This window comes from Convolutriloba macropyga, chromosome 10 (genome assembly GCF_964194025.1).
Source record: "Convolutriloba macropyga chromosome 10, txConMacr16.3, whole genome shotgun sequence".
Classification (NCBI taxonomy): Eukaryota; Metazoa; Xenacoelomorpha; order Acoela; family Convolutidae; genus Convolutriloba; species Convolutriloba macropyga.
Window position 1 is genome coordinate 18,802,923 of NC_134477.1, and position 54,240 is coordinate 18,857,162.

The 54,240-nt window shown below is 36.4% G+C and overlaps 1 protein-coding gene and 1 non-coding gene across 2 annotated transcripts; one reads left to right on the forward strand and one right to left on the reverse strand.

Moving 5' to 3' along the window:
- The first annotated feature begins 12,772 nt into the window (after positions 1-12,772).
- Positions 12,773-42,557, forward strand: LOC142348344 (calaxin-like). The gene is made up of 6 exons (XM_075399658.1): positions 12,773-12,859; positions 13,164-13,301; positions 13,649-13,753; positions 31,756-31,919; positions 34,935-35,039; positions 41,910-42,557. Exons 1-6 carry the CDS (start codon positions 12,784-12,786, stop codon positions 42,021-42,023), a joined length of 702 nt encoding a protein of 233 aa, XP_075255773.1. The 5' UTR covers positions 12,773-12,783; the 3' UTR covers positions 42,024-42,557.
- Positions 31,631-31,703, reverse strand: Trnav-cac (transfer RNA valine (anticodon CAC)). The gene has a single exon. It is a non-coding gene; the product is annotated as a tRNA-Val (tRNA).
- Positions 42,558-54,240: the final 11,683 nt, after the last annotated feature.

Genomic DNA, 54,240 nt, shown 5'->3' on the forward strand with positions numbered 1-54,240 from the left:
GAATGTAGCCGAAACAAAAAAGACAAGAGAATGTATCGCTCTGTTGGATGAGCGGGAGTAATTAGCTCGGGAGTTGGAGAATGCCGAGATAGATATCAGAAAACTAACGGGAGAACCTGTTCAAAATTATTCTTCAGGCAAAAAAATGGAAGACGAGGAAGCCCGTAACATTTATGACAAGTACGGGATTGAAAAAGCAGAGGAATATATGAACTCGAAAATGGACCCTTGAAACTCTTGCTTGTGAGTGAGTGGAACACTCACATTTTGTGAGAGGGAGGCAGTGTATTAAAGCATAGAACTCAATGTAAGACATGTTGAAAAAAATACATAATGAACGCAAAAGTCGAAATTTTCACAATAAATGGGAGAACAAAAAGAGATGGTTACTAAGAAAAAACCGGATTTTAACAATATAAAGCAAACATCATAAATAATGATGGAAAACATCACGGAATTTCATCTAGACGGGAGATATTATATAAACATCAATAAAACAGGAAAAATCGGAGTTCAGCTAGTATCATGTTAAAATAATAAAGATAATTTAGGTGGGACAGTCATCTATAAGACTGTACATTAAAACTTCGTTAAAATTGAGAAAAAAAGGAGAAAGGAAATACCATATTGAAATAAGCGTTAGGTTTTATAATCAGAAGTTGTTAAGCATTAAAATAAAGAGAGTGTTGTAGAAATTCAAAGATAAAATTAGAAAACACATACCATGATCAACCTGGTAATTATTTTGTAGAGACTATTATGTTCAACAGCTAAACAGAGTTTTGAAAGGGCACGACACAAGCAAGGGAACAGTAAAATTGCAACGGGCTCGACCTCTAGAATGCTATTACTGGAAGCGTTTACCGGATCGAACGACTTGGAAAGCTACGTGACGCATTTTGAGCTAATAGCGGAACTACAAAAGTGGAAAAGAACTGAAGGAGATCCGGCCCGCGAAGTTGATGAAACGCCGCATTATTTTGCATTTAGGCTACAAAAATCTGCCATAGAGTTCTATCGCACTCTACCGCAAGCTACAAGATAAAAATATGATGAATAAGTAAAAGCTTTTTGAGAACACTATAGCGAAAAACCGGTCGTTTTCCGGGGACGGCTAGCTCGCCGCTTACAGCAACCAGGAGAAAAACTGACTGATTTTCTGGGAGATTTAAAGCAGTTAGCTTTGAAAGCTTACCCAACAGTGTCGCAAGACATTAGAGGCCATCTCCTTTTGAGAGGATTTCTAGAACGAATCAAACATAGTCAGGAGAGGTTAGATCCCAGAAAGCAAATCGACGACAAGGATATGAAAATTGAATTAGTTTTGGAATGAACTTTGCATCTAGAAGCTGTAACAGGAATAGAAGAGGAAGAGCAAACACCAAAAATTGCGGTAATTAGACGGGATGACACAAAAGATTTAGTGGAGGCCGTCACCAAGCTTGTGAACCAATTATCAGTAGATGACAAACAGCGAGAAAACCGTCGAAACCAATCTAGGGAGCGAAGCAGTTCTTGGAACGGTGGGGTGACGAAAGACGTGATAGAGGACAGCAACAAGATCGTGGGTTCAACGATCGGCGGCGATTTCCAGCGCCAGGAACTAGTCACTGAGACAGATCTTTCGGAGGAGATGAACTGTCTAGGAGGAACGAAAGGCAGGGTTTCAAGTGCAGAACCTGTGGAAAAGAAGGACACATTTCGAGGAATTGCTGAAACTGTTCCCTACGTGGAAGTTCCCAACACTTGCAAAGAAACTGCCCTTTTAAAAAGAAAAACCACCGAGAACTGTAATGTCATTAGAGTTCGTCCGACAAACACAATTAAATGTCTAAACGCAGAAATCAAACTTCATGGAAACAGATGCGTTGGATTATTAGACAGTGGAAGTAGTATATCGCTTTAGAGCCGGTCCACATACGAAAAACTGGGCAAACCGGGAATTGTGCAAACATACACAAAACGAGTGTTAACAGCCAATAAGTCAGCTGTCAAAATAATAGGAAGAGTAACGCTGTTGATACAGTTGCAACTAAGACTACCGGAGGTTGAACAAGAATTTGTTTTAACGGCAGACGAAGGTATAGAATGTCTACTGGGAAATGATTTCCTGAAAACCAATAAATTTGTATTGAACTTACACGAAGAGAAACTGTATAGCAGCCACTTTAAAATTTCAATACCGCTTATCATAGAGAAAACGCAAGGTGTTCAGTTTTTTGCAGCTGTGGGACAAAACGCTTATATACAGCGTGAAAACGAAAATCTAATGAGAATTAGATTAGCTGATGAAAACGGAGAAAAAATTCCGGAATTGGAAAGATTAGTGAAGCAATTGAAGATTTTGAACCAAATACTGGTTTGCTTTCAGCCGCCTGTATGATATCAATGAAAGACGGTTCTAGTTTGATAAAATCTTTAAATCTAACGGACGCACCAGTGACCGTGTATAAAAACACTAAAGTAGGAACTTATTTTGAAAACTTAGTTGTGAATGGAGTTTTCAGAAATCAAAATAAGCTAAAAACATTGGAAACTTCGCAAATGGGAAAACACGCAAATTTGAGAGGTTCTAATCTAGATAACCAGCAGAAAGAGAAAGTACAGGAAATGTTCATGAGACATCAACAAGTTTTCTCCCAAAACTCGAAAGACTTAGGATATTGTGAAAAAGTTAAACACCAAATTAAACTCAACAAAGATGCACAGCCGTTCAGAAAAAGTTATTGCAATATGAGCTTTGATAAAAGAAAAGCAATGAAAAAAAATTGTCGAAGATCTAGAGGATGCAAAATTAATTGAAACAACCCATTCGTATTGGGCAGCACCATCAATTTTGGTAAAAAAAAAAAGATGGCAGCTACAGACTAGTTGTAGTTTACAGTGGTTTGAGCAAACAAATCGAGAAAACCAGTTGGCCGCTTGCTACAAGATTAATTGACGTTATTGACTCTCTAGACGGAAATTGTTACTTTTCCAATATCCATTTGTCATCGGGATATTTTTAAATGGCGCTGGATGAAGAGTCGCAGAATGTGACAGCTTTTGTAACTCCAATGGGACTCTACAAGTGGAAGAGACTACCCATGGGTTTTGTGTCAGCGCCAGGAGGTTTCCAAAATTTAGTGGAATTGATCATGGCGGGACTCTCCTATGAAGTGGCTTTAGTATACCTGGTTGACATAATCATCTTCGTTAGATCCTTTGAGGAGCATCTCAACCGTCTAGATCTCGTACTTGGACAACTTAAAGACTCTGGATTGAAAATAAATGGCTCAAAATGCAGGTTTTTTCAGTAAAAAATTCAATTCCTGGGACACATTGTATCAAATCAAGGCGTAGAAATGGATCCGGAGAAAGTAGCGGCAGTCAGTAAAATGAAAAGCCCGCAAACAATAAAAGAAATGAGAGCAATATAGGATTAGTTGGTTTTCACAGAAGATTCATACAAGATTTTGGAAAAATAGCTGAGCCTCTTTTTAAGCTAATAAACAAAAAAGAACGTTTTTCTTGGAGCAAAGAGTGTGAATCAGCAGTTGAACAACTAAAACAAGAACTACAGAAAGCACCAATATTGGGTTATCCGAATGACACGGATCCCTGTACGTTAACCACCGACTCCTCTCTGTTTGGGATTGGCGCAATTATTTTCCAAAGACATCAATGTGGTGAAATAGTTATTGAATAAGCAAGCAAAACGCTCAACAAAAGTCAACGAAACTATTCTGCGACAAAACAAGAACTTTTTGCATTAGTTTATTTCACTCAAGAATTCAAAAATTGTATTCTGGGACAAAAAATTTTAATTGCTACCAACCATAGGGCCCTCATTTGGTTACATAGTTTTAAGGAACCAGACAGATTAATGGCCAGCTGGATGGAAAAGCTCGGACAAGTTGATTTTGAAATGAAACACGAAGCGGGAAAAAAATCCCTTGCGCAGACTGTCTGTCGAGAGTTCCACAGAATGAAGACCCAGTCAAAAACTGCGATCAAGTGAACCAGGTAAATACGGAAGACAAAATTTTCTGGTCCTTTGGTCATCTGTTGAACAACAAGTTGAACATCAGACAAAATGCAGCCGACCTCATTATACTAAGAAACTGGATTGAGATTGGGAGGCGTCCTCAAAAAAAACTTGGCAGGAGCCTCTAGGGCACTGTGGAAACTTTGGACTGATTTCAGAAACTTACTAATAGTTAAGTGTTCTCCTCGAGCAATTTCTAAAATTTCTGGAAAAATGGTGTCAGAAATCTGTTTAATTTTTCGTAACTGCTACCAGGTACCTAAAGAACAGTTCGGAAAGGTGTATCTTTGTTATGTACCTTTGCCAGGCCAGAAAGCCTTGCTGGTTGTGAACCTGTTGACCTGAGTCTGATAAATAAAAAATTCAATTGGAAATTCTTTCCTGTATACAATAACGAGCCTATTTACAACTCATTTTTACATCTGAAATAAATTTCATCCTCTTCCGGATGTTTCGATTTTGGCCATGTTTTGTATTTTTAGGGGTATTCGAATTTGCTCTAACCCTAAGTATCTCTCTTGTAGAGGTTTTCCAAATTTTGTTTTGTCATGCACAAAATGTTTTTTGCGCTATATATCATTATCTAGTCAAAAAAATGATTTGAACTAATATTTTAGCGTTTCTGATCTATTATGATTTGAACTAATATTTAGCAATTTGAGCTAATTTCTGAAACAAAGTTTATCAAATGGTGCTGCTAGTAGTTTTAGGTCTCTCAAAATTTTTAACCCCTCTATCCCTTGGTGTCTCACGTCCATTTTTGGCGTGTCGTTTTGCCGACGTTTAAATAAATGTGTATTGAACTTACACGAAGAGAAACTATATAGCATTCACTTTAAAATTTCAATACCGCTCACCACAGAGAAAACGCAAGGTGTTCAAGTTTTGCAATTGCGGGACAAAACACTTATATACAGAGTAAAAACGAAAGTCTAATGAAAATTAGATTAGCTGATGAAAACGGAGAAGAAATTCCGGGAGTGGAAGGATTAGTGGAAGCAATTGAAGATTTTGAATTAAAGACTGGATTGTTTTTAGCCGCCTGTATGATATCAATGGAAGATGGTTGGAGTTTGATAAAAGTGTTAAATCTAACGGACGGACGCACCAGTAACCGTGTATAAAAGCACTAAACTGGGAACTTACTTTGAAAATAAACAGAACTTAGTTGTGAATGGAATTCTCACAAATCAAAATAAGCCAAAAACATTGGAAACTTTTCAAATGGGAAAACACGCAAACTTGGAAGGCTCTAAACTAAATGGCCAGCAGAAAGAGAAAGTACAGGAATTGTTCACGAGACATCAACAAGTCTTCTCTCGAAACTCAAATGACTTAGGATATTGTGACAAAATTAAACACCAGATTAAACTCAACAAAGATGCACAGCCGTTCAGAAGAAGTTATTGCAGTATGAGTTTTGATAAAAGAAAAGCAATGAAAAAAATTGTCGAAGATCTAGAGGATGCAAAATTAATTGAACCAACCCATTCGTATTGGGCAGCGCCATCAATATTGGTGAAGAAGAAAGATGGCAGCTACAGATTAGTTGTAGATTACAGAGGTTTGAATAAACAAATCGAGAAAACCAGTTGGCCGCTACCCAGAATAAATGACGTTATTGATTCTCTAGACGGAAATTGTTACTTTTCCAATATCGATTTGACATCGGGATATTTTCAAATGGCACTCGATGAAGAGCCACAGAACGTGACAGCGTTTGTAACTCCAATGGGACTCTACAAATGGAAGAGACTACCCATGGGTTTGGCGTCAGCGCCAGGAGCTTTCCAAAATTTAATGGAATTGATCATGTCGGGACTCTCCTGTGAAGTGGCTTTAGTATACCTGGATGACATAATCATCTTCGGTAGATCCTTTGAGGAGCATCTCAACCACCTAGATCTCGTACTTGGGCGACTTAAAGACGCTGGATTGAAAATAAAAGGCTCAAAATGCAGGTTTTTTCAGGAAAAAATTCATTTCCTGGGACAGATTGTATCAAATAAAGGCGTAGAAGTGGATCCGGAGAAAGTAGCGGCAGTCAGTAAAATGAAAAGCCCACGAACAATAAAAGAATTGAGAGGTATATTAGGACTAGTAGGATTTTACAGAAGATTCATACAAGATTTCGGAAAAATAGCAGAGCCGCTTTATAAGCTATTAAACAAAAAAGAACGCTTTACTTGGAGCAAGGAATGTGAATCAGCAGTTGAACAACAAAAACAAGCTTTACAGAAAGCACCAATTTTGGGTTATCCGAATGACACGGATCCCTCTACGTTAACCACCGACGCCTCTTTGTTTGGCATTGGCGCAATCAATTCCCAAAGACAACAATGGGGTGAAAGAGTTATTGCTTACGCAAGCAAAACGCTCAGCAAAAGTCACGAAACTATTCTGCGACAAAACGAGAACTTTTTGCAATAGTTTATTTTACTCAACACTTCAGAAATTATCTTCTAGGACAAAAATTTTCAATTGTTACTGACCATAGGGCCCTCATGTGGTTATATAGTTTTAAGGAACCAGACGGATTATTGGCCCGATGGATAGAAAAGCTCGGACAGTTTGAATTTGAAATCAAACACGAAGCGGGAAAAAAGATCCCTCACTCGGATTGTCTGTCGAGAGTCCCACAGACTGAAGACCAAGTCAAAGACTGCGATCAAGTGAACCAAATAAATACGGAAGAAAAAAATATCTGGTCCATTGGACTAGGGAAATCTGTTGAACAACAAGTTGAACATCAGAAAAATGCAGCCGACCTCATTTTACTGAGAAATTGGATTGAGAACGGGAAACGCCCTCAAAGAAAACACATGGCAGGAGCCTCTAGGGCACTGTGGAAACTTTGGACTGATTTCAGAAACTTACCGATTGAAAATGATCTAATCAAGAGACAGAAACGTATTGACGAATTTAATAACTTAACACAAATAGTCATTCAGAGATCACTTTTAAAAGAAATTCTACCTTTCCTTCATGAACATTGCGGACACTTTGGTATGTCCAAGACATTTGATCGGGTTCGAGAACGATTCTACTGGCCCGGGATGAAAAAAGATGTCCACGAGTGGGTAAGTTCTTGCGAAGAATGCTGTCAAAAGAAATCTCCACACCAGAAACACATACACAACCTGACAACGTGGAAACCAAGTCATCCGTTCTGGCAAGTTGCCTTAGACATCATGGGACCTCTACCCGAGTCCGGCGGGAACAAATACATTCTGTTAATTGGAGATCAGTTTACAAAATGGTATGAAGCAATTCCCATGAGCAACCAAGAAGCTTCAACGGTAGCTAAGGCCTTTGTAAACGTATGGGTTTCAAGGTTTGGTTGTCCGGCAAATCTTCATAGCGACAAGGGCAGTAATTTTATGTCGAATCTTTTCAAGAACATGTGTAAAGAGCTGGGAATTAAAAGGACTTCAACCACAGCTTATCACCCTCAAGGAAACGCAATGATAGAGCGCACCAATCGCACAATCGAAGAGAGTCTTGCAAAATACGTGTGTGAGCATCACAACACCTGGAGCGACTACCTTCCGCTAGTAATGATGGCGTACAGATCATCAATTCACTCTGTTACGAAGTACAGCCCCTTTTACCTCCTTTTTGGACGAATGCGCGCTGCCGATTGATTGCATGTATCAAACAATACAAGCCAAAATCTACCCAACTTTGAGTGATTACGTTGGTTGCTTGAAAGACGAACTACAAACGTGCCATGAGCTGGTACGGGAAAGCATCGATGTGGAGCAAGAAAGACAAAAAACCTACTATGACCGTAGCACATTTGGACCACAATATGAAGTAGGTGATTTAGTAATGGTGTTCAACCGCACAATAAAAACTGGCCAGACAAAGAAATTTAAATCCTTTTACAGCGGACCGCAGGTAATACGTGAAATAATGAACGATCTGAACTTTGTTATTGAGGATGTGAAAACAAAAAATCAACAAAAGGTCCACTACGATCGACTCAAACGTTTTAACAGTAGAAGTGCTACCACTGATAAAAAAGAAACTAAGAAGGGAAAGATTGAACCGAGAATAACACAAAACAACCTTACGGAGGACAATGACTTTGTGGAAATTGAAGTGGTGACCCCAAAACTGAATGACACAGAAATAAGAGAAGTTCAACCTGAAGGAAATATTAGTCAAATTAATCCTAATACTGAAACTCACAATGAGACAGTCAAAGACGAATCGTTTCAAACACCTACGGGTGGGATTACAAGAACATCAATAAATACTAACACCAGCAATAAGAGCAGAAGCACAAAGATACCTGCGCCCAAAGTAGCCAAACAGCAGAGGCGGGATAGTTTGGTGTCAACATCCGAAAGGAGTGAAGGCGAAGAATTTCCAAATAGGAGCACGGCTTCTACTTCGCAAAATTTCGCCGAACGACGATATCAGACAAGAAGTGCGTCGGGAATAACAAGACCACGGAAACTGAAACACTATTTTTTATTCAAGGATAACGATTCAGATGAAAAATTTGATAATGATGTATTTTTTTAAAAAGGTGATACGACAAAATGCAGAGGGCGTGGAACCCACATTGGATCGTGCAGCTGAACTGGAAACTTCTTCAGTTGGTTAGCATATTAAGTTTTTAAACAATCCTTGGAGATTGTGGGGTATGATTTTGAGAACATTCTACAGACGCACAAATTTGCAATGATGGAACCGACAAAATGTGAAACGTCACATATAAATGAGGAGCAGGTAAACAAAGGAGGACTGATCTACGCCAAAAGCAGCATGAGTAAACTAAAATACTGCATGTACAGGGCTGCATATACGGTAACTGTGCTGAAAAAAAGTAGTTGGTATGACGACGCAACTTACTTAAACGAAAAATCACAAATAATTCCAACGTTTTACCCAATAAAAGAGTCAGTCTGTCAAGATCTATGGCAGGGACACAAAGCACGGTTACCGGATCTTGGTGATTTTGAATTCAATGCTCCCAAAGAAGTCCTCAACGAGATGAATGTTGACCGAACCGACGCTGAATTTGTTCAGAAGATATCAAAAACTTTCATGAAAGGCGGAGATGAGAAAGGAGTGAATTATGTCTACCCCGTGGATTGGATCAATCCAAAAGGTGAAACACAGAAAGGTAACATTATGATAAATGCTGAAATTTTCATGGGGACTTTGTTCATTGAAACTAGGGACGCAAATGAAGGAACATGGTTATATTTTAAAGACCCTTTGAAGCAGGAGCAGACCTTGTTATATCAAGGAGACACATTTGAAATAGATTCAGTACAATACCTGTTTGACCAAGACAAAAAACCAAACATCTTAACGATCGTTAAATTTTCAGATTCGATAACAGCAAAAATAGTCCGCGCTGGAAACAAAAAGTACTTGACAAGCAAATTAGACAAAAAAAAGAAATTTAGTTGTCCAGTTGAAAAACAAGACAAAACATATAGACAATTTTCTGCTTTTTGAAACAAATCACAGAAATTTGTTTTACACAACGGAAAAGTTGACGGCCACGGAACAAAATTTTTCAACTGCAGATATATCTGAGACAGATCTCAGGGACATAAAACTCGACCAATTTTTTGTGTGGGATTTTAGAGGCATGTTTGAAAACCTGAAACAAATAGAGTTATTAAATTGTCACATAGAAAAACTGCACAGAGCTATGATTCTAACGACATCAATTAACGGAAATTCACACCAATTTTTCTTAAGTCAACAAAACGCTCTGGGTACACACGCAGAAAGAGCGGGAGGAATACTTTATGTCCATAGGTGCGCTAAAGTAATCGTACATGTTGTCGAAAATCAGTTTTGTACGGAGGAAGTACCAGTTAGGGTGTTTTCTGACAATACTTCAGAAGTAATTAGATACATGAACCCCATTTCTAGAGTATTCTATAGAAATTTCACACTGATTAATTGCAACCCCATGTACCCGAACGCTCTCGAATTGCAGAATGGGTCATGGATAACATATGGGCGAAGGATACAATTAATTGAAAAACCCAATGATATGCCTAATTATAGAGTTAATGTCAATTGGTCAACTTCGGCGCCAATGGAAGGAATTTTCAATGACAGGGACCTGGAACTTAGCAAAAGGGCCCAAAGGTTAAGGCATTCGAGAAAGACGATAACAGGAAGAGAAGTTTTCCTGGGACAAGGAGGTTTATATGAGCATGAGACTCTAGAGTATTTCAACACGGACTTAAAGTACATTAATCAGTGGCATGAATTGCTGATTTTTGAATACTTGGGTAAAGAAGTGAAAAAAATCTGGCATGTGGCCAGGGAAATTACCATCAGTTTGATGACTATTTTTATTGGATCTAAAATCATATTTTGTTTGGTACGCGTGTTTCTTTCGATCGATATGCTACGCAGTGGCACCAATCTTGTAATTGCACTGCAACCCATTAACCCAATGGGGGAACTAGGTTATTTTCATCATCTAAAACAACGTACAAAGGAACAAAAAGTGACAAGAAAAAGGACAGTTGAACGGTGTGATGGTGAAACAAACATCGTAGTTATAAAAGCAAAAAAGGCAGAATCTGTACCAGATATAGTAGAAATTGAGATTGATACATTAGACTAATTTACATGTATGATATGTAGGAATGGCAGAACCAAAAGTTGGTGATTATTGCTACTATCTACCCGAGTTGTTCGAGGTCATGTCAATAGTCAGGCACCAAGTGTATCGGATTGTTGGAGTAACCTCAAACAAAAGGTACGTGGTGCCACTGACGCAGCTGCAACCACCCAAAATAGTGGATAGAGCCGCAATTAGCGTTGGGGAGTTTAGTGAGATGCAACACAGAATCGAGGAACAACAAATGAAGATTGACAACAGCGAAATGCTGGGAACAGCCGGGGCTCGGCTTGAAGAGGAGCTCCGGCAGTTAAAAGTTGAAAGTCAAAGATTAGGCGATCAATTGCTGGAGACCGAACGGCAACTTGAATACGCTGGGAATCAGCGGGAGTCCTGCAGGAGGCAGGTTGAAACATTGAAGAAAGTGTTGGAGGAGGTTACAAATATAGCCGAAACAAAAACAAGGGAATGTATCGCTCTGGTGAAAGAGCGGGAGTGCTTAGCTCGGGAGTTGGAGAATGCCGAGATAGACAATAGAAAGCTAAGGGGTAGAGTAAAAACAGAGCAAACCTCAAAGAAGGTCATACAGAGGAGGCTGGAGGCGATCAACGCGCATAGCCCGTTCAGTCGACTTCCAAACTTTTATGAACTTCTCTTCCTGCCACAGGGGGCCACAACCAGTATTATCCAGAAACATTACAAAACGTTGGCAATGCTCTGTCATCCGGACAAGGGTGGTCGTGAGGACATGTTCAAAATCATTCTTCAAGCAAAGAAAATTATGGAAGACGAGGAGGCCCGTAATATCTATGACAAGTACGGCATTGAAAAAGCACAAGAATACATGAACTCGAAAATGGACATTTGAAACTCTTGATGTGTGAGTGAGTGGAACACTCACATTTTTCTAAGAGGGAGGTAGTATAGTGAACCATAATGTATGACATGCTCATAAATTACATATTTAACGCATAATTCGAAATTTTCACAAACAAATAGGAGAACAAAAAGAGATGGTTACTAATAGTAAACCGGATTTTAACAATATAGAGAAAGCATCATAAATAATGATGGGAATCAGCATCGAATCTGATCTTGACGGGACACGTCAAGGAATGTTTGTTCATGACGGGATTCGTCAAGCAGGTAAACCTGTTATCTGTTAGTTTAACTAACAGGGACCCGTGCGGTAGAAAATAACTATGAGAAAATCCCATAGAGATTAACGAAAATGGGTAAAAATAACCTAAGATTAACTAACCATTGATAGGACTGAAACCAAAGAACATATTAAAAACAAAACCTTACACAAGCGAGCTGCCTCTCTTTAATTGCTTTACATTTCTCATCTTCACAAAACTTCTAATATTTACAAGCAATAGTTCTAACTTTGTATTAAACTGATTGTGCATATACATCTGCTCAATTAAATTCAAGTGTGAAACTTGGAAAATTTTCCTCAGTATCTCCCGAGGTTTAAAGTGCTTAAGAATAACATCCAACCCACACCGTAACCGTAAACAGTGCACGGATATTACACTATTTCACATAACTTTTCACTATCAGTGTTCTCCCTAAACTCACGAACTAATCGCACATAGGCACTTCATTAAATTTGTCTCTGCTTGGATGCTTCGGACCTAATGATAAGACTTCCAGGACAAATTTCGGCAGTTCAACACCAATTTAACAACATTATTTTGAGAGCCATTCCGCAAGGGCCTGTCCTATCTCTCAGACAGCTTCGCCAAATTTAATCTGAAAGCGAAGGTTCGACCGAAATATTTCTTTGTTTGGAAAAATCTGCGAATCCTTGAAATGGCAGATAGCAAAACTTTTAAAAGTAAGCCGGCATCGCAAGCTAAAACTTATCCGAGAAATTTGTCGTTCTATTGTGTTTTATTATATCTTTTCCGTTTGTGCCCCTTCCCCCCCGTATATTCTGCTCCACACATTTACAGAGCACGTGTAATTAGGGGGGGGGGGTGCGAATATGCTCCCACTAAGCGGGGGAGGGGGCAAACGGAAAAGATCCCTTTTATTTATTCATAGAGTGGGAGAGAGCAATCACAGTTGAAATTTAATCTGAATGCGAATATTCCACCGAAATATATGACGTTTATTGCACGTAGTTTCAGTTGTTATTATGCAGCAGAATATCCAGAACAAACTCAACATATCACAGATTGCAGACAAGCTGCTTAAGGACCCGTGCGTCCGATGTGAGTAATTGACTTATGTCCCCCTGTGCTGTGTTTGACCGTGTACTATTGGTGTTATATGCGTAGCAATTGTGCGTAGCATTTTATGAAAGGGTGAATGGAACAGGTAGATCCTGGATTTCCTCGGTTAATGTTCAAAGCGGCTAAAAATTGTATTTGCAACATGCTAATTGCACATCATCTTTTTTCACATACTAATGATACAGTTTACCTATAAGACTGAACAATACTTTCAGAATAGTAGTTAACTAGAGAAATCCCCAATCTGCAAGGTTGGCTAATCATTTGGCTATTTTTTATTTAGTTAGCAAATGTGAGGTCGAAAATCTGCTGAAACTGTTTTCCAAATGTTCACGTGATGCAGAGAAGATGGACCGAATGCGATTCAGAGACGTCTTGCACAACACATTTGACATGACTGATGACATGTTAATGGATAGAAGTGAGTGTTACGCTGTTATATAGCAACAAACGATTAAAAATCCATATGTGGTAATACCTTATCGAATGAGAAAGTTGCCTTTTGTTTTAGCGCAATTTTAGTTGTAGCACAATTTTAGTAATAGCGCACTTTTAGTTCCAACTATACTATGGGTTGTTCATTAGCGACTGAAACTATGATTATCAATGAGCTTAATGTATACAAGAGAAATAGAATATCCGATGGTGTAGCAGGTTAAAAGCTTTGCGTTTTTGATCTAACTAATATTTTGTGAATTCGGTAAATTTCTCAATTCTATTCTAGGAAAGAATATTAATTTGAATAATCTAAGAGTGCCTGTTTTTCAGTTTTCAAAGCTTTCGACAAAGACAACGATTCTCTGATCAGCAAAGACGAATGGGTCAAAGGAATGTCTACCTACTTGAAGGGATCTCTGGAAGAACAGGCCAAATGTAAGTGCACTTTCTTGCAAGCGCCACAATCCTGCTCGTTTCTTTAAAAAAGAGGGAATAGTTTGCTTGCAGTAATTAATTGCTCTGAAACGAAGTTTGTAGCAGTTATATTAGCCCTGTGATCTTTTTATTCGATTTTTTTCTCTGGCGATTTTAAACAAAGGGCATTTAGTCACTGAGCAGCTCCCATAGAGTTACGCGAGGTTCTACGTGTCCAATTAGTAGTAGTAGTAATAGTAAAAGACTTAATTGCTTCATGAGGCATTACATATCAAAGGAAATCAGAAAAAACACCTAAAATGATTGTAATGAAATTTTTCATTAATAAATGCAAGTAAAAGAGTTTTAAGTTTAGTTTTAAAAAGACAGGAATACATTAAAAAAGTTGAGTTTGAACTAAATTTCCCAGTCTCACAGCTCTAAACAGAAAGTTCTTTTCACATATAGATTTCCTTGTTCTATTCAAAATCAAAATTGGTTTGGACGAGCTTCGCAAGCGTTGATTATTGAATTTGGATGAGTTAAATAGCACTTATATCATTTTTCCGTCAAGATTCGGTTCAGCATTGTTAGATCTTCGAACTGCAGCGAATCGGTAGTAATTTACACTTTAAAATTGTCTCTATACGAGTTAGATGAGCAAATCCACTTCGTACTTTTAATTTGAAAACTCTAATTTCTGTAGTTCAGCGCAGGAGGGAGACCATATCTCAGATCCGTAAAGGAGAGTTGACAAAAGGAATGATTTGTACATCGTTAACTTTGTTTGAAGAGGTAAGTCAAGACGTAGATTTCTTTTGAGTGATGTCAGAAGAGAGAAATATAGTTTTCTCAATATATGGACGTTTCATTAACTACTTCACCTCCAATATTTCAAGAGCAGTAGTCCTATGTCTTTCCAACCAATAAAAATTGAGTTTTGGAAACATTATTGAATTTTTCGTGGCCCAATTCAAATAAGACTTCACGTAGTTTTGTAAAGTCTGCAGATCATTATTCAATGATTTCCCATCGTCAGCAAAGAGATAAAAACTTGACAAACCAGTGGAAGGTAGGTCATTGATGAATACTAGAAAAAGCAATGGTCCCAAAGTCGATCTCTGTGGAACTTGGAACGGAGGCCCATGAAGATAAACAACTTTCAGCCTTGACACACTGTTCTCTGTTCGTTAAATAAGAAGCTGCCAATCGTAATAAATTTCCACCAAATTCAAAGCGTCCCGATTTGTTCAAAAGTATTGAGTGTTGGACGCAATCGAACGCTTTTCTGAAATCTAGATATAGGCAAAATACATCATCTTTATCATGAGCTTTGTAAATTTCATCAAGATACAATATAAGTTGAGTTATCGTTGAGCGTCCTTTCGTAAATCCGAATTGACGAGGAGAGATTATCTTTCTAACGAAAGGATATAGAGTTTTAAAAAGAGTTCTTTCAAACACTAGGGACAATTTTTTCAAGTTATTAATTCGACAGTAAGACTGAATACAGAATTTGGAGCCCATTTTAAAAGTTGGTGTAATATTGGCTTTCTGCCATAATTTTGGGTATGTCGCATTTTCAGCAATGCTTTGAAAGAGTTTCATGACATAAGTTTTAAACTATCTGTAGCCATCCGAAGAAAGTCACCTGGTAGTTCAGGATTATCCAGATAGACTGCAGTGTCAAGTTCTTTTGACACGTCTACATTTCTGTTAAGTTTTTCCACCAACGCAGGAAATTTAAAATTATTTCTAACAATGTTGTTGCGTTTATTCAAATCATGAATAGTGTGGGACGAATTGAACCATGGTGAATTGTTCCTTATCATTTCATAGTTGTATAACTGCTAAGAAAATCATCCAGATGATTCAAAAAGGGTACAAAATTCAGCGATTTTGTATCTAATGCTAGGGAAAACCAACTAGAAGACACATAATGACTGATAAAAGAATAGCAGTCACGAGAAAGAAATATAAAGCTAGAGCTCTTTTGAGTATTGAGCTCTGGTAGGTTTATGCAAATTTAAACCCCAAAATGGTCACTAAAATCATTTTTTAATGTTTAATGGTAGATAAAGGTCGTCAAAATTAGCAAAAACTAGGGCCAGCGTATGATCACCCTCGTGTATGCCGTCCTGAACTGTCTGCGAAAAATTATTTTGTATTAAAAAGTCGACGAAATTTTCGATATCATGAGATGTTGATGTGAGAGACCCAGTCAACAGTGGGCTCATTGAAACCGCCATTAATAATTGTTCTACCATTGAATTGTTGCAGATATCTTCCAAGTGGGTCAGATATTTGTTTCCATGTCGGACGATAATTGCTTGTGTTAGGTGGTATATACAAACAGGTGGTATATACAAACATACTACAAGAATGGGATAAGTAGCGGTCTTTACTTCAACAGTGCAAATAAAATTATCAGAGAAGCAGTTCTTGACATTGCTAATTACATTAAGGCTTTGAATAATGGCAACACCTCCGTGGGCACCTTTCTCTCTGTTAGCCATGGTTGCTACAGTTTAGTTAGTATCGAAGGTCCTTTTCGAGTCAAAATCAGAATCAAGCCAAGTTTCTGTGAGGCAAACAACTCTGTGACAAAGTTTAGATAAAAATATAGTCAGCTGTATTCGTTTCTTAGCTGAAGCAATGCCCCAAACGTTGATAGTATTGATTGAGAATTGTAGCCAATCAAGAGCTACCTCTTGATTGTCGTAAAGTAGCTTTAAATTGTGTATCTTGAATTTTTGTTCAATGCAACCACTTATCATTTCGAACCTTTTCTTCAACAGCTTTTTCTCTTTTTCTTTATCAGCTGCAGATAACTCCGGTAGGACTAAAATCTTCTTGCGTTCATGTAAATTGCTTTCAGTGGATTTACTTAGGCATAACCTACCATCCCATATAGACGGACACGTCACCAAAATTGGAGGTTGCTTAGAATCATACTTTCCTAATCGAATGCAATCTTCAATAGCTAATTGAACGCCCATTTCTTTGGCTAGATTTTGTATAGTTTGTTTGTCCTTCAATAGACGTTCATTAGAAAACTTTTCGTTGTTTTCCGGTACACCATAATTTTCAGTTGTAAAAATTTGTTATCGTTTATGGCTGGCTTAACAATTTGTCTCTCACTTGTCTTGTAAGTTTCATTAGGTTTGATTTTGAACTCAGTTAACTTTTGTTTTATTTCTTTGGTAACCATTTTTTGTTCATCAAGAATTCCATTCAAAGTGTTTATTCTACTATCAACAAGATTCAGTTTTTTGAATATGACTTAGCTTTTTTAAATGCACTAGAGTGTCTTTCAGCAAGCAATGTAGCCAATCCTTCGTGAGTTTCCCAGTGAGAGCTTTGTAGTCAACGTCATTGTTCATTGCAACAAGCAATTCTTCCACGCTCGCATAGTATCCAGAAATTGAGTTGTCTCTTGAGGCCACTAGTTGCTCGCATCATCAGTAGTCATCGTTCAAAATATGAAACTATTTATTAAGCTTATCACAACAATTAATCTGCTGACAAGAGAGAAAATGGTGCAAATGCAGTTTATTGACATTTCGGACCCTCATCAAACCCAACCCTACCCCCGATCCAAATCCACTACTAGTGCGCCCCCTAATGTTAGGCTCACTAAGCTCAAGCTAGAATCAAATCCAAGCGCTCGCCGATTGTTTGAGAGCTATCTGTTCAACGTTAGTCGGTTATGTTTATTATTTGATCCTTCAATTTTGGTCGATATATTTTTTCTCCAAGCTGTTAGTGGAATAGTTTGACAAAGCGCCAACCGTATAATAAGTCATTTGAAGACTTTATTGGCGTTTTAAATGTTTCATTATTTCCTGCTACTTTCAAACACTTCGGTTCTAAAATTTAAAGATAGTTTAGCAACATAATTGTTGCAACACCATATGAGATATACGAAGACTGTAACTATTGTAATACCCCGTATAAGGTGTATCTAAATATCAGTTTCTTTGTTCGCCATTTTTGGTAATATTCATTTACCCTCGAACGAAGTTGGAAGCAATTATTATAAACATGGTGGTCTTAAAAAATGTGGCTCGACCGTTTTTGCGCTTTTGTTCTACAACATTCTGTGACTTCTCAATTGACTTTTTCACGCTTCACTTCTTCATTTTGATTGATTTTATTGCTCTCATTCCAAATTAAAATTTCTTGCTAATAGACTTTATTGGCGTTTGACCGGTTTGGCTTGATTTACGCCCTTGATTTTTTTGTTTGGCTTTTGCGCTCATTTACTTTTGTCAGCAGCTTAACTCAAGTGGCGGCAGTTCACTGTGAAAATTGCGCCAAAATTGGAGTATATTTTTACTTCAAGTTTTATCAGTGGTTATGTTTTATCAGAAATGTTATATAAGATTTATCAGAAAGTTTTATCAGTGGTTATGTTTTATCAGAAATGTTATATAAGATATACGAAGACTGTAAGTTTTGTAATACCCCATATAAGGGGTATCTAAATGTCAGTTACTTTGTTCGCATTTTTGGTAATATTTTATTACCCTCGAACGAAGTTAGAAGCAGTTATTGTAAACATGGTGGTCTTAAGAATGTGGCTCGACGGTTTTTGCGCTTTTATACAACATTCTGTGACTGTGATTTTATTGCTCTCATTCCAAATTAAAATTTCTTGCTAATATAAAAGATGTTAACTGCTTAAACTCAAAGGCGTTGCAGCTTAGTAGTTAAGATTTTTGACTGCTATCCTGGAGGGCTCGTGTTTGAACCCTTATTAGTCCCAAGTTTTTGCACCCTTAGAAAAAATTTCTAAGCTCCATCCCTAAATTAAAATGTACCCACCTGTGTTGTTGGGAAGCAATTCATCCAATTTAGTAGGTTTATAAAATTGTACTAATCTGAAGTCATTATTTAAACTAACTTTGCTTTGCCATAGTGGACTTTTAAAACGGATGAGTTACAAGTCTGATATGCGGATGTTTTATTTAACACTATAATTTATTCTCTGTGAGGAACGAAGAGAAGAGAGCTCATAGAATTGAGCTGATAAGTTCGTGTTTGATGAAGGTTAGTTATAGTTCGTGTTGGTTGAATGCGCTGAAATTTGTCTGTGTTTGTGTTAATTTTTTGCATTTAAATTTACATATATATTTTTTTGCGTTTAAGCCGACTTGAACACAAGAATTGAAGTAATATTCAGTTCTTATTGCTCTTCAACGAAGTTTGAGGCAATCATTGTAAACGTGCTGGTTTTTTTTGTGCAAAATTCTTGTTTGACCGGTTTGGCTTGATTTACGCCCTTGATTTTTTTGTTTGGCTTTTGCGCTCATTTACTTTTGTCAGCAGCTTAACTCAAGTGGCGGCAGTTCACTGTGAAAATTGCGCCAAAATTGGAGTATATTTTTACTTCAAGTTTTATCAGTGGTTATGTTGGTATTCTAATTATTTCCTGCTACTTTCAAACACTTCGGTTCTAAAATTTAAAGATAGTTTAGCAACATAATTGTTGCAACACCATATGAGATATACGAAGACTGTAACTATTGTAATACCCCGTATAAGGGGTATCTAAATATCAGTTTCTTTGTTCGCCATTTTTGGTAATATTCATTTACCCTCGAACGAAGTTGGAAGCAATTATTATAAACATGGTGGTCTTAAAAAATGTGGCTCGACCGTTTTTGCGCTTTTGTTCTACAACATTCTGTGACTTCTCAATTGACTTTTTCACGCTTCACTTCTTCATTTTGATTGATTTTATTGCTCTCATTCCAAATTAAAATTTCTTGCTAATAGACTTTATTGGCGTTTGACCGGTTTGGCTTGATTTACGCCCTTGATTTTTTTGTTTGGCTTTTGCGCTCATTTACTTTTGTCAGCAGCTTAACTCAAGTGGCGGCAGTTCACTGTGAAAATTGCGCCAAAATTGGAGTATATTTTTACTTCAAGTTTTATCAGTGGTTATGTTTTATCAGAAATGTTATATAAGATTTATCAGAAAGTTTTATCAGTGGTTATGTTTTATCAGAAATGTTATATAAGATATACGAAGACTGTAAGTTTTGTAATACCCCATATAAGGGGTATCTAAATATCAGTTACTTTGTTCGCATTTTTGGTAATATTTTATTACCCTCGAACGAAGTTAGAAGCAGTTATTGTAAACATGGTGGTCTTAAGAATGTGGCTCGACGGTTTTTGCGCTTTTATACAACATTCTGTGACTGTGATTTTATTGCTCTCATTCCAAATTAAAATTTCTTGCTAATATAAAAGATGTTAACTGCTTAAACTCAAAGGCGTTGCAGCTTAGTAGTTAAGATTTTTGACTGCTATCCTGGAGGGCTCGTGTTTGAACCCTTATTAGTCCCAAGTTTTTGCACCCTTAGAAAAAATTTCTAAGCTCCATCCCTAAATTAAAATGTACCCACCTGTGTTGTTGGGAAGCAATTCATCCAATTTAGTAGGTTTATAAAATTGTACTAATCTGAAGTCATTATTTAAACTAACTTTGCTTTGCCATAGTGGACTTTTAAAACGGATGAGTTACAAGTCTGATATGCGGATGTTTTATTTAACACTATAATTTATTCTCTGTGAGGAACGAAGAGAAGAGAGCTCATAGAATTGAGCTGATAAGTTCGTGTTTGATGAAGGTTAGTTATAGTTCGTGTTGGTTGAATGCGCTGAAATTTGTCTTTGTGTTTGTGTTAATTTTTTGCATTTAAATTTACATATATATTTTTTTGCGTTTAAGCCGACTTGAACACAAGAATTGAAGTAATATTCAGTTCTTATTGCTCTTCAAAGAAGTTTGAGGCAATCATTGTAAACGTGCTGGTTTTTTTTGTGCAAAATTCTTGTTTGACCGGTTTGGCTTGATTTACGCCCTTGATTTTTTTGTTTGGCTTTTGCGCTCATTTGTTTGGCTTTTGCGCTCATTTACTTTTGTCAGCAGCTTAACTCAAGTGGCGGCAGTTCACTGTGAAAATTGCGCCAAAATTGGAGTATATTTTTACTTCAAGTTTTATCAGTGGTTATGTTGGTATTCTAATTATTTCCTGCTACTTTCAAACACTTCGGTTCTAAAATTTAAAGATAGTTTAGCAACATAATTGTTGCAACACCATATGAGATATACGAAGACTGTAACTATTGTAATACCCCGTATAAGGGGTATCTAAATATCAGTTTCTTTGTTCGCCATTTTTGGTAATATTCATTTACCCTCGAACGAAGTTGGAAGCAATTATTATAAACATGGTGGTCTTAAAAAATGTGGCTCGACCGTTTTTGCGCTTTTGTTCTACAACATTCTGTGACTTCTCAATTGACTTTTTCACGCTTCACTTCTTCATTTTGATTGATTTTATTGCTCTCATTCCAAATTAAAATTTCTTGCTAATAGACTTTATTGGCGTTTGACCGGTTTGGCTTGATTTACGCCCTTGATTTTTTTGTTTGGCTTTTGCGCTCATTTACTTTTGTCAGCAGCTTAACTCAAGTGGCGGCAGTTCACTGTGAAAATTGCGCCAAAATTGGAGTATATTTTTACTTCAAGTTTTATCAGTGGTTATGTTTTATCAGAAATGTTATATAAGATTTATCAGAAAGTTTTATCAGTGGTTATGTTTTATCAGAAATGTTATATAAGATATACGAAGACTGTAAGTTTTGTAATACCCCATATAAGGGGTATCTAAATATCAGTTACTTTGTTCGCATTTTTGGTAATATTTTATTACCCTCGAACGAAGTTAGAAGCAGTTATTGTAAACATGGTGGTCTTAAGAATGTGGCTCGACGGTTTTTGCGCTTTTATACAACATTCTGTGACTGTGATTTTATTGCTCTCATTCCAAATTAAAATTTCTTGCTAATATAAAAGATGTTAACTGCTTAAACTCAAAGGCGTTGCAGCTTAGTAGTTAAGATTTTTGACTGCTATCCTGGAGGGCTCGTGTTTGAACCCTTATTAGTCCCAAGTTTTTGCACCCTTAGAAAAAATTTCTAAGCTCCATCCCTAAATTAAAATGTACCCACCTGTGTTGTTGGGAAGCAATTCATCCAATTTAGTAGGTTTATAAAATTGTACTAATCTGAAGTCATTATTTAAACTAACTTTGCTTTGCCATAGTGGACTTTTAAAACGGATGAGTTACAAGTCTGATATGCGGATGTTTTATTTAACACTATAATTTATTCTCTGTGAGGAACGGAGAGAAGAGAGCTCATAGAATTGAGCTGATAAGTTCGTGTTTGATGAAGGTTAGTTATAGTTCGTGTTGGTTGAATGCGCTGAAATTTGTCTTTGTGTTTGTGTTAATTTTTTGCATTTAAATTTACATATATATTTTTTTGCGTTTAAGCCGACTTGAACACAAGAATTGAAGTAATATTCAGTTCTTATTGCTCTTCAAAGAAGTTTGAGGCAATCATTGTAAACGTGCTGGTTTTTTTTTGTGCAAAATTCTTGTTTGACCGGTTTGGCTTGATTTACGCCCTTGATTTTTTTGTTTGGCTTTTGCGCTCATTTACTTTTGTCAGCAGCTTAACTCAAGTGGCGGCAGTTCACTGTGAAAATTGCGCCAAAATTGGAGTATATTTTTACTTCAAGTTTTATCAGTGGTTATGTTGGTATTCTAATAACATCTAATGACCTCAGTGATTTCAGTTGTTGCCCTCCAACTGAAGCAGGCTGCATTAGATTGAGCTCTCGTTCGAGAGCAATTCTTCTGACTTCGGTCGGTTATGTTTTTTTAATTGTTTCTGAAAGCTTGAGGATGGATTATTCGCTAGGTTTTAGCAACAAAGGTTTCATTAGTTCCTGCTATTTTCAAACACTTGGGTTCTGAAATTTAAAGAAAATTTAGCAACAGAAATGTTATATAAGATATACGAAGACTGTAAGTTTTGTAATACCCCATATAAGGGGTATCTAAATATCAGTTACTTTGTTCGCATTTTTGGTAATATTTTATTACCCTCGAACGAAGTTAGAAGCAGTTATTGTAAACATGGTGGTCTTAAGAATGTGGCTCGACGGTTTTTGCACTTTTATACAACATTCTGTGACTGTGATTTTATTGCTCTCATTCCAAATTAAAATTTCTTGCTAATATAAAAGATGTTAACTGCTTAAACTCAAAAGCGTTGCAGCTTAGTAGTTAAGATTTTTGACTGCTATCCTGGAGGGCTCGTGTTTGAACCCTTATTAGTCCCAAGTTTTTGCACCCTTAGAAAAAATTTCTAAGCTCCATCCCTAAATTAAAATGTACCCACCTGTGTTGTTGGGAAGCAATTCATCCAATTTAGTAGGTTTATAAAATTGTACTAATCTGAAGTCATTATTTAAACTAACTTTGCTTTGCCATAGTGGACTTTTAAAACGGATGAGTTACAAGTCTGATATGCGGATGTTTTATTTAACACTATAATTTATTCTCTGTGAGGAACGAAGAGAAGAGAGCTCATAGAATTGAGCTGATAAGTTCGTGTTTGATGAAGGTTAGTTATAGTTCGTGTTGGTTGAATGCGCTGAAATTTGTCTTTGTGTTTGTGTTAATTTTTTGCATTTAAATTTACATATATATTTTTTTGCGTTTAAGCCGACTTGAACACAAGAATTGAGGTAATATTCAGTTCTTATTGCTCTTCAACGAAGTTTGAGGCAATCATTGTAAACGTGCTGGTTTTTTTTGTGCAAAATTCTTGTTTGACCGGTTTGGCTTGATTTACGCCCTTGATTTTTTTGTTTGGCTTTTGCGCTCATTTACTTTTGTCAGCAGCTTAACTCAAGTGGCGGCAGTTCACTGTGAAAATTGCGCCAAAATTGGAGTATATTTTTACTTCAAGTTTTATCAGTGGTTATGTTGGTATTCTAATAACATCTAATGACCTCAGTGATTTCAGTTGTTGCCCTCCAACTGAAGCAGGCTGCATTAGATTGAGCTCTCGTTCGAGAGCAATTCTTCTGACTTCGGTCGGTTATGTTTTTTTAATTGTTTCTGAAAGCTTGAGGATGGATTATTCGCTAGGTTTTAGCAACAAAGGTTTCATTAGTTCCTGCTATTTTCAAACACTTGGGTTCTGAAATTTAAAGAAAATTTAGCAACAGAAATGTTATATAAGATATACGAAGACTGTAAGTTTTGTAATACCCCATATAAGGGGTATCTAAATATCAGTTACTTTGTTCGCATTTTTGGTAATATTTTATTACCCTCGAACGAAGTTAGAAGCAGTTATTGTAAACATGGTAGTCTTAAGAATGTGGCTCGACGGTTTTTGCGCTTTTATACAACATTCTGTGACTTCGCAATTGACTTTCACGCCTCACTTTTTCATTGCTCTCATTCCAAATTAAAATTAGTTGCTAATATAAAAGATTGTTAACTGTCGAGATTGTTAACTGCTTAGTAGTTAAGATTTCTAACTGCTATCCTGGAGGGCTCGTGTTTGAGCCCTTATTAGGCCCAAGTTTTTGCACCCTTAGAAAAAATTTCTAAGCTCCATCTCTAAATTAAAATGTACCCACATGTGTTGTTGGGAAGCAATTCATCCAATTTATTAGGTTTATAAAATTGTACTAATCTGAAGTCATAATTTGAACTAACTTTGCTTTGCCATAGTGGACTTTTAAAACGGATGAGTTACAAGTCTAATATGCAGATGTTTTATTAACACCACAATTTATTCTCTGTGAGGAACGAAGAGAAGAGAGCTCATAGAATTGACCGGAACGCTAGTGGGAACAGGCTGGAATAATTGAACTTCTTTTCTCTGGTGCTTTTGAATACATTAAGTGCTACATCCAATTAGAATGCCGAATCTGCTCCGAATTCTGAGACCGCTCTCGAAACTCAAATAAAAATGGATTCACAGACAATATTGCAACAGAGAAATATTGTCACAATTATCTTTGTAACACTCTTTAGTTGCAAAAATATTCAAAACAGGTGTTTCATTCATAGAAGTTCAGTTTTTCCCAGCTGTTGTTGATTTGATCTGTTTGATATCGCTAGTTCGGCAAAAAAAATGTTTTCAATCATACTTAGGACTTCGTTCACAGATTTCTGCTTTTAAAATTTTTGTTTGCCTCATACGAGGATTTATGTATAACTGGCAGTCAAAAGCTGCTGTTCAGGTTAATAGCTGATGTAATTCTTTATATTAAAATGACATTTCTGTTGTTTTTTGGATTGTATTGGCGATCTGTCTTTTTTGATGTGATCACTTTTTGTGATTTTTTTTATTCGAAGCAGGATAAACGGATAAAGCCAGGTGGGCCTTAAGTTAAAACCGGCGTTGAGTTAGTTCTGGCAAATCCTGAATTGAGGTTGAAGAGGTCACTTATAGACCCTAAAGCGAAGCAAATCGTGTTTTGACAGTTTGTTTAATTTGAGCTGATAAGTTCGTGTTTGATGAGGGTTAGTTATAGTTCGTGTTGGTTGAATGCCCTGAAATATGTCTTTGTGTTAATTTTTTGCATTTAAAATTGCATATGTTTTTTTTGCGTTTAAGCCGACTTGAACACTAGAATTGAAGTAATATTCAGTTCTTATTGCTCTTCAACGAAGTTTGAAGCATTCATTGTAAACGTTCTGGTTTTTTGTGCAAAATTCATGCTTGACCGGTTTGACTTGATTTACGCCCTTTATTTTTTTGTTTGGCTTTCGCTCTCATTTACTTTTGTCAGCAGCTTAACTCAAGTGGCGGCAGTTCACTGTGAAAATTGCGCCGAAATTGGAGTATATTTTGGAGTAAATTGAAGTTTTATCAGTGGTTATATTGGTATTATAATAACATCTAATGACCTCAGGGATTTCAGTTGTTGCCCTCCAACTAAAGCAGGCTGCATTAGATTGAGCTCTCGTTCGAGAGCAATTCTTCTGACTCCGGTCTGTTATGTTTTTTAATTGTTTCTGAAAGCTTGAGGATGGATTGTTCGCTAGGTTTTAGCAACAAAGGTTTCATTAGTTCCTGCTATTTTCAAACACTTGGGTTCTGAAATTTAAAGAAAATTTAGCAACAGAAATTTTATATAAGATATACGAAGACTGTAAGTATTATAATACCCCATATAAGGGGTATCTAAATATCAGTATCTTTGTTCGCATTTTTGGTAATTTTTTATTAACCTCGAACGAAGTTAGAAGCAATTATTGTAAACATGATTGTCTTAAAAATGTGGTTCGACCGTTTTTGTGCTTTTATACAACATTCTGTGACTTTGCAATTGACTTTTTCACGCCTCACTTCCTCATTGCTCTCATTCCAAATTAAAATTTGTTGCTAATATAAAAGATTGTTAGCTGTCGAGATTGTTAACTGCTTAGTAGTTAAGATTTGTAACTGCTATCCTGGAGGGCTCGTGTTTGAGCCCTTATTAGGCCCAAGTTTTTGCACCCTTAGAAAAAATTTCTAAGCTCCATCCCTAAATTAAAATTTACCCACCTGTGTTGTTGGGAAGCAATTCATCCAATTTAGTAGGTTTATAAAATTGTACTAATCTGAAGTCATTATTTAAACTAACTTTGCTTTGCCATAGTGGACTTTTAAAACGGATGAGTTACAAGTCTAATATGCGGATGTTTTATTAACACTATAATTTATTCTCTGTGAGGAACGAAGAGAAGAGAGCTCATAGAATTGACCGGAACGCTCTTGGGAACAAGCTGGAATAATTTAACTTCTCTCTCAATTGCTTTTGAATACTTTAAGTGCTACATCCAATTAGAATGCTGAACCTGCTCCAAATTCTGAGACCGCTCTCGAATCTCAAATAAAAATGGATTCACAGACAATATTGCAACAGAGAAATATTGTCACAATTATCTTTGTTACACTCTTTAGTTGCAAAAATATTCAAAACAGGTGTTTCATTCATAGAAGTTCAGTTTTTCCCAGCTGTTGTTGATTTGATCTGTTTGATATCGCTAGTTCGGCAAAAAAAATGTTTTCAATCATACTTAGGACTTCGTTCACAGATTTCTGCTTTTAAAATTTTTGTTTGCCTCATACGAGGATTTATGTATAACTGGCAGTCAAAAGCTGCTGTTCAGGTTAATAGCTGATGCAATTCTTTAAATTAAAATGACTTTTCTGTTGTTTTCGGATTGTGTTGGCGATCTGTCTTTTGATGTGATCTATTTTTGCGATTATTTTCATTCAAAGCAGGATAAACGGGTAAAGACAGGTGGGCCTTAAGTTAAAACAGGCTTTGAGCTAGTTCTGGCAAATCCTGAGTTTAGGTTGAAGAGGTCACTTTTAGACCCTAAAGTGAAGCAAATCGTGTTTTGACAGTTTGTTTCATTTGAGCTGATAAGTTCGTGTTTAATGAAGGTTGGTCATAGTTTGTGTTGGTTGAATGCGCTAAAATATGTCTGTGTTAATTTTTTTTTTTAAATTTGCATATATTTTTTTGCGTTTATGTCGACTTGAACACTAGAATTGAAGTAATATTCAGTTCTTATTGCTCTCCAACGAAGTTTGAAGCAATCATTGTAAACTTGCTGGTTTTTTGGTGCAAAATTCATGCTTGGCCGGTTTGACTTGATTTACGCCCTTAGTTTTTTTGTTTGACTTTCACTCTCATTTACTTTTGTCAGCAGCTTAACTCAAGTGGCGCCAGTTCACTGTGAAAATTGCGCCGAAATTGGAGTATATTTTTACTTCAAATTTTATCAGTGTTCATATTGGTATTATAATAACATCTAATGACCTCAGTGATTTCAGTTGTTGCCCTCCAACTAAAGCAGGCTGCATTAGATTGAGCTCTCGTTCGAGAGCAATTCTTCTGACTTTGGTCGGTTATGTTTTTTAATTGTTTCTGAAAGCTTGAGGATGGATTATTCGCTAGGTTTTAGCAACAAAGGTGGTTTTGAAGATTTCGACTTCATGAATTTTGGCGACTTCATGAATTTTAATAATATAAAATTTTGTCCAACTAATTTTATGCCTGCTTTTTGCATATCAGTTCTGTATATTTTGAGAAGGATTTGCCTTTGACTTGAGTATCTAAAAGTAAACTAATGATTTTTTTTCAATTTTTTAATTAAAATGTTGGCAATTTTATGATTTTGAGTGGGCAATGATAGTTCTTCTAAGCTTGCAGCTGGTTTGTTGCCTGCATTCTGTTCTTACTTGAATGGCTCTGGAAATTAATTGTTTTGTTTTTTTTGACAGTTTGTTCTTTGTCTATGCTTGTTTCCTATATTACAGGGCAGATTTTTCTTCGATGCCAAAGTTTTTGCTATTGTGTTTAAAAAAACTTTTATTCCGTTCATTACGTTTATCTTTTGGAGACAGTATATTTATATGTTGCAAATGTTGGAAGCTTTGGATTTTTTTATTCAAGGTTCTTGGACTGCTTTTCTTGTGCTTGTCAGGCAGATTTTCTGTCTGCAATAAAGCTGACTGCTCTTGGCTTCTTGAGACTTTTTTAAGGAATACTGTTTTTCAATTCTTTTTTGCGGTCTTAGCCAACGATTGGATCTTTTCAACATTTGCCCCCCCCGCCCCCTTGCAAAAGGGGGTGGCTGTTCTTGAATAGAATTTAAGCGAGCCATTTATTAACCAATCAGAGACAACATAACTTTCCACGCATGCACATACAATGTTAAATTGAATAGAATAAAATACGCCATGGTATGACAACTGGCCGAACCGGATTACAAAGCGAAAAGGGTTTCCGACTGGCAGTCAAAAGCTGCTGTTCAGGTTAATAGCTGATGCAATTCTTTAAGTTAAATTGACTTTTCTGTTGTTTTCGGATTGTGTTGGCGATCTGTCTTTTGATGTGATCTATTTTTGCGATTATTTTCATTCAAAGCAGGATAAACGGGTAAAGACAGGTGGGCCTTAAGTTAAAACAGGCTTTGAGCTAGTTCTGGCAAATCCTGAATTTAGGTTGAAGAGGTCACTTTTAGACCCTAAAGTGAAGCAAATCGTGTTTTGACAGTTTGTTTCATTTGAGCTGATAAGTTCGTGTTTGATGAAGGTTAGTTATAGTTCGTGTTGGTTGAATGCGCTGAAATTTGTCTTTGTGTTTGTGTTAATTTTTTGCATTTAAATTTACATATATTTTTTTGCGTTTAAGCCGACTTGAACACAAGAATTGAAGTAATATTCAGTTCTTATTGCTCTTCAACGAAGTTTGAGGCAATCATTGTAAACGTGCTGGTTTTTTTTGTGCAAAATTCTTGTTTGACCGGTTTGGCTTGATTTACGCCCTTGATTTTTTTGTTTGGCTTTTGCGCTCATTTACTTTTGTCAGCAGCTTAACTCAAGTGGCGGCAGCTCACTGTGAAAATTGCGCCAAAATTGGAGTATATTTTTACTTCAAGTTTTATCAGTGGTTATGTTGGTATTCTAATATTATCTAATGACCTCAGTGATTTCAGTTGTTGCCCTCCAACTGAAGCAGGCTGCATTAGATTGAGCTCTCGTTCGAGAGCAATTCTTCTGACTTTGGTCGGTTATGTTTTTTAATTGTTTCTGAAAGCTTGTGGATGGATTATTCGCTAGGTTTTAGCAACAAAGGTGGTTTTGAAGATTTCGACTTCATGAATTTTGGCGACTTCATGAATTTTAATAATATAAAATTTTGTCCAACTAATTTTATGCCAGCTTTTTGCATATCAGTTCTGTAGATTTTGAGAAGGATTTGCCTTTGACTTGAGTATCTAAAAGTAAACTAATGATTTTTTTTCAATTTTTTAATTAAAATGTTGGCAATTTTTTGATTTTCAGTGGGCAATGATAGTTCTTCTAAGCTTGCAGCTGGGTTGTTGCCTGAATTCTGTTCTTACTTGAATGGCTCTGGAAATTAATTGTTTTGTTTTTTTGACAGTTTGTTCTTTGTCTATGCTTGTTTCCTATATTACAGGGCAGATTTTTCTTCGATGCCAAAGTTTTTGCTATTGTGTTTAAAAAAACTTTTATTCCGTTCATTACGTTTATCTTTTGGAGACAGTATATTTATATGTTGCAAATGTTGGAAGCTTTGGATTTTTTTATTCAAGGTTTTTGGACTGCTTTTCTTGTGCTTGTCAGGCAGATTTTCTGTCTGTAATAAAGCTGACTGCTCTTGGCTTCTTGAGACTTTTTTAAGGAATACTGTTTTTCAATTCTTTTTTTGCGGTCTTAGCCAACGATTGGATGTTTTCAACATTTGCCCCCCCGCCCCCTTGCAAAAGGGGGGGGGGGGTGGCTGTTCTTGAATAGAATTTAAGCGAGCCATTTATTAACCAATCAGAGACAACTAATAACTTTCCACGCATGCACATACTATGTTAAATTGAATAGAATAAAATACGCCATGGTATGGCAACTGGCCGAACCGGATTACAAAGCGAAAAGGGTTTCCGACTGGCGGGTCGGTGGGCGCGCTTCGCGATATCTGGACAACCGACCCGCGATTTCTGGATTACATCCCACAGCGCATTAGAGTCATGGCCATGGACAGCGGTCCGCAATTGGGCTTAAACAACTATTCGGCTATCTAAACTGTAGGCCAAATAATATCGTGATAAAGTATAGCACAGAAGGGGATGGCGATTCTCTAATAGGTACCAAAGGGGGGGGCAATTGTTGAAAAGATCCCAACGATTTAGCTTGACTGATTTTCCGTCTACCCTTTTGACTTTTCGTCCTCAAAAACGGAAAAAAGGTAGGGCCAAGGGGGCACTGAGTTCGCTTAGAGCCTTTCAGCTCATAGTAGCCAAGTATGCGATTGACGGGAATGGTTTTGAAGACGTATACTCATGGTGTGAAGGGCGGTTCTTGCAGTTTGCCCCCCCCCCCCCCATACCGCCCCCCCCCCCCCCCGACTTCACCTCACCCACATAACGCAATCCTCACCCCTACACATCGTTCATTTCAGGTCGTAAGGACTTGGCCCCGTGCAGCCAAATAACCCCCCCGTTGCCCTTTCCTTCAATCCCCCACCCACCGGTGTAGGCCACCCCCCACCCCGACGCCCCTTCAATTAAGCTAAAGCTAGCGTCTTTAAACCGGAACTATCTACTGACGAAGCCAACCGCTCGCCGGTCGTTTGAGGGCAGTTCGCCCGATGTAAGTCGGTTATGTGTAGTTTAATGGTCCATTTATCAACCACATGATCTATAGCACTCCAACTGAGCACTTGTGATTGTTGGCCAATTTTTTTTCATGAAAATTTATATAAATTCCAATTTCAAGAACACTTGTTAATTTTGCGGTTCAGACCCAATGACTGTCAGAATAATTGCTTTGAAAATGAGAAATTTTGGAACTTTAATCACTCTAGCTCAGAAAATTTTGTGATTTCGTGACCCTTGGAAATATCATTCTTTCCTAAATTTGCGTAGTGACTCCACCGATGGTTTGATGCAATTTTTACAATTCAAAGAATTTGAATTGTATTGGGGCGCTGTCTTTTTTTTAAGATCTGTTCACACATTTTCATGATTTTTGAAGTCAAATTGGAGTAGTGATTTTGGTCACGCCGAAACAGGAAGTGGAGCGAAAAAGCGAGTGGTTTTGCGGCGTGAATTTTTTTCGCTCTAATTTTAAAGTAGAGTGAGAAAACGGTGTTTGAACAAAAATTCTGTTTCTCGCTAGTGGTTTTTTGTTCACATGCGGCATTTTGACATTGATTTTGTGTTTTTCTTACTTTTTTGATCTGATTTTTTTAAAAATGGTTATCTCAATTCAGTCATAGTCCATTCTAGGTCTAGTTTTTCTGTTTAGTCAATGAAAATTCTTTGAATTATACGTCAGGACTTGTCCTGCTATGTTTTTTATTTGTTCGAATAAGAAGTTGATATTTGATTTGGAGGGATGAAACTTAGTTTTTATTTTGTGTTGCCATGTTATTGGGGTTGATTAAAATTTATCATTTAATGTTATCTATATATAGGAATTTAAAAATGTCACCACGCGGGCTCGAACCGCGGACCTTGTGCGTGTGAGGCACACGTGATAACCACTACACCATGGTGACTTGTCTAACGGTCTTAAGCGTATTAAACTGCCTAGTTTCATATCACGTTTAGTCTGCTTCGACGTGTACTCGATGTCGGCGGTGAATGCGACTGAGAGTGTGATCAGTAGAGAAGACATCCACTCAATGTTAAAGCACTGTCTAGTCAAACAACCCACTGAAGAAGACCCAGACGAAGGAGTCAAAGATCTGGTTGACTTGATGCTCAAGAAAATGGTCAGTAGCCTCTCATATTGTTTAACAGAAATAGTACGTAATTTTATTCTGGGTCGAACTCAAAAATAATTTTGGGCCAAACTTGAAAAAATAGTTCATGGCCTGTGGTAAGAAGCACCGTGGTTTAATATGTTTCTTAGAGATTGATCTCATGTTTGACAAAACGAGGTTGGACCTAGTCTGTCTTAGTGATATGAATACAGAATAGGTCCAACCCCGCCGCGCTCACACCACGCCCCTTCAATTAAGCGAAAGGTGACCTCCCTATACCATACACAGCCACTGACGAAGCGAGCCGCTCGCCAGTTGAGCGAGAAATTCGCCCGACGTTAGTCGGTTACGTTGGTTACTTTGTCTTTCATCGGGTTGTATTCGTTATTGACAAATGTGCTGCCGTTGGTTTGATGTGTTTGATATCGCCAGTTCGGGAAAAATGTTTTAAATGATACTTAGGATTTTGTTCACAGGTTTATGTTTTGCCTCCTTCAGTTTTTTCGCCTCCTTATACGAGGATTTATGCCGAACTGGCAGTCAAAAGCTGCTGTTCTGATGTTCAGGTTATTAGCTGATGCAATTCCTTGAATTGTAATTGAGGACTTTTCTGTTATGTTTTTGGATTGTATTGGTGATCTGTCTAAGATATAATCATTTTTTTTTCGATGATTTTACCATTATAAGCGGGATAAACAGTTAAAGCCAGGTAGGCATTGTTGAAACAGGCCTTAAGCTAGTTTTAATATTTAGAGTGCAATTGTACTGAAGTTGCTGGGAAATCCGGAATTTAAGGTGAAAAGGTCAGTTTTGGACCCTAAAGTGAAGCAAATCGTGTTTTGTCAATCTGTTTCATTTGAATTGATTTTTGTGCGTAGAATGCGCTGAAATGTTTTTTTTCCAGTTTAATGCCTTTATATTTGTTCTTTATGCGGACTTTAACTCTAGAATTGAGGTTTTATCACTTTTGATTGCTCTCGAACGAAGTCTGAAGCAATTATTGTAAACATGTTAGTCTTTTTATGCAAAATTCTTGCTTGACCGTTTTGCCTTTATTCTTGCTTGACCGTTCGCTCTCATTTACAAGAGTCAGCAGCTGAACTCATGTGGCGGCAGTTCACTACTAAAAGTAAAAAAGTGCACCGAAATTGGAGTATTTTTTACTTAAAGTTTTATCTAATAACCTCTAATGACGTCATTTGAAGAGCCCCCATTTGTGACTTCAGTTCTTTTTCCCCAACTAAAGCAGAATGCTTTAGATTCGAGCTCCCACTAGTCGTTCGAGAGCAACTCTTCCAATGTTAATCGGTTTTGTTGTTATTTTGTTTTTTAATTGTTTCTGAAAGCTTGAAGATGGATTATTGGCTAGGTTTTAGCAACATGGCTGATTTTGAAGATTTCATTTTCCTGAATTTAAGCAACTTCATAAATTTAAGCAATTTGATTATTTTGTCCAACCAGTTTTATGCCAGCTTGTAGTTAATCAATTCAGTAGATTTTGAGAATTGCCTTTGTAGACTTGAGTATCAAAAAGTATACTAATATGATTTGTTTTTTTTTAATTTTTTGAAAATGTTGGTGATTTTTGGTTTTCGAGTTCGAGTGGTCAATGAAATTTCTGGAAATTAAATGACTGTTAGTTTTTTGTCTCTGATTGTTTCCAATATGTCAAGGAAGATTTTTCTTAGATGCAAAGGTTTCTGCTATTGAGTTGAACAAATTTTTCCTTCTGTTCTCTTCATTACGGTTTTTTTGAAGACATTAGATTCTTAGCAAATGTTGAAAAAATTGGATTTTTCTTTAAGGTTCTTGGACTGCTTTTCGCGTGCTTGTCAGGCAGAATTTTGTTTGTAATAAAGCTAACTACTATTGACTTCTTGCGATTGTGACAAGGGATACCGTTTTTCAATACTTTAACTGTAACGACGAAAGTATGAACAATTTAAATTCTAGTTTCAATTTTATCACAAAATTTGTAAAACAAAGTTTTGTCTTTTGGATTGTAATAGTTTTTTATTCCGCTGAGCAGTTCAGAGATTTTGAAGTTCTTCATTCAATTGTCTGGATTTCTTATCAGAATTTGACCTTTTTGTTAACAATGCAAAGAATTTGAATTGTATTGGGACGCTGTCTTTTTTATAGATCTGTTCACACAATTTGATTTTTGAAGTCAAATTAAGATAGCGATTTTGGTCACGCCTAAAAAGCGAGGGGTTTTTGAGGTGTGAAATTTTATATTTTATTCACGTTAAACTTCAATGGGAAGTGTCTGAACAAAAATTTGCTTTCTGTCTTGTGGTTTAATTCACATACGGCAATTTGACTTCGATGGTCACTGTGACTTTCATGATTCTTAGTCCATTAGATGTCTTGTTTTTGTTTAGTCACGAAAATTCTTTGAAATGAAGGCCAGTACTTGTCCTGCTATTTTTTTTGCTTTACCTTTTTTCACAGCTTGTTCATTATTTCCAGCTCAAAGTGGTTTTAAGCTGCAGTTGCTCAACAAAGCAATATAAAATGAACAGAGTCGGTATCGATCAGAGTCAGTAATCGAAAAAAGCCTTAATTTTAGTTACCAGGTCTAATCGTTGTTGCTAATGATACTAATCCCGGTATCCTCTCATTCAGAAACAGTAGTGTGCCTAACGACGAAATGGAATCGAAATAGTCTGGACTTGTCGTTTTTAAATGAAAGCATTGGAGGTTGTGGGAATCAATGGCGGCTATTTTCTGACAATCTCTGCCAGGCATTTTGTGCCTAACAGTTGAATTCTATTTTCGGCAATTTTTTGCCCCTGCTGAGAATAGAACGTCATCAAAAATCTGTAGTTTGTGGTCTTTAGCTATCGGGCTTAAGCAAATTTTAATCCGAAAACGTTAAATCTGTAGCATGAGTTCTGTTTGTTGGTCCTTACTAAATTTCACACCAAATATTCACTTTTAACAGTAATTCTGTTTCAATTGTGGACGTTTTCTCTATTGAATAGAGTTCTGCTAATGTATGTCAAATGATTGTGTTAACAGGACTTTGACAAGGATGGCAAGCTGTCTTTCGATGAGTTCCGATGTTCAGTACTGGATGACCCTCTTCTTCTCGAGGCATTTGGACCTTGTCTTCCAGATTCTAAAGTAGGCAATTCAAAAAATCATGTTTATTAAATGCCCAATAGCTTAGTGTTTATCACTGATTTTTTTTCTGGCGGTGGTTGTATAATATACTGTGTTGCATCAGCTGAAAGGATGGTAAAATTTTTCCATAACAAGGGCATCAAGCTGATTTTTTGAAAATGGGCCTTATCATACTATTTATTTGGCATGACACATATTACAATGTCTCTTAATGTACAAGGATGAACGTTAACGGTTATGTACGGTTTAAGAGTAACTACATAACTCTTAAATTAATTAAAGTAATAAGTAATAGCTGTCAGAGAAGGAATGAATTTTCGTTAGGAACTCATTACAAAGAACATGTCACATTCAAAGGTTTCTGAAATTGCACGAAATTGAAATTGTCAATATTTCCGGGATTTGTTAGTTTCTAGGTACTCGATTTGTCGAAACTACCGGGGAGACATAAATTCGTGGTATGGAGGAAAATTTACTGAAGGTTGGACCCCACCTCACATATGACAGATTATAGCTGTTCTTGGTAGACTTTTTAGCATTTTTAATAGCCGCACAAGGATAGCTGGGGCTATTAATGGCCTTCGCTTGGTTTTTTTACGTCGCGAAGAGCAGTATTGGTTTCCTTGTGGTTTTTGTTATCGGAAGTACTATCTGTTCAAACGGCGGGTTGACCTAAAAGGGAAGGTGAGTAAAATTGCCGTGTGAACAAATTTTTCTGAGAGAGAGGTGAAGTTTTTTGATCATGCGCTGCGTTCTGTGAGTGAATTTTTTTACTTCGAAAAGTGTTCTTGAGAGACTGGCGCATATAGAGAACCATTTTCGGCCATTTTTTCTCCATTTCTCAATTCCTTTCCTTGTAATTTGATTTTCTGTATAAATAGTTTTTGACCAATGCTGCATTGTTATGTAGCTCTCTGAAATTGATGACTCAATTTTTTTGAGAGCCTAATAATGTTTTTAAGTGCAAAATGATTTTTTTCACTCATTTCGTTTTTGGATTTTAGGAAGGACATTTTTCTGGAAAATAAGTATACTTGGCAACGTCGTTTTGACAATTCATACATTAGCCACTTCTCTTTAACGGAATCCTTTTTGTTTAATAAAATTAAAAATATACTAATATAATTTTGTCCAAGAGATTCGGTGAGCGATTTTTTGAGCCATGAATGCTAAGTATATTGTTCTGTTTAATTGCTCTCAAACGAAGTTTGTAGCAATTATATTAGTCCTGTCGGTCTTTTTTTTTATGCGATTTTTCGCTTGACCAATTTTTCGTCTGACGCTTTTGACTTTTCGTCCTCAAAAACGGGATAAACAGGTAGCGCCCAGCGGGCATTAAGTGCTCTTAGAGCCTTTCAGGTCTGTTTCAGCTCAAACTGTTTTGGAGACTTATACTTATGGTGTGAAGGGCGGTTCAGAGGTTGAGACACCTCCCCCCTTGTTGACCCCCCACCCCCACTATTGGCTCCACCCACCCCCCCACCGCGCTTTTGCCCCCCCCCCAACCCAGTGCTGCCCCCATCAGCCCCCGGTGCACCCCCCCCCCCCCCCCCGTGGCTAGCTACTGACCAAGCCAACCGCTCGCCGGTCGTTTGAGAGCAATTCGCCCGACGTTAGTCGGTTATGTTTTTCTACTTCATCTTATTTGATTTTTAACTTTCAAATTTAAGATGAGCTGTTTTTGAATTTCTTTTTTTCGCAATGTTTTTGTATTATCCATACTCGAGCATGCATCATTCTAGCATTCTCCTCAGACCTAGAATTTTATTGCCAATGATTTCCCATTCGTTGAAAAATCTTAATTTCATCCAGTATTTGTTAGGTTTTAAATTTTTGTTGGTTTGCAATTGATTTCATATAATGTAGCACTTAGACTTTGCTGGTATATGTTTTTAGAAACTCTGACCGATTTTTAGTTTTTGTTAATTGTTTGGGGTAGGTTCTTAAAAAAACGTTTTGCTTTTGAGTGTTACTCTGTTCCTTTCGTTTAAGATCACTAAAATTGTTTGAATTCATTTTGTCTGCTACCTTCAATAAGAGAGACATATCTTTTTTGTCCTGATTTTTAAGTGCTGTGACCCCAATAGCAAATGTTCAGTGTTTTTTAGTCCTCTTTATTTTAGCTTTTTTCTTTTTCGGAAGGGAATTTGTCTTCGATGAACGGCACCTGCCTCATGCTTTCCGGCTGTGCCTTTTGGGTCGCAGAGTCAATTGCGGAGCTGAGTTTATAAAGAAATTATCCTGAGGTGTTTTGTGACAATTTTAGGCCAAGTCAGTTTTTTGAGCCTATGATTTTTTCCATCCTAAGAAATATGGCCTTTTTTGACATTAATATGTTTTTAGTAATATGAAATTTGGCTGTATCAAGATATCACATTGAGTAGCAACTGTGAAAATTGTCCTAAGATATATTTTTAAGTCTCTCTTATTATCTCTAAATAACGCTGTACCTGTTTTTATGCTAGCTAGTTTCAGTGATGCCAATGCTCATCAGCATTGTTCTTCCGGCCATGTTTTTTTGTCTTGTTTGACAGGAAGTAGTTTTGTTCATGCAATTCTTAAAAAGTATATATGGCAACGTCCCTTTTACAAATCGTGAAGTGGACTCCTTTTTTAACTTATTTTTTTTAAAAAAAAACCCTCCGATTGCGTTCAATTTTTCTAAGTTTGTTTTGTGTTGTCGGTTTTATTTACTAGAAAGTTTTGTTCCACTCTCACGGCTTTTGCTTTCATGATATTAATAGTTAAATTTTGTTGGCGTCAAGTCTATAAATTTTGTTTCAAAATTGCAGGTTTAACATTAATTGGACGACAATTTTTAGTAATTTGTTGTTTCGAATCTGTAATTTCACTTTTTTTCAGACAAAGAGATGACTATGTGTTTTTAAGGTCACAATTGCTATTTAAGTATTTGCTCTTTCGTATTTCTTATTTTCAACTTTCGATGATTACGAAGTACTCTTTATTTTTTACAATGTGTCAGTGTCCTTCATATTGTTTCTTGTTCTTCATAGAGTTTTTTGTTCAAAAAATTTTAGCACTCTTTTTTCATTCAGAGAGAAATTATTTAGCCTTTTGTTTCGGATTTTTTTTTCGTTTTTTGTGGGTTTGATTTCATTTTAAAAAATTTCATTTTAAAAAATGCCATTTTGTATTCGTACTGTCTACATCTTTAATAATCAAGAGAATTATACTTTATTTTTGTTCCGATTAATGTGTCTCCAAAGAAAAAAGTAAGTGTTTGTTTGTCTCCTAAGTTTTTTTGAAATTTTGTTTTTTCTAAGAATATTATCTGACTTTTGCTTCCCAAGTTTTTCGCTTTAGCCGATGAGTTTTGCGACTCTATCTTTTTTTCCGCACAAAAATTTTGGTGTTTTAATAATGTTGCTATATACGTCACTAGATATCTAATAATACTAATTTTTGCGGTATCAAGATTTTGCAAAAAGTTTTATGTCAAAATTTTAATCCCGTGGATCTTCATATATATGCTTTCTTGATGTAATTGTTTTTATGAGAGCTTTTTCAATGATGTCAATGCTCAAGTCGGTGTTGTTGGCGAAGTTCCGTAATTAGTTCCAGAATTCTTGCAGCTATGTTTTTTAAGTCAAGTTTTTTGTTACAATAGTATGACGTCACAATCACTTCAAATCTGCTTTTTGTTCATTCGTTTATGCAATTTCAACTGAATCGCATGCATGATGTCGTTTTTCACTCTTATTAGAGCGAGTTTTTTGTTCATTCGCATGATTAAGTTTTTGATCACGCGTGACGTACCTCGGTCTCAAAAATGACTTACTGACTCTGAAACTGACTTTTCTTTAAAGAGAAGGTCAATTGCGTGCCTGTCACTCTAATTGAAGGTTATTTTTGAGCAGCTAATGGAAGCAGCAGTAGCGTGAATTTAATATCTCAGTATTTAATAAAGTTTTTTAAAATAGCCGCTGTCATCCTCTCAACGGCTATTATTTAGGCGCTCTCCTTTTTTAAAATTTGCTTTACGTTTTGATCAGGTTTTTTTGTTTTACATAAGCCACGATTTTCACGTTTGACTTCTGACTTACTTCACTCAATGTTTCTAATGAATGGATTTTTAATTCTTTCATGCACTGAATTACGCAATATAATGAGTACGGTCAAAGTCAAAAGAGCAAAATCAAAAGAAACGGGATAAACCGATAAAGCCCGGTCATTAAGTCATTGAGAATTAGGTTATCAAAGTTCATCAGAGTGTTTGCTAGCTGACATTTGTATTAAGTTTATTAGCTCTCGGTTTAGAAGCTGAATTAAGTTTAGTTTTATAATCTAACTGAAACTGCACGCCGAATTGGAACACTTTTTCACAATGAAAAAAAGCAGAAAAAAGTTCGGTTAATTTGTCACTTTTTTCCTTTTCTTTTTCATTCCCGATTTGCATCAAGCGCGTCAACGGTGGTTATTTTCTGGCAATCTGTCGGCTATGTTTTGGTCTGTTTCTTTGACTATCTTTTGGAAACTGTAGATCTACAAAGCTACTGCGGTTATTTGCTGCCAAGCTGCTAGCTATGTTTTAGACTTGGCGTGCTCCTGCTGTTGATATCTTTTACGTTCGATTATTAATTGCCGCTTCATCTTCTCAGCCGGCTATTATAGCGCTCCCAATTTTTTACAATTCAAAGAATTTTAATTGTATTGGGGCGCTGTCTTTTTTTTAGATTTCACGCATTTTCATGATTTTTGACAAATTGAAGTGAGTTAGGTCACGCCGAGACAGCAAGTGGAGCAGAAAACCGAGTGGTGTTGTGGTGTGAAATCTTTTTGTCTTCTCTCTGCTATTTTCATTTGCCACTAGTTTTATTCAAAGTGGTTTTAAACTGTTGCTCAGCAGTCTTGAACGAATTTTGAAATGGTATAAACCCATGATGCCCATTTTTAGATGCCCGCTACATAAACTTCTTTCTTCTTAATAGCCGCCCTCATCTTCTCAGCCGGCTATTATAGCGCTCCTATTTTTTTACTTCGTCGAACTTTTCGCTTTACCCATTTTGCCGCTTTTTCGACATTTTGCGTCATTCTGCTTAGTCATTTTTATAGCTGCGAAGCTGTAAGCTGAGCGAAGCTATATTGCGGTGCTCTTGGTTTTTTTTGTTTCGTCTGACGCTCTTTTTTCGTTTTACATTTGCTCACACAGCACAGCTGAAAAAGTCAAATTTTCTGAATGACTTCTTCCTCTCACTAACGCGTTTGCGCGTTCGACGTCATTTCTCACTCGCTTTAGCGAAAGTTTTTAGGTTATTTGCGTGATTAGGTTTTGATCATACGTGATAAAATGACTTTTGCACTTTAAAACTTAAGTTTAATTTGAATTTGTTTAAGCTCAAAGGAACTCATATGTGCAGTAAAGGTCCCTAATAAGAGGCTTCTGTGAAATGAATTTTAACAAGCTTTATTAATTTATCGCTGAATGTTTTTTACCTAGTTTTCTGAGCGGCGTCGATTTTTTTTTTCAATTTAGATCTGTATCTGTTTCTATCTCTATTATATGGCAAGCAGGTCTATTCTTTCGCAGCTATTCCGGCAATCTGCCGGCTATGTTAAACAGCAGCTGCTCAGCAAAGCAATTCAAAATGAAGAGAGTCAGTATAAAAAAAATCAAAGTCAGAAATAGAACCGGGATAAACCCATAAAGCCCATTTTCAGATGCCCGGTACTTGAACTTTGTTCTCATAAGTTTTAGTTACTATCTATGATGCTTATTGGTATTGATACTGGACCCTGCAGCCTCTCAGTGAGAGACAGGAGTATGTTCAATTACGAAATGACATCAAAATATATCGCACTTAAAAATGTTTTTTCTTTTCTTTCAATCTCAATAGAGTTATGGGAATCAACGGCGGCTATTTTCCGGCAATCTGCCGGGTATGTTTAGTCTTAGTTATCATCTTCAATGCTTTTTTGTGTTGATACTGGCCATTATATCCTCTCATTAAGGAACAGGAGTATGTCTAACTTCAAAATAATAAAATATCGCATTTTGAAAATGTTTTTGTACAAAAATCAATTGTCTTTTTCTGTTTTATTTTCAACCCCAATTAGGGTTATGGGGATCAACGGTGGCTATTTTCCGGCAATCTGCCGGATATGTTGACAATATCATGGGAATCTCATTTCTCTCAAAAGAACTTCTAGCTCTTGAAAAATTGAACTGGGATGCCTGATTTAAAAAAGCAGCAGATCTAGACCTAGCTCCTTTAAGCTAAAGGCCACTTAAGCCCGGAAATATAATTAGTTTATTGCTTTTGTTCTTTATCTTTAGCAAGCACTGTACTAACTCAAAATCTGTGTGAAATTGAAAGTTTCCTGTCAGGAGCTGACAGAAGTTTTTACTCATATCTAATGTAACCAAGTTTTGATAAAAAAAATACATTTTTCACTCTTGTTAGAGTACTCCTCTTAGAGGACGGCAGATTCATTTGAGTACTTTTAGACCTATGCAATGTTTTGTTAGAGTACTAATCAAACCTATATATAGGTTGTCTAAAATCATCTTAAAATGACTATCTACATTGAAGTTGACGGTGAGCATTAACAAGGCTTAAACGTTTCTGATTTCTGGCAAGTTAAGTTTCAGTTAAGTCTGATTTCTATTGCAGTCTAATGTAGAGTTAACCGAAGTGTGATACAGTGATCATAACAGCCAAAATTTTGAAATTTTGATGCATGCAATGTGTCCTTTCCCATTTTTGTCAACCAAATGCCTCAAGGTTACACGAGAACTTGATAGTCGTGGTGGTCTTGAAAGCTGGCACAAATTTCAAAAAGATCGAGATTTTAATGATGAGATGTTATTCAATCAAGTTGGTTTTGAATCTGCACTGGTTCTGTTTATAGACTCGACTGGTGTTTCTGCGGACAATTGAGGATCCGAAGGGGAGAAAGAATAGCCAAGGGGCAACTGACAATATTCCGGAATCACTCAAACAGATTAGACTGAAGCCAGTCTGAATCCAGTGTGAACTCTTCTGCTAATAAGTAACTGTTCCGTTTTGTGATCCACATAAGTGCAAAATTAAGATTGCAGTCGTCGATCCTTGACGTCAGTTCGAAGTTAACATTAGTATTCTTAAGAAACATTCTTCTGGTGTTGTGATGCGGCGAAAATCAATATTTAAAACAATTTTGAATGCCGGCCGAGTTTGAAAGTAGTCGAGTGAATTGTGTCTCTAATTTTGCACCTGTGGTCTTGTAGTTAATGTATTTCAGTTTGCCTTCACCTTAATCATGCTTTACTTTATTCACGTGCAATCAAAACCATCCCTATAATCATGTGCAATTCTCTATTTTGAGTGCAATAGGGGTTTGAAGAGTATGTAAAATATGTAAATAGGGGTTTGTAAAATATGTAAATATGTAATAATGAGTATATAAGGAATGAATTTATTATTTAATCATGCAATAGAAATGCAAACTAGCTTGGGAGTTGTAAATAGTAAGCGATGATGTTCGTTCTAGTTCGTTAAATTAAGTGTTTCATGTTTGTGTTTCTCTGAAGTAAGCCAGCTGAGGTGCACCCTGCAGTTGAGCTGTACCCTACAAATGAACGATTCTTTGATGGTCGTTTCTTTAGGCCACAAGTGTCAATTAAACCCCCAGTTACATTGTATAGTAACAGTAGGGGCGTCGGATATTAGGCGAAAACTCGATAAACACATTTTTAATTGCTCTCAAACGAAGTTTGTAGCAATTATATTAGTCCTGTCGGTCTTTTTACGACTCGAAGAGGAGTATTGAGAGTCTACAGGTTTTTTTAGCAGAAAACAAATTTGTTCATGACTTGAATTTTGACTTCTTTCTGTTCGACCATTTACCTCCGTTTTTGATTGTTGACTTCTATTTTCGAACATTGGACTTTAACAGTAGCTTCGTTTGTAAAGTATAGTAATTAGGAACTGCTGGTAATGTTCAAGGTGAAGAGGTCATTTTGAGATTTTTTGTTCTTGTATAAGTCACCCCTAATTATCTATACTACACCAAAACCCCCCCACCAACTATCTCCCCCCCCCCCCCAACACCTACCTACCCCCCCCCCCCCCGCACCGCCCTCCCCCCCCTCCCCACCTACCCCCTCCCTTCACCTAGCTACCCCCGCCCCCAACTACCCCAGCACTACCCCACCTCCCCAAACTATCTACCCGCCTAGCTATCTCCCCCCCCCCCCCCCGAACCTAAAAAATTGTCGGCATTTTTTAAAACACTTTAATGTGGTTTGTTGGACTACTTTTGTTTTGTTTTCTCTTGTCTATTTTGATGTTGTGGTTTCGGCAAGGTTAGGTTTGAGATTATAATGCTCGACGATTCGAGTCGTTTCCGGTAATCTATTCTTCTTATGCGATTTTTTCACTTGACCGATTTTTTGTCTGACGCGTTTGACTTTTCGTCCTCAAAAACGGGATAAACAGGTAGGTCCCAGCAGGCATTAAGTGCTCTTAGAGCCTTTCAGCTCTGTTTCAGCTCAAACTGTTTTGGAGACTCATACTTACGTGTGAAGGGCGGTTCTTAGAGGTTGAAGGCACTCCCACGGTTGACCCCCCTATTGCCCCCACCCCCCACACCGCGCTAATGCCCCCCACCACAGTGATGCCCCCAATCAACCCCCAGTGTTCCCCAACCCCCCCCCCCCCTCCCGTGGCTAGCTACTGACGAACAACCGCTTGTTAAAAACGCAAAATTTTTACTATTTTGCAAATTTTTTTCAAGCTGTTTGAAAATGTTTGACATTTTTTGATTTTCATCAGCCCTAGGTGCCAAAGAACCTCCTCTGGGTCTCGATAATAGGCTACTGCATTGTTTCTAGTTGTAATGGAATGGTTTCAACATTTTAATATCACGAATTTTAGCAATTTTTTGACAAAACGTGCAATTTTTTCAAATTTTTTGACATTTTTTTCCTCATTCAGGTCTTTCCAGACCCAGGGGCCAGGAAACATCCTAAAAGGTTCGATAATAAGTTACTGACAAATTTATGGCCATGGAATAGTTTTTCAACTTTTTATTGTCACAAATTTTAGCAATTTTTGTTTTGCATTTTTCAAGTTTTTTTGAAATTTTTTCTTGTTTTTTTTTTATAATTTTTCAGCCTCAAGAGCCAAGGAACCTCCTCTAGGGTTTGAAAATAGGTTACTGAATAGTTTTTAGATTAAATTGAATGCCCTGAAAGATTTTAACATCACGAATTTTGGCGTTTTTTTAATTTTTTGCCAATTTTAATTTTTTGACATAGTCATTATTCAGATTTTTTGAGCCTGAAGGGTCAGAAAACCTCCCTTAGGGTTTGATAATGAGTTACTGGAAAACTTTTTTTGGCCATGGAATAATTTTCAACTTTCTAATATCAAGTTTTAGCAATTTTTTTAATAAAAGCTTGCAATTTTTTGTCATTTTTTAGGTTTCTCTGGCCTCAAGAGCCACGGAATTTCCACTATGGTTTGATAATATGTTACTGCATAGTTTATAGATGTAATGGAATGTTCTTCAAGATTTTAATATCACTATTTCAAGCAATTGTTTAAAATATTTGCAATTTTTTCATGTTTTTGAAGTTTTTCCGGCAACAGGGACCTCCTCCAAGATTTGACAATAAGCTGCTGCATAGTTTCTAGAGTTAATGGGATGGTGGTCAACATTTTTTATGACTCCAGTTTTAGTAATTTGTGGATAAAGTTTAAACTTTTCAAATTTTTATGTTGAAAGTGTACGGATGTTTGAGCCTTTGAAACTATTTCTGGCTTGGAACAGGGATACCGGATAGTCTATTGAGCCAATGAATTGGTTCCTTAGATATTAATGTCTTGAAATTTAGCAAGATTTTGTTAAAATTTGCAAATTTGTCCAAAATTTTTCAATATTTTTTGTCGTTTTCTGATTTTAACGACCATTACTTGCCAACAAATTTTTGGCCAACAAGTCTCTCTGATGGGTTACTTGATAGTAGCCCATCAGTAACCCCTCTCTCTATGTTGATGCCGCACTTCAGCTGCTGTTATGTAGCGTAATGCCATCATCTCTGATCCTCATTATCCGTGAGTTATAGTTCAATTTTTTTTATCATAAATGATCTAACAGGCAATTTTTAGGAAACCATTGTTAATTGCTCTCAAAAGCAAATTGTAGCAAATATGTTAATCTTGTTTGTCTTTTAAGCAATTTTTCGCTTGGCCGATTTTTCATCTGACCCATTTGACTTTCGTCTTCAGAAACGGGATAAAGAGGTAGTGCCCTGAGGTCACTAAACCGTGGCTAGCTGTTGACGAAGCCAACCGCTCGCCGGTCGTTTGAGAGCAATTCGCCCGACGCTATTCGGATATGTTTTAGACAGTGGGAGAAAATTTCCAAAATTTTGTGGACAGGTAATTACCAATTGAAAAATTCTTTAAAGGGCTACTTCAAAATCCACTTCACGCTATAAAGGACGCAAGTTTACCCAAACAAATGTCCAGATGCTAATAGCTAACAAAAACGGTCACATTTTTTAAATATTGAGCGTTCGCAGAACCTCTATTTCCGTCCTGCATTTATGGCAACAATTTTCTCGAATTTACGCCCCATAACTCTAAGCTATTTATAATAGAGATGAATATTTCATCATATTTTCCATCTTTGCTATTTTGTTGCCGAATACTTCTGCAGGAATGCTACGGAGGGGACAAAATAGTTACATTTGAGGGACCCAAATTGGTACATTTTGAGTGTGCTTTATTGACTCCCTTTCATATAAAGACATTTGCAGGGAAAACACGAGTACTTTATAGCGTCAAATGGATGTTAAAGTACAGTCTTTAAGTGCGTGAATTGATACTCGACTATTTTCCCCAAAATTTAAGTTTGAAATTTTTGCGTAATGACCGCAAAGTGTGTTCGCCTAATCGAGTTTTCACCTAATATCCCATATCCCTAACAGTAGTATTGTGTATCCAATATCGGCATTATTCAAGTATTAACTTTTGTTTCTACGCAATAGCTTTGAAACTTTCAATTCTTTTTCATAAGAACGGTCAGCTGAAGCTTCCAAGCGATATAAAGTCGCTTTAAATGTTCAATCTTCTGAACACGTATAAATTTTGTATACTTTTAATCTCCTTCGCTGATTTATTAGTGTTAATAATTGCTCTCAAACAAAGTTTGTAGCAATTATATTAGTCCTGTTAATTTTTTATACAATATTTTGCTTGACCGATTTTTCGTCTGACCCATTTGACTTTTCGTCCTCAAAAAAGGGAAAGGGAGAAACAGGTAAGGCCCAGCGGGCAATAAGTGCTCTTAGAGCCTTTCAGCTCACTAGTCTTCAAGTATACGATTCAAGAAATTGTTCTGGAGACTTATACTTATGGTGCGAAGGGCAGCCCCCCCTACGTCAGCCCCCCTCACTTCACCCCCTAATCCCCACACCTGCACATCGTTCAGGTGGTAAGGGCCCCGTGCAGCAAAAGACCCCCTCCCATCGCTCCCCCCGTGCACCCCCTTTTCCGTTGCGCTTCAATTAAGCTAAAGCTAGCCTCACTAAACCGTGACTAGCTACTGACGAAGTTTATCAATAAAGCTACTGACTAGAACTGCTTTATTGATTTTGCGTTTGCGGCATTTATACGATCAATATTTTTTTTTCCAAAAAAGGACTGAGTGGCAAGCGTAAAGCTTTCTGATGGTCTGTATTGGATATTAAGTCCTGTTCGTGGGCATCATTAACTTCAAACAATTAACACAAATTTGAGAATAAATTGACAAATTTTGGCAGATTCGCTTTGATTTTGTTTCAATATTTCCGCGTTTTCCAATTTGATGACAGCTACCTATGATTCATTCGATTCAGCCAAAGTTAATTTTCCTGCTTAGCTGCTGGGTGCTTAAATGCTGAGGACAAATATTCAGCAAAATTAGCTGGGTTTGCACAAATTTTCGTTTTCATTGAACTTCTTCAGCTTCTGATGTTTGATGCCCTTATATTTCAGCTGAAGACCGACGTCATTTTTGCACGGAATTGAGAAAATTTTCATTCGTCCTGTTGGTAGAAAAGTTTTTTAGTACACATTTAAAGTTTCCTAGGTTTTGGAGTTTTCGGAATTCTGCAATCTTTGTTTTGGTCTGGTCAGTATTTGATTTTACGCTTTTCTGGACCCTGTCGAAGAAATGACTGCTGGAGAAAAATCACTTAGATTGATATGTGACATATTTTTTAACATATTGCTGGTGGAAGCTTTGAAAAAATAAATTGAGGTATTGAAAGAGCGCTTCAGGAAATCTTTTATTTTCTTACCCTCTATTTTGTATATAGTTCCTCTCATTTGCGTGATTTGGAAAATGAGACTTTTGGATCATAATTTTTTGGAAAAGTTCGTGCATAGTGTTGAGAGGAAGTGCGATTTTTGATTTTGTGCACAAGAAAAAACTCTCCCTCGCAAATTATCCACAGATTCAAATCCACTTTTATTCTTTTTAGATTTTTCCAATATTGGTTAACGAAAAAAGAGCCAGTTTCTGGACAATGCTATTGAGAAAAAATTTTTCAAAAGAGATGGAAGTTGTTCATGGAAAATAATCCTTTTGATCAATTTGTAAATAAAGATTGGCTAAGATATAAGTCAACACCATGTTCAAATTTTGAGTAGGATAATTTTTTATATGACTTTCCTATAATTTTTCATTCTGTTAAAAAGAATGCAGTAGATTCCGTTCGGGAGTCTTCTCACTGTTTTTTTTTTAAATTAGATAAAATTATCCACTTAAGTTTATTATTTTTTATACATGCGTTTTCAACATTCCATTACGACGCAGTTGTATATCCCAAAATTTCGCCCTAGTCAAAATCGCGCAAAAATGGTTACAATAGTTACAATTGAACGAAATTAGAAGAAAGGCTTTTTATCTTATTTTTTGCAAATGGGATTACGCCATTTTTGCGAAATTGAGGTACTTTTAAATTGTAAAATAATTGACAAATCTTGTAGCACGTTTCCGCTCTTTTTATTTATCTATTTTTCGCAAAAATTTATCTCTAATTCGCTATTGAGCCTAATTAAAAGCCTGCTTTTGAGCATGCAAAAGTTTATTTAGGCTTTATTAACTGAGCGAGCACGCAAAAACGTTTTGAAGCTTTTAAAGTGATTTAAAGATAGAATTATTGACACGACAAAATAAATTTGTTAGATTTTTGGTTTTTGTTATTTTTGATGGAATCATTTATATGTGATATACACTCTTTTCATTTCCAGTACCATTGCAGGAGATTCACCACTAGGTTGGACGTTTTAAGACAATCCAAAAAAATGACCACTCATGGGCAAACAAAGCTAATTAAACATTATGTAAAAAATTTTTATACCTGAGTTGAAACTGCCGTTGAAAAATTGTATTTGTAAACATCTGCTTCTGAATTTATTTTTTACGACATTTATTTATAGAGAGAGATAGAGAGAGCAGAATGGAAGAAATTCTCAGAAAAAAATATTAGACACCTGTAAACCTGTAAATGAATGCAAAAAAAATAATAGAAACCTATAAACCATTAAATAGTCGCAATAGAATGTTGATACAAAATTAATAAACCCCTGTACACCTGTGAAAAGACTCCTGTATACCCGTGCGGTTGAACAATAGAGGAGTTTTTTAGAAAAAAAATGCATTTCCAAAACAGACGCAGAATTGACAAATTTTTCAGAAAAAAATCCTGAACCTGTAAATAGGCGAAAAAAATGATAAAACTCAATTTAACAAAATTTTTGCTGATTTTAAATGCAAATCACTCATTAACTCAAATTTTGCAAGAGAAAAACATTAATCATTTCACATGTGATTTTTTACCGAAACTACTTTTTATCCAATCTTATCTTGTTCTGGACAAATAAGGGGACTTAATGATTTGCTGCGGCACAAACTTTCGTTTTATAGATAGAAAAATCTACCTATGTGCTAGTTTTTTTTTGCTGAAATAGCCAATTCAATCAGAGAGCATGAAAAAAGAGAAACTTGAAACTTAGGATTTTTTCCAGAAATTAATTTTTTGTCAAACTTTAAAAAAATTATCCAACAATACTAATGCTTGAAAACAAATAAAAGCCTGAAAAACAATGAAACAATAGTGAGGCGACGATCAACGATATCAGCTTATGCTATTTTCATATTCATTACCCTGAAATGAAACAGGTATCTTTCAAAAATCAATTCCTTTGTCAAATTTGCTGAAAAATCGCTGAAAAAAGAAATTGGGTGATGCCCATTCCATTATAAAAACATTGTAAAAATTTTGAGCCCTATATGGTATATTATTAGCCTGTAAACCACTTTTAATCACTTAGTTGCTATCAATCAATAAATGCGCATTAAATTAGGTTCAATAGCGGATTGCGGATTATAGATACATTCAGTGCAAAATAGAGTTACCTTGCATAAGAAAAAGAGATAGACAATTCGAGTGGATTCGTGATACGTAGCGCGCGAAAAATAGGATGCACAGCTTGTGTTTCAAATTCGCGGTTAAAATTTGGACGCTTTTGCAAACACGGGTTGCGCAATTCCCTTCATTTTTGATAAAGTATATATTTTCGCAATATTATTGCATTTTCAATCTATCAACATTGGAAAAGCGAACATGAGATACGCAGATTGGGCAATTTGCCCGTGACGATTTTGGTATACCTCTTCGGCGTAAGCCTCTTTCGGTATACCTCTGCGGAGTTTTTGATATTGCTTTCATTCTTCGCTGATTCTATTTAAAGCTCTCCTAAACGTCAGTTGTTCAACAATTTAAGGTGAACGGAGTGAATGTCAAAAATTGAAATCAAAATAACATAAAACGAAACCCGAGTTTTGATTTCCATTATTTGGATTTTGTTTTGATTTTACCTATCAATTCGAATGATTTTCATATCTGATATTAGTCCCATTTTTCATCAACTGAGATAATAGAGTCCAATCCAATAACAAGCGTGTACTGTTGTTTTGTGGCCGTTTGCTAGAAAACAACCAACTTGTCCCATGTTTTTTTCTATGCATGCTTATTTCCATCCAAATTTAGGTCATTTGAATCAGTCAAAGATTTTTTTCTGCGGGTTTTTTTATATTGTTGTTCTTTATTAGATTAGACTTACTACGATTCTAGATTTTTATTACAGTGAGTTCTCTAGCTGATGCCAACGCATATCACACGAAACATACGACACACACACACACACACATACACACACACAAACACACACACACAAGCTCCCAATGACGACCTCTCTATCTTTCTACAAGACAAAAAAAATCTACCAATATTTTGCGTCTGCATTTTTAAGGGTCACCTCGATGGCTCCTCCTAACAACCGTGCCACTCAATGAATCGCTTAAACATGTACTTCGGAGGGCCCTTCAAATTGTTTACAGTACATTTAAACATATGGCTTTTATTGTTCCGACTCATTTTTGTGGGGAGGAACTATATACTCGAATGTGATTTTTGTTCAGTCAATTTTGGCCGATCGATATATTCATCGTAGAGAATTGTGAGTGTTATCATCAGAAAGCCCGTCAAGCGTAGATCATGGAAAAAACTACTTTTGATATTCATTTTTTACGAGGAGTTATCGAGGTTTAAAATTTTGTCAATAGGTGACGATATTCCGTTTTTTTATTCACATTTTCCGTATTTTTGACCAAATTCTCGTAAATTTTATCAAAATATTTAGAAACCGTTAACGGTAATTGGATTGATTTTATCTTTAAAGAAAAAGGACGGTTGCTGAGTTGTTCGATTCAAATTTTTTTTTGGCTAGAATTAATTCTAAATTTCTCAAAACTCAGACTTTTTGTCAAAAATGGGACCAAATTTTTTTTTAGCCCATTTTCTTTAACGTTCTTGGAAGTAAACACCTTAATGCGGCAGTCATATCCTTCCAAAAGCTTAAAAAGAGAGCTAGGAGTATACCCACTGGTTTTAAGAGTCTTCTGAAATTATAATTTTGCAAATTGAAACTCGATAATTATACAAAATGCAGTATTTATTTCTCATACAATTTGATAAAATTTATTACTGAATTTTTTCTTAAAAAATCGATCTAGTTTGCAACCCTTTGAACAATAGAATTTTTTTCAGACGCTCAACAATATCGGTGCTAATCTTGATTTCACCATGTATCCTTACGGTATAAAAATTAATTTATAATGGGGTGAGGCTTTTCAAAATATTTCCGCGTTTATAGATTTATATAAATTACTGAAAACAATTCAAATCAAGGCTCAATTATTGACAGGAAAAAATTTACAAAGATTCAGGCCCAACAATCATATATCATGGTTTCAGAGTTAAGCTCAGTGGATTTCATGGCTCTGGCCATAAAACCCACTGTTTTTTTTGTTTTATTGTTTTGTAAATTTTAATGGACTTCTTATGTCTTGGTTTCATTTGTAGTATGTTGCAGTCCAATGACTAAATCTCCCGAATCACAGATCCAATTGGCTTGTTTTGAGATGTATAAGTGAACCTAAACAACGGTTTTAGATGAGTTGCTACTTGATTCCTATAATGACCTTGATTTTTTTGTTTTAAGAAAATGACGTTGAATTTTTGAAATCGACAACTATTTTCTCTTATTTCTATCAAATTCTGGCGCACCCTCAATGAAAAACAAGCGAAAACCCTTTTTCATGCGAGTTATAATTCAAAGTAACCGTCTTATATTTAACGAATGGTTACTGGTTTTTGATACTACCGGTTTTCATTTTTTTAAAAACTTTTTAGTATAATTGCACATTTTATAGGTTCACTCTGTTTCATTGTCAAATCACCACCTTTTTGACAGGTCCAATTGAAGGAAAGCATGGGTGGTGAAACCTATAAAGTTGAAAATGGCGTATCTGAATATGTTATTTGTTTTTATTGAATAGTTCATGCTCTTGAGGTTAGACACAGTTCTCTAGCAAAATTTAGTGGATTTTTTTGGAAAGATGTGCCTATGTTTGTCAAAATACCACTTTGTTGACAGTCACAATTGAAGGAAAGCATAAATGTTGAAACGTACAGCGTTGAAAAAGGCGTATCTGATATTTTATTTGTTTTTGTTGAATATTTTTTGCAATTGGGCTCAAACACAGTTCTCCAGCAAAATTTAGTGGATTCTTTTTCGAAAAACTTTGCCTACGTTTGTCTTCTTTTGTTGCACAACATATATTTGGTAATTGTATGTCTCAATTGCTTCTCAAAAACTTATAACTGAACCTATTTAGAGATTTCAGTATACAGCTATTTGTCTTAATGACGTTCAAATGAACTTTTATAAAAAAAAATTTTCAACTGTGTTTTTTCTGCTCTCATTTTTCCGTTTATAGGGAAGACAGACCTGTTGATGTTCAGATGTGAAGCATGTGATGATTTAAAGATCCTGTAGGTAAAAATTTATAATTTTAGTGCCTTGAGAACTGAGGTGTAGTAAATTTGTTTGTGAAGTTTTGGCTTCTGCTTTGTTGCTATTATTACATGAGATTTTATAAAGTTGTGAAGGTTATTATAGATTTGTACATTTAAATGTTTTTTGTTGTCTTTTTAATCTTTAGCGTCAACGGTAGGTCCACTTTGCTTCGAAATAATGCGTAATTGAACATTTTTAATGCTCTTAGTGACGAGTTTGTGACTTTAACGGCTTCACTGCCAATTTCGCGCAAAATTGAAATGATCTTTCTTTTTTTGCCGGTATTTTTCCTTCTTTTTGTTGTTGTTTGACGTACAATGGATAATAACATGTCTCTTCTGCTTACTATGGAGATATAAATGACCATTTTCGAGATGCAAGTTTGATTCTGCTATTATTTTTTTAAATATAGACAAAAAGTTGTGGTCGCAATTAATGTTTGCTATTTGATTTGTAATATGGTCTTTTCTGCTAGTCCTATTTATAACAAGCTTTATCGGCCCTCCAACGTGGCATTATTTTTTCCATTAATTTGAACTATATGTTTGTGGTTGAAAGTTTTTGATCTCTTCATCATTTGTTAGCCAATTATGTCAAGAATGTGGATGACCGGGTTCGGAACATTATTTGCGTATGCAATTTGACGAGCCTCTTTGTTAACCGTCATGCAATTAATTTTTTTGTAATATCTGCAGAGCTGACGAGTTGCAAAACTCCAAATTTTTTAATTTGATAGATAAAACCCAGGTTGATGTTCAATCCGGAAGTGACCTCTGATCAGACCTAGTCGAACTGTCACGGTGTGTTCCCAGACAAAAATTACAGGGTTTGGAATTTAGTTGGAGTGCACAATAGTATGATCAGAGGACACTTCCTTCTGGGGATGGTATGACCAGAGGTCACTTCCGGATGGTAATGGTCTGATCAGAGGTCATTTCCGTCGGGGTTGGTCGGACTAGAGGCGGATTCAAGCGAACATTATTCTGATCAGAAAATATTTTGAGGGCAATTTCGTCTGATCAGAGACCATTTTGAGCAGAAATTGTTTGCCTTAACTTTTTTTGTTTTTTAACGTGAACCATTGGCTCTGTTAAGAGGCAACAAAAAACAGCATTCTGATCACAGACACAACTAGGGTCTGATGGCTTTGATTAGAACCAAAGGCGTCCAGTTGATTGAAAATGCCGGTCCCTTTAAATGTAAATTTTGATTAAATGTAGAACAGGACGTTTTATATAGTAATCTGTCTAAATTCAACCATTGAGCTCAAAATAAGCACTAATGGTAAACTAAATAAATTTTTTCGCAGCAGTTTGGTTTTGTTTTCTTTAGCAATACTTTTAGAATGGTCTTTTCTTTGGAAGAATTTAATAATGCAATCATCATTTTTTTACGATAAGAATATATTTAAACAAAATTAAAGAAATTCTTTCATAGTGAAAACTATACACTGATCAGACTATTTCGGGTGCAATTGAGCCTGCTCAGAGGTGATATCGAGCGCACAATTGTCTGGACAGTGGTCTGATTTCGGTCTGATCAGAGGTCATTTCGTCTGGAAAGGTCTGATCAGAGACAGTTTCGAGCCCACTTCGAGCGCACACGGTGTGTCGAGCGTACTTTAGTCTGATCATAGGTCACTTCCGGATGGCACCTTAACCTGGGAAGCTCCTCTATCATCGATTCAGTTTTTCAAGGGCTTTCTAATGAGAGAACTTATGTATCTGTCCACAAAATACATCGATCAGCACAATGGGCTGGGAAGAAAAGGGCCAGGCTAACAT

Coding starts and splice junctions, on each gene's coding strand:
- LOC142348344 (XM_075399658.1), top strand. CDS start 12,784: ATGCAGCAGAATATCCAGAACAAACTCAACATATCACAGATTGCAGAC. Junction 31,920..34,934: donor ACTTGATGCTCAAGAAAATG/GTCAGTAGCCTC, acceptor TTGTGTTAACAG/GACTTTGACAAGGATGGCAA. Junction 35,040..41,909: donor CTTGTCTTCCAGATTCTAAA/GTAGGCAATTCA, acceptor TTCTGTTTATAG/ACTCGACTGGTGTTTCTGCG.